This window comes from Colias eurytheme, chromosome 27 (genome assembly GCF_061535395.1).
Source record: "Colias eurytheme isolate Ceu_HAF_F1 chromosome 27, ilColEury1 Martin Lab GWU primary, whole genome shotgun sequence".
Taxonomy (NCBI): Eukaryota; Metazoa; Arthropoda; class Insecta; order Lepidoptera; family Pieridae; genus Colias; species Colias eurytheme.
Window position 1 is genome coordinate 2,187,250 of NC_143006.1, and position 72,089 is coordinate 2,259,338.

The following is a 72,089-nucleotide window of genomic DNA, read 5'->3' on the forward strand; positions in this document are numbered from 1 at the left end:
TTACCTCTCTTCGAAGATAAAATTGATAGACGTCAAATGTTGCCTATTAAATTGGCTCGACAATAACAATAGCTTTAACCGGTGACACACGAGCGGTTATAGTTAGTGTTAAAATTGAATCTTCTTTAGGTGCGTCGAGTTTAATTTCAAGGTTGCGTCATGGCAATACCGTCACTTCACGAGTAAGGCAACGATTTCGGTATCTTTGAATCTTGAAAAAGTTTCACTTCTGACACGTGTGCTAGGCACACACGCTCTTTTAACTATTTTATATCACCGTATGATATTCAGGAATAATAATAAAACAACACAATACATTTTAATGTTTATTGAAGTAACAATATTTTGTAACATAATGCAATGAAAAATAATACGATTAAAGCATGCGGTACGCGTCCCTAACTTTAATTGTGCTATATTAAGACACTTCGTGGTTAAAGTCCAGCTTTACAAATATAAATCTTCACTGCTTATAAATGCTTTGAATACTAAATACATACGATACAATACAATAATTTAATACGATTTAAATGCTTTTGAATTTACCAACATTGTTTTTATGAACTAAATATTTCTCCGGTCGGCGTACTGCGTTATATTAGATTTACTTAAGTTTAAGAATGGTGTTTTTGAGTTTGTCCGCGTTGGCGCCAGAGAACTCTTCGAGTTTTTTGGAGTTCTTCACAAAGACGAAGGTAGGCATTGAGTTGATGTTGTACTCTGTTGCGATGTCCTCGCATTCGTCGACGTCAACCTGAAAAGATAATATTAATTATTAATAAAGATAATTTAAATAATAATGTGATGGTTGTTTTATTTTTGGTTATCTGGGAGTGATCGCTTATAGCGATATGACAGTCTTTTAATTAAATATTTTTTGTTTTTTTGTCTGCCCTATATATCTTGTTTCTTTGTATATTGTTAGTATATATCTATATTAAGCATCTGTAAACTGCAAGCTTTTCTAGGAAGCTAGGTTCTAGTTCATTAATAGATTGTTTACAAACAATCAATTTAACAGTGCGGGAATAGGTCAAGTGACGGTCATAAATTTTATGAGAATGCTTCATCAATCAATAATTTTCAAAACCTATAACTTTAATGATATATTAAACTAGCTGTGCCGCACGGTTTCAGCTGCGTTCAAAATCAAGTATTTCCATAGCTCATGCGCTATTCCTGTAAAAGTTTAAAAAAATCCGTCCCGTAGTTTTTACGTGAAAGAGTAACAAACATCCATACATCCCATCCAGCCATATTTACTGACTCTTGCGTTTATAATAATTTGTAAGCAGTAAGATATGATCATCATCATCATAATAGAAATTTCAACAAATATTTAAAGGTAACTCAAAATTGAATTTATATAACAGGTTATCTTTGAGACACAAAACATTACAATTAAATAATACTATCTAGAACATAAGTTAAGGTCAATGCTATATATATTATTGTTATCTTGATACTATTTTTGGCAATGATATATGAGCAAATATAATAAACCGTCGTCACTCACAGTCATGAGTGTATATTTATAACTCAAACAGGTAAAAAAATATTTTTTTCAAGATAGAAATACTATAATTTTTATTGAAATGTTGTGAGTACTTTCTATCCTAGTTATAAAAATACTATAATACTAATATTATAAAGCTGAAGAGTTTATTTGTTTGAACGCGCTAATCTCAGAAACTACTGGTCCGATTTGAAAAATTCTTTCGGGGTATAGCCCATTTATCGAGGAAGGCATAGGATATATTAATATATTATCATCACCCTAATACCAACAGGAGCGGAGCAATGCGGGTAAAACCGCGGGGCACAGCTAGTCCTATATAATATTCTTTTAAAACCTAGTAAAGGCTATTAATATACATACAAATCAATATAAGAAACACCATAAATACCAACATTCTAATATCATTAACAGATATTAAGCTAAAACCAATCTTATTCTTATGCAATAAGGTGCAAAGTCCACTATTATTTACTTTGGATCAATAAATGAAATGGGTCATACAGCTATTAGTGTAATTATTTCACCCACAGTATAAAGCGTTCCTATTAATCACTGCAGCGATCAAATCAAAGGAATAATTTATGATAATTGTCGAATAAGTTAAAAAAGGTTAATTTGCACGCGAACGCTCTATTTAGAAGTTATTTTTTGTACTTTCTTTCAACCGACTTCAAATATCTCAATTTTGACTGTATTTTTTGTGTTAGAACTCAGAACTTTGATTGGGTGAACTGATTTTGATAATTCTTTCTTTATTTGGAACCTGGTGATTGTCGCCCAAATTAAAATTTGTGGTCGCTAGTTCTGACAATATGAAAGCGGTATCTTTTTAAAATGGTTTATTTTATTAAATCATACAATCGTACAAGCTTTATAATGTAGCGAAATGTCTATTTTAGCGATAAGACCGCCTGTTGTGCTCTTTTATTAACTAATGTATTGTGTCCTTATTTGTACTTTTCTCTGTGGTGCACAATAAAGTATTTTTGTTTGTTTGTTTGTATTTTAATTCATGAAAGTAAATAAATTTTCAAGTTATATTGTTATCTGTTATCTACATACCAAGACAGACTATCTTAGATTTTTCTTTATCTGTCTCTGAATCTATTATAATCAGACTGATCTTAGATTAGATGGCGGATTTTAAATAACGTACATATTTATTATTTAATATAGCCTAGGTAACGTAAAAGTTTGAACATGGATGTATGTTTGTTATTCTATCACGCATAAACGGATTAAAAATAAACACAAAATTTGCAAAGACCCTATCGGTCGTAAAAGTTCACAGAATATTCGTGTGTGCGTTTGTGTGCCGCTTTTGAAGATCTAATGTTGTGTTGATAACCTATCTACACCTTTTAACCCGACTGCCAAAGATAGGTTATGATTTTCGAGTGAACTGTTTATGAATGAACGTATAGTTCTTTGGCCGTACGTATAGTTACTACAGCCTAAACCACTGGACGGATTTCAATTTATGAAGTGTCGTTGCAATCATTAGAATTGTGGAAATGACATGTCTACATAAAACAGTCAGGTTTTTTGTTTCCACACAAAAAATCTTGTCACATATACTGGTGAGTAAAATACGAACCTTCAACACGACGATAGAATCTGCCATTTCATTGGCAAGCTCGTCTAGTTTGGGCCCGATGACCTTGCAGGGCCCGCACCACGTGGCCATGAAGTCGATCACGACCAGCTTGTCACCAGCCTCGCCCAGCCTGGTCTTCAGGTCGTCGGAGTCTTTGATGTGGATCGACATTTCGACTGGAGAAGAACAGAATGGTCTTTTAATATGTGGTTGAAGATAGGAGCAAGTGTTGGGTTATGGCTAGTGATGCAACGAATACTACTTTTACGAATACGAATATCTCGCCTTGGTAATAAAAGACTTATTTATTTAATGAATGCTTACTCTTCTAATAATTAAAATTTACAATAGGCAAATTTTTATTTAAAAAACATAAAATTCGTAGATTTTCTGGTTTTAGACGTTTTTTTTTCAGTCTGGATATTTCCAGCCGTTGAAAAAAGTCTTTCTGAAGCGACTGTACATGGCTTCAGTGAAAAATATTTTTGGGTGAGTTTTTTCTAACTTGGAAAATTTATTTATTTATTTAAAAAGGACATCTTCTCGCCAAAAGACCAGTGGATCAGCAGTCTCTACACACGTCATATTTTTACACGCGATTTTTAAATCTGTACCTAGTACCTAAATAGAGTTGCGTACAAAAATATTCGTTTTTAAATATTCGTATATTCGCCGAATACGAATATTCGGTAAATGTCTACTATTCGGCGAATAAGAATATTCGTATTCGTATTCGTTGCATCACTAGTTATGGCCTATGGGTATTTAACATTGTTTCTTGTTCTTAAATTCACGTAAGCATTCTTTCAGTCTTTCACTACATCATGGCATAAACAGGAATAAAAAATTTCACCCATCCATACGATAAGTGAGAGATGCTTAAAATATATTAACTGAAATAGAAATAGGTAGGTAATTCGCAGAATAATAGAATTACCTAAATAAATTACTAGTTTTTTGATAGCAAATTACTTGAAATGACCTTGTTTTTGCATACATTTTGATTCTTCTGGTCGTATTATCGCGTCTATTTACTACCTTCACCTGTTTTTTTAATATGCAATAACAATGCAACAACCTTCAGATATCAAGTGACATACAAAACAAATTGCCTTGTATTTGTTTGTTAAATATAAAAATACAATTTATAACATAAATGACGCACCAGAATAAACAATTGTTAAAAAATAAAAATCATCTCTTGATATGAATTGTGGTATTTCGCGTGGGCATGATGTATTTATATTTTATTTTATGTTTTATCATAAACTTGTCTAAGTTTTCAAACTGGAAAACGATTGTTTATTCTCTGACAAAATAACTTCGTTGGTCCTAAATGAGCTTGGTACCTTCCAATACCTTTCATACGTCATGAAAGAAGATATCTACATGCTCATTTACTTGTCTAATCTATACGATGCTAGTATGCTTATACCGTAAAGAAGACTACTTTAAACTACTTCACGAACACACTACGCAGGTACCATCAAGTATTTACCCTATATCTTAGATCCCAACCTAACCTTCGTTTAGGACAGAACCTTGGACACACTATAGCACCAATGCTCTAACAAGTAGACCATAAAGGCCTTAGATTCAAGGTGAGAACAAGCATGTAGTATTATTCTATCACTTGTATCTAGTTACGAATTATATTATTACGATAGACCTTTGAGTGACCTTGCAAAACCGGAATTTTGGGTACAAATTCATGAATTAAATTGACCGTAAAAAATCACACTGTTCAGTGTCCATGACTTGAATGTACTGGGGGAACCTTGACATTGAGTGTCTGAAGAAGCATGTATTTAACGCCGTTACCGATAAAATAACGAAAATGTCTCAAGTTGTATGTGACATGTTTATATGACGAAATAAAGATTTTTCGGTCCAAACAATTAGGTATGTATAAAACTGCTAACAAAGTTACTTATACCATTTTAAACATAATAAACCTCGTGCAAAATTCCTAACCGCATTTGATGGAAATTTATTATGCAAATACATAGTAGCCTGCTATTACATATTAGATTATTTTCTGCGGTTACGACGCCTAATAATTGTGATAATTACTGATTGCAAAAAAATTTTGCCATACAGGAAGTAATTTTTCAACTTGAAGTGTGAAGTTTAACAGTTACCTAAATTGGTAACCAAGCAATATTTTATCTATAGCTATGGAATAATAATTTCAAAATGTTCAGGAAAACATACCTAGGTAAATTAAAATTATATTTTTACGAATAGCGTTATTTTAAACAATCTTCGGTTAGGTATTTACTCATAGTACTCCATATCAAAATTATGGTGTAATTCAGTTATTGATATGATGACTCATTCAACTACGAATACCTAATTATGAGAAAAAAAAGATGTTTTATATTTCACAAAATTTATGAAATTTTTCAAAACAACACCAATTTGTCACTGGAAGGATATTAAAATAAGGGCCGATTTTTCAATGCCTAGATAAACAGCTAGATAGACTTTATTCTTCAGTTAACAAAATATTCAATTTTTCAATAGACGAATAGGACTTATCTATCGAATAACTACGATATTTGAGGAATAAATCTATTTGCCGCTCCAACGGCCAGATAGCGCGCTATTCGACGGTTAGGCGTTTGAGTTGACAACTGACGCGTCAAATTTGGGATATTTTCGTATGTCATAACATAGAGCGTAGAATTATTAACAATTAAACCTCTTTCTATATAATTATTATCAATTAAAATCATATTGAAATTGATGTTTTTGATAGTACTGATGACCATGCCATTGAAAATTTGCCGAACGCTGCCTTTAAGTAGGTATGTCGTTTCCATCGTAAAATATATAAATTGAAACACAAATTTAGCCAAACTCTTTACTCGAATCAAAACAACAATCAACAATCATAGAAAACAAGTGCACTCCTGAGTCCTGACGTGAGTCATAATGACGGTTGTTGACAAATTGCAAGAGTTGACTCTATCCCGCTCTAACCTGACTAATTTAATATGTTTGTTTCGCCACTCCGAGAGCAGAGCTGCCAATATGGAAATATTTGGTCAGATAGTTATTCATCAAATAAATCACGATTGAAAAATAGGCGAGCCGTTATGAGTTAGATAAATAATTTAATAAATCTATTCGAGGGGTACTTATTAGACTGTTTATCTCGGGATTGAAAAATCGGCCCTAAGTAATATAATTTTTTATAATTGGTGTCAAAGTGCAATTCTGTCCATTGGGGATTTCCCTCTAATTGACTGAAATTGTATGTATTTTCCTTCCTGCACCTTACAAATTTTGTATGAAATATTACCGATAAGTTAAATTGAAGTTTAAACCTTAAAGCAAAACTATTTCTCACCTTTAATTTACACTGTTAGCAATTACCCGCCAAACTCATTATCTTATCGCGTCATTGTCATTCATTGAACACGTTCTTAGAATTTACACATTATATTTTTATCTAAATACATAGTTCGTAATATAATTTTTCGGATTCAAAAAAATCCCTTATGTAAGTACTCACCTAGATAACAATAGGATAATCTCTAAAAATAAATAATCAGTCTTAAACAATTAAACTCCACAACACAGACACGTCCGATCACTACAGCGGCAGGAGCGCGACTTCACGACGCTTCGAAAACCGGCTTATAGTACGGCAGGATAAATGTTCATGTGACGTCATCTTTTTAAATAAACATGAACGTTGAAATAATGATGAATGTATATGTAATGATTAGAGTGATTTGTATCGTAGAATCGACGTGACTCAGCTGAAAACCCATGAGAAATGTGTGAAGAAACAGGATAAGGAGATGGAAGGGCATTAAATGACTGAATCACAAGACTATATAACACTTAATTAGATATAATATGTAGTGCGTCATATACAATTTTTTTATATGATGCAATATTTGTATGGTAAATATTTCTTATTGGAAACACACAATCATTTATAGGGTATATGTATTCATATTGGTATACATTTGGGTATATACATTATACACATTATATTCTAATGAATATATAATATATTATAGTGGGTCTTCATAAATACAAAGTAGAAAAAATGTATGTTGAAGAAGAAAGTGATTTTATTTATTTATTTTATTTTATTATAAAGTTACTATGTATTTGAAATTTAAAATATCACCATTACAATTTCATAGTTAAAAAAATTAAAACGCGCAAGTAATTTTAAAATGATAATGATTGGTGTCAATTTATTATCACCAATATCACATATTTACAACATGATAAATTATTTCCCATACAAAAAAGTCGCACAATTAATTTGTTAACATTTTTTATCAATTTTTGATATCAACATATTCCGTGTTGGTTAAATCTTATATTTTATATGAGGTTGATAAATTTGATAATTTTAAATAGGCCTAACGCAAATGGGTTAGTCAAATGGAATTTTGAGTGTCCCAAAAGATTATTTTAAATGCGTTTACTGATAGAAAGGAAACGAAATCCCAGTATTATTGATATAAGTTTGTTTGCTGTTAAATTAAAGGTACATGAACATTTTTGTCCTAGAATTCTTCAAGAGAAACATACATAAGAATGTTTAGGTGACGAAGCATTATACAGGGTGTCCCACTGACTGTATACTAAGCTCAAAGGAGGTTATAGTTTTGCATACGCTGAGTTTGTAAAAAAAAAAAAAAATTCCATACACATTTTTTTACGTGATCAATGTATGCAAAACTACAAGTCCCTTCGCGCTTAGTATACCAATAGTGGGACACCCTGTATATTGGAATTTAAAGCCTATCAGTTAACAAGTATCTAGTAGAAAGATAAAAAGCTTACAAACGATTATGGTATACTTTCAACAAACTTTGTCCCAAATAAGGGCATTACATGGCATTCATAGATTTCAAATTTCGATTTCCAGATGAAGCCGGGATAAAATATCTTGAAAACTTTTTGAAAATTCATTTCTATTCCTGAGTAACAAGTGTTAATTAATTGGTTTTTATGCCATATCTTTAAATTTAAAGATAATATATTGAAGGTTATTCTACTGTTAAGTTGTGTGTTTTTAAATATACATAATGCTATGTACATAAGGCCGCTGGTGATCGGTCGTTTTGGAAATCTTTGGGGGAGGCCTATGTCCTGCAGTGGACGTCCTGAAAGGCTGGAATGATGATGATGATGATGAATGCTATGTATGCAGGTATCTTCACAACAATTATATTGATTGGGTTTAAGTGTCCGCTGCAGCTGGTACATACTAATGTGAAGACAATTATTTGTAACTTATGCCGTTCTTTTGTTGTTGCATTTGAACTGCTTTCTCGCTTTAAAATTTTTAAAATCAATTGATTTAAGACTTGTAGTTATAGTTAAAAAATTAATATCACCTTTAGAATAAGTTAATACTAGAAATATTTAGCTGAAGAAAATAAAATTAAGATATTTTAGTTTAAAGGATAGTTATTTTCAGTTTGATATTTCTTTTAAAGCCTACTATACAATAGTACCTATGAATATAAATTAGTTATGATATAATATGGACTAAAGCCACCAATTTTAAATAATACATAATATATTTCCCCTAACTAATTTCCTTCCGTATGTTTGGTTGTCTGGAAGAAATAGCTACTTTGCGATAAGACCGTCATTTGTTTTAATTTGTCAGAACAATAAATAAATAATTTGGGTGTTTTCCAGGCACAATTACTCCTAGTAATAGCAGAACTTGAAATCTCAAACAGAGCATAAAGCTTATATACTATAAGCTAGATACATAATATATTATCTCTATATTTATAACTCGTTCAACTGATAATAAACGATATCAACATGACACTGCATAAATACTTGTTTTATTCTAAACTGTTGCATAATTTTCCTCACATCTGGAAAAATAGATCAGTACTAATAATGAATCATTTTTACATTGATAAAAAATATGTTATTTTTAACTATTTGGCAATCGGTTTGGCACAAGTGTATGTAATAGTAGTTAATTTAGTTTTTATAGCATTCAAATGCTTTATGAATATAAAATTTTAAAGAATAGTAAAAATTCGATCACCAAGCTAGATGCAAGCACGCATCTTTCGTCAAACGAAGACGAAACTTGACATAAGACGCGGGTTCGAATCCCGCCTCATGATCGATTTTTTCAGTTCTTTAAAAAATTTCAATAGTATTTAGTTTTAGGCATTCATATCAACGTTGTATTCATACATTGTTTTTGCTTTGGTTACTTTTGAATATCTTCTTCTTCTTCTCTTATCTTCTTATATATAAAAATGAATCGCAAAATGTGTTGGTAAGCGCATAACTTGAGAACGGCTGAACCGATTTCGATAATTCTTTTTTTATTATATTCCTTGAAGTACGAGGATGGTTCTTACGTAGAGAAAACGTAAATATGTACCACGGGCGAAGCCGATCAGACTGCTAGTTTCAAATATATTTATTACTAGCTTGCCTGGCAAATGTTATTCTGTCAGGACTCAGGACACCTTAATCAGTTATTGGTATGAAATATCCATCACAAGAGGGTCAATTAAGTTTTGGACAAAGAGGGTGAAACTGGGGCGACAGCTAGTCATATATACATTTTTATATTGTATTTAACAGTTTATTTTCCTATTATATAATGTCTGGGTAGTTATACATATAGATAGCTAAGGTTTGAAATAAGGGCTGATTTTTCAATCCTGGGTTAAAACTTATTCGTCAAATAATGTATAAAACTACCATTTTAAAAACGTAATTCCCCGTATTTGACAGTTTACGTGACATTTTAATATTATTGTGTAATACTTTATTGGACGGATAAGTTTTATCCAAGCATTGAAAAATCTGGCCTAAGTCAATCTAGAATAAGCCCAGTAACTCAAATAGATTAGAGACTCATCAACGATGAATAGAAGTAGAATCATAATTCATAAAATACCTAATTATCCAGATTCATTAAGAGGAATTATGAATTTTAGGATAAAACATACATAGTAGTAGTTGATTTACTTATTGCTCAGAAGAATATAATTAAAGATGAACGAAACCATTTCCCAGTAAAATGAATTGTCGTTTTTTATAAGTACTTATATCCACAAAAATTATGGGTTTTAGCTAGATTTTTAAAGTTCGCATTAATTTCGTATCAAGTTAAGGATAACAATGGAAGAGAACAATTATAACAAGCTATAGGTACCTATTAGGTATCGTAGTGTATTCGTGACTCATAGACCAACTACCTACTTATAGATACTTATTAGGAATCCAAGTGTAGTTGTTTTCCTACTAAATCTATAGTATTCAATCACAGGTATGTTTTAAATATATATCTAAACTAATTTAATCTTTCACATCGTTTTTATCAAATTCATATTAATGATAAACGACGTCTTCCAATAAATTGTTAGACGCAGAAACAAGGTCATTTTTTATCAAGATTATGGGAATAACTTACAGAATATTTCACACTTTTTTGAGTTGTTTAGTGTTTGAAAAAGTTTAAATATGCTAAAAATAAACATAGAACTCAAAATTACTCACCAAAAGTAGAATTTTAAGCAGAAATTCGTGAAAACCGGTTCAACACGCGGCGACAAAACCAAACGCAAGACAGAAAATGTCAAAAGGAAAACTTGAGAAGTTGGACGTCAGTACTCAGTCGTCACTTACGTTATGGCAGATGACATTATGTAATCTGTGCTTGACAAAATTTAATATGAAATTTTATTTCTATTTCTATAGTAAATTAACTGAACTAAAAGTATATCTCAATATTAATATATTAAGTACATTAATTACTGGCTACATCTTTTCCCGGATTCAAAGCTGCCGCATGGTTAATTCTAGGTATACTAAGTCCAAATATTTTAAATCATTGAAATATTCTTATCTTATATTATTATTTATTATGGAGTATTTTTTTCTCTATTAAATCTTTCTCAGGTAGAGATTTAACACTGCATAAATTAAAATAGTTTAATTAATATAAATCTATTTTTTTCTACTGGTAATAAAAAAATGTCAATTGTCATTACACCGTAAATTTCAAAGTCAAATTAATTCTGTTTGAAAGTTGAAACAGTTTTTCTGTTTTTCTTGGTTTTTTCCACAAGTTTTTCATAAACAACCGGCGAGCGAAGTCCACTGCGTTGTTTTTTCTATAATAAATAAAGTTGTGTGGTGGAGTAATAGCAATCGGTATCACATTTAATTAAAAAGGTGTTTTTTCATTATTATTCACGATGTCTTTGGATTTATCAACAATTGCTAATATAAAAGTTAAAAGTATTCCCGGCGAGGAGGTAAGGAAAACAGTAGGTAATTTTTAAAGTTTAAATATCAGTTATAAATAAATAAAAAAAAAATAATTAAAAACAACTGAATATCTCGGAGTTAATGAGTCTGAATTAAATGAAGAGATATATGTTGCGAAAAACATTATTAGCTGACCTAAAACTACTGGAGCTTGAATCTAAGTGTAATAGTGTAATAGATAACTCTAGAAAAAAATGTACAAGGAAATAACACAATTAGTCCATTGAATAAAAAGTTCTAGAGTGCGTGAGTTAGTAACGTAAGATGTTTCTTCGGAAACATGTCAAGAGTCCCTAGGTAATAAACATACTAAAACCCCGGGCCACTAGGAGGAGCCCCGGAGTGGGGGGAGGGGGAAAATGGGTCCATTTTTTCATTTTTCGCTTAAATCTCAAAAACGGTACATGTTAGAGAAAAACTTTCAAGGAAAAGTTGAAAGGCCATAAAATTATCTACAAGTTGTACCTGAATCATTTTTTCCTATATCCTACCGTTTCTGAGTTATACGCAGTAAAACATGATTTTGGCTCAAACAATTTCCACATCAATCGATCAAAAAATATTTCTTTCTTCCAAAAAACTCAAAAGTGCAACTTGTGACCGGTACTGATAGATTGCTCTTAATTAGGTCTATAATTGGTAAAATAAACACATTCCTTCATGGAAGGCTTTAGGAGGAATCGATTGTCAAAATATTATATTATGGTAGTTTGAGTTACTGAACTTGATCTTTTTATTTTTTTCTTCCAAAAAACTCATAAGTGCAACTTGTGACCGGTACAGATAGATTGCTCATAATTGGGTCTATCATTGATAAAAATACCAGATTCCAACACGGAGGCGTTTACGGGGAATTGAATTTTATTAGGGTAGTTACGATACTTGAACTTTTTATTTTTTTTCTCCAAAAAAACTCAAAAGTGCAACTTGTGACCGATACTGATAGATTGCTCTTAATTAGGTCTATAATTAGTAAAATAAACACATTCCTCCATGGAAGCCTTTAGGAGGAATCGATTTTCAAAATACTATATTAGGGTAGTTTGAGTTACTGAACTTGATCTTTTTATTTTTTTCTTCCAAAAAACTCAAAAGTGCAACTTGTGACTGGTACTGTTAGATTGCTCTTAATTAGGTCTATAATTGGTAAAATAAACACATTCCTCCATGGAAGCCTTTAGGAGGAATCGATTGTCAAAATACTATATTAGGGTAGTTTGAGTTACTGAACTTGATCTTTTTATTTTTTTCTTCCAAAAAACTCAAAAGTGCAACTTGTGACCGGTACAGATAGATTGCTCATAATTAGGTCTATCATTGATAAAAATACTAGATTCCACCACGGAGGTGTTTACGGGGAATTGAATTTTATTTGGGTAGATACGATACTTGAACTTTTTATTTTTTTTCTTCCAAAAAAACTCAAAAGTGCAACTTGTGACCGGTACCGATAGATTGCTCATAAATAGGTCTATCATTGATAAAAAAACCAGATTCCAACATGGAGGCCTTTAGGAGGTATTGAATTTTATTAGGGTAGTTACGATACATGAACTTTTTAACTAACTACCCTAATAAAATTCAATTCCCCGTAAACGCCTCCATGGTGGAATCTGGTATTTTTATCAATGATAGACCTAATTATGAGCAATCTATCTGTACCGGTCACAAGTTGCACTTTTGAGCTTTTTGGAAGAAAAAAAATAAAAAGTTCATGTATCGTAACTACCCTGATAAAATTCAATTCCCCGTAAACGCCTCCGTGGTGGAATCTGGTATTTTTAGCAATGATAGACCTAATTATGAGCAATCTATCTGTACCGGTCACAAGTTGCACTTTTGAGTTTTTTGGAAGAAAAAAATAAAAAGATCAAGTTCAGTAACTCAAACTGCCCTAATATAATATTTTGACAATCGATTCCTCCTAAAGGCTTCCATGGAGGAATGTGTTTATTTTACCAATTATAGACCTAATTAAGAGCAATCTATCAGTACTGGTCACAAGTTGCACATTTGAGTTTTTTGGAAGAAAGAAATATTTTTTGATCGATTGATGTTGAAATTGTTTGAGCCAAAATCATGTTTTACTGCGTATAACTCAGAAACGGTAGGATATAGGAAAAAATGATTCAGGTACAACTTGTAGATAATTTTATGGCCTTTCAATTTTTTCTTGAAAGTTTTTCTCTAACATGTACCGTTTTTGAGATTTAAGCGAAAAATGAAAAAATGGACCCATTTCCCCCCTCCCCCCACTCCGGGGCTCCTCCTAGTGGCCCGGGGTTTTAGTATGTTTATTACCTAGGGACTCTTGACATGTTTCCGAAGAAACATCTTACGTTACTAACTCACGCACTCTAGACCCCCCTTGGAGGGACTCATTCAATGGACTAAATATATTTATTGCGTTATTTCCTTTCCGGTTTTTCATAGTAATTATGTAGTTTTATATAGATAGGTACCTATTATCCAATTTTTATAAGAAGAATAGTGTTATAATAAAAATTAAAATATGATTTATGAGGTAACTGCGCTTTTTATTTCCATCAACATTATAATATAGGGTTAGGATAGAAAATAGTTTAAACAATTTTGAACACTTTTTATACCTCTGTAATTTTAATTTTAAATATATTATCCTGCTTATTTAGAATAAGATCTTTAGTGTTGAAGGATTTTATTATTCTTAGGGCTGATTTTTCAATCCTCGGTTAAAACTTATTCGTCAAATAATGTATAAAACTACCATTTTAAAAACGTATTCTAATTGCCCGTTTTTGATAGTTTACGTGACATTTTTATATTATCGTGTAATACTTTATTGGACGGATAAGTTTTATCCAAGCATTGAAAAATCGGCCCTTATTAGAATTAATAGCTTTTACCAATTAGAATATTTATTTGTTTTACCGGACATTAACTGCTAAAAGTGGATTTAAATTTTATCTTAGTTCTTATAGTAGGTATCTTAGTTCATTATTTTTTTTCATGTCATTAAGAACATCTATACATATAATTTATTGTAATGTAAGATTGTAATGTAAGAAGAGTATCAAAACAGATTTTCCTAAACTAACTTTTTGCCCACTGCTTCACCTGACTTGTTTAAAACTTAAACATAAACCTTCCTTGACAACTACTCATATCTGTGTAAAAATGTATCAAAATACTTTGCTTTGTTTTATAGATCTAAGCATGATCTGAATATAGATAGGGACTGACAGTAGAATAAACTTTATTTTTTACTAGGTTTCCTGCCTGCTTTTTCTAAAACCTAATCTTATATATAAAAATGAATTGCAAAATGTGTTGGTAAGCGCATAACTCGAGAACGGCTGAACCGATTTCGATAATTCTTTTTTTATTATATTCCTTGAAGTACGAGGATGGTTTTTATGTAGAGAAAACGTAAGTACCACGGGCGAAGCCGGGGCGGACCGCTAGTAACTTATATATATATAATAAAAAATCACATTATCTACTATATAAAATAAGTCGGATTTTCCTGCCTGACGCTATAACTCCAGAACGCAAGAACCGATTTCCACAGTTTTGCATTCGTTGGAAAGGTCTTGGGCTCCGTGAGGTTTATAGCAAAGAAAAGGTGTCTCTGGTGGCGAAACGCAGTTCGCCCGGTTTGCTAGTCTACAATAAAAAACAGCAACAAAATATATGATTATATAAAAAAAACGATTATTGCCTTATAGATTATACATATCTTTTTTATCTTATCAGCCTTTATAAATATTTTGAAGAGTAGCATAAAGCATTGTTATAAATGTTTCATGTAGCAACTATTTATTTAAAATAGTATTCAGATTTAAGACTTAATTTCTTTTTAATTTGTACAATTTGTAATAGTTATTAACCTAATTGAAGTTGTTGTTTGAATTTGAAAGACGCTGTTAAATAAAGAGGCTAGGAAATAAATTGAACACCAGATAAGATAGTTAAGTCCGGTCGCGGAGCAGAAAGAATTTCGTACAATGACCTCTTTACCTACTGACAGTGGTCACAAACATTTTTGAATGGAGTGCAGTTTACATGAAATATTTGGAGGAGAAAATGTTTTTTACTAACTTAATAAATAAATGTCCTTTATTCATTTACAATACAATAAGTATTGTAAATGAATAAAGGACATTAGTTAGACAGTTAGTTACATTTTAACTTTTTCAATAACCACGATATATTATATAAAAAAAGTGTGTGTGTACACACATAAGAAGTGAAACTTCTTTATGACCTTATTTTTCAAAAAATAATTTACTATAGGTATACAATATTACAGAAATACGTTAGTCTAACACGCGATTTCGACTTAGGCGGATTTTGATTGGACATAAAGAGTTTTAGGTTTATTCTTATAAATTTTGAATTCACAAAATCATAATTGAACACCTGACACCAATCAAGCAAACACAAACCTTACGCTCTCAGGTTAAAGGTTTACATTCCCTAAGGACGGCGGTCATTGCACCTGAGCGAGCAAGACACAGGTTAATGTACGAAATTCTTCCTGCTCCGCGACCGGACTTATTTTACTTACGACTTTTAGTGATCGTTTAAAATTATTTTACAAAAGATAATCTATAATAATAAATACAGTATACAGACTAAAAAACATGTTTTAAAAAGATAAAGTTATAAATTTATTCCAGTGTCACTGATCCTTGATAAGTGTAAAGTTTGAATTAAATCGGTCCATTTAAAGTGGGTCTAAATCGAGTCTAAAGGTATTGGTTATATACAAACATACAGGTGAAGCTAGTATTAGTGTGTTATCACTGCATAGTATAAAATAAAGTCGCTTTCGTCTGTGTGTCTGTATGCTAAGATCTTTAAAAACAAATTTTGATGGGTTTTTTGAAGTGAAACGTTAAAGCGTTATGTATCGTCACGTCTGGAGTAAGGTGACGATTTTGGTATCTTTGAATTTTGCCAAAAAAGTTTCACTTCTGACACGTGTGCTCGGCACAATTTTTAATAGAGTGAATTTCGACGAAACTTTTAGTATATAACTTATTAAGTTATTAGGATTTAGATAAAGCGGGCGAAACTGTGGGCGGAAAGCTAGTTAAAAATAATCTTTCGTACTTTTTTGTTTATAGACGGTCGAGTTACAGAAGTTTTGGGAGGATCAAAATGTGGTGATTGTATTCTTTCGACGATGGGGATGCATGTTCTGCAGGTTGTGGGCTAAAGAAGTAAGTTGTTTATAATATGTTTTCTTATAGAAATATATGTAGTCTTTAATTATAGTTAAAATTGCAGTCAATTTGGTTATGTTTCAGTTTTGGCATCAACCAGGCTAAAAAAAAAAAATTGACGTGATAGATTTTTTGAAAAATTATTTTGTGAAAGTTAATCATGAAAAGCTTTTTTATATAATTTTATTGCACTTTTAACTTGCACATTAGTATCTGACGTGATTTTTTTTCATGCTTACTTTTTTATACACAAAGATTGAGGGTAGAAATATCAAGAATAATCGACATATAATTCTTACAGAGTTATTTTTATAAAAATGTGTGAGTAGCGTAATAATTCGTATATTTTTTACTCAGCTCGGCGACATCGCACCTGTCCTAAAGAAAAACAACATTCGTTTGGTCGGCGTGGGTGTTGAAGAAACCGGTTCTAAGGAATTCATAGATGGAAAATATTTTGATGGTGGTAAGTACTTATTAGTAAGACTGAATCATTTATTTTGAATTTTGAAAAAAAAAAACATGCTTTAAAAAGTATAAGTAGATCTTTTAACTGTAACTACATTGTTGCCTGAAATAAATCTATACTTATAATATTATAAAGCTGAAGAGTTTGTTAGTTTGTTTGAACGCGCTAATCTCAGGAACTACTGGTCCGATTTGTAAAATTCTTTCGGTGTTAGATAGCCCATTTATCTAGGAAGGCTATAGGCTATATATCATCACGCTAAGACAAACAGGAGCGGAGCCACGCTGGCTATTGAGTAGCTATTTATGTCTCTTGGATTTAGTTATCTATACAAATATGTCAATGGAATTTCAGTGGTTTTTATGTATTAACTAGCTGTGCCCTGCGGTTTTACCCGCAGTGCTCCACTCCTGTTGGTCTTAGCGTGATGATATATAGCCTAAAGGCCTTCCTCGATAAATGGGCTATCTAACACCGAAAGAATTTTTCAAATCGGACCAGTAGTTCCCGAGATTACCGCGTTCAAACAAACAAACAAACTCTTCAGCTTTATAATATTAGTATAGATAAGTACTACTGTTCGTATTGTATGTCGGTTACCCGTTTCTATATCCGTTCCGTATGTATCCGTTATTTCACCTGTATGACCTGTCCGTTTCACTTCATTTTCTGTCATTTTTTGTATTTTTTTTTACATTTTTTGTTATTTTCAGAACTGTACTACGTCGAGGACCGTTCGACATATCAAAAGCTCGGTTTCAAGCGGTTCAACTTGGTCACTATAATGACGTCACTATTGTGGAAGCAGTCGCGAGAGGCGATAGCTAAAGGGAATCGTATGGGTGCGTTGAAATTGTTATTTATTAAAGTTTGTTAACCGTCTTTATGAGAAGGAGGGTTGTGTTTATGGAATTATTTACTAGCTAGAATGCTAGTGATAACTGGATAGAAACCAGAGGATATGTGCTAAGCTAGTTAAAAATATTGTACCAAAATTCATACAAATCAAGAAATACATAGGTAGTTAATACGACATCGAAGCGTGTTATAGAAGTTATATAATATATTGTGTTAATGTATTTCTAAACCAATCGTATAGGATGGAACCGTTTATTTTTGTTTGTATGTTAATGTAAAGTAAGATACATTATTTCTTAGTAACAAAGGCTAAATTTTATTTTGTTTATTTAGTAACATAAACACAAAATAACATTAAATAAACAATAACATTATTGAAGTGAAACTTCTTTATCGAGGTTGGAAAAAAATTTAGTGTAACATTTTTTCGTTACGTGTGACATTTTTCCGTTACGCGCCATCTTTTTCTTATCCTTACCACGCGTGATCGACGTATTTCTGTAAAGTTGCATATAATTTGGAAAATCCAAAAGTGCACGCCTCATAATTTTTTTAATAAATATTTATTAATTATTATTTTTGTTTATTTAATAACAATTAAACCACATCGAATCAGACCCTGAAAAATGAAAGGGTTCTATTCCTGAGCATACTCAAGCGTAAGAGAAAAAAAAAGACTCGATTAGTAAAGTATTTCGGTCGCTATCGTGTTAACAAGAAAAAGGATCCGCACATACAGACACACGGACGTCCAAGACAGAACTTTTTTAAACTGTTTTTTAACTAGTTTAAATAACAAAAATGACATCAAAAATATCATGAACGTTAAAAATAGTGTTTTTTCTTAATATGTGTGTGTATGTATTATCTTACAAGTGCAATGTATGATACATAAAGACATTTTAAGTTTGAAAAATCAGATGTTTTGCGCGAAGTGACAGTAGTACCCACCTCAACGCTTCGCTTATGAGGCGTGCAATAGTAAATTATTTTTGGAAAAAAAAGGTCATAAAGAAGTTTCACTTCTTACGTGTGTACACACATTTATTTTATTTCATAAAGATAGCTACTTGAAACAATAACACTACACAAATTAAATATTCCTACACGTTCCTCACAAGAGAAATTGCTTTTTCCATTTTCATAATCTATGAGTTTCATAAGAATAGCAATCATTATGTAGAAAGAAAAAATAACAGCCCATTATAATAATGGCTGTCAATAACTATGTAAATACATGATAACCTTTCGCTTTTTTATAATTCAACGACCTGTATTATCGACTTTGATGTTGACTTAAATGGTTGGTCAATATAAGGGTAATTTATTGAATTTTCTATTAGAGTAAGGGCCAATTTTTCAATCCTTGGTTAAAGTGTATTCGTCTAATAGCCGATTTTTCAATCCTTGGTTAAAATTTATCCGTCCAACCGTATTACACGAACATATTAAAATGTCACCTATAAACTGTCAAAAACGGACAATTAGAATACATTTTTTAATGGTAGTTTAATACGTTATTCGACGAATAAGTTTTAACCAAGGATTGAAAAATCAGCCCTAAATTTGTCAGTTTTACTGTAAATTTATCCAATTTTTTTTCAATTACTTTTAGGGATTGAAGGAAAGCCAAAATGTTTATTAAAGTATATAGGTAGTTAACACTTTCAGTTATGGGATGTAATTACATACTGATAACAATATTAACAATATTTCTTTTTTGTTCACTAACCTCCCACCTCTCAAGGGCCTCACGAAAACTCTGAGCCTTAGAAAATGTATTTATGAAGTAGATATTTTAGTGTAGCATATCTTTCTAGTGTTAAAATTTTATTACTTACTTATAAGTTATATACAACATAACATTTTTTTCAACCTTCAACTAAAATACGATAGTAATATATGTATATGATAAGAAAAAACTAGTATTTAAATTTGTCGCTTACCGGCGTAACCGAATATTTGTAATCCATTAACCAAAAAAATATTATTATCATACACATACTTAATTAAATATCAATGTATTAAAAATTTAATATAAATAATAAAAACAGGTCTGGAAAACGATTTAATCGGTGACGGTTTACAAAATGGCGGCGTTCTATTATTGAAAAAGGGCGGGAAAATCGTCCTTTATTACGCGCAATACGCGCCAAGCGACCGTTTGAATAATTTGGATATATGCAAGGTCTATTGTGTTTTTTTGTATGTATATTATGTGTATGTTGTTTACATTGGTTTATTACTACAGTAGATTAACTATATACAACGCGTTCAAAACTATAGGCAAACAACATGTTTTTGTTTACGATTAATATTCATGGCAGAATCAAAATGACATAACTTTAATTGTGCACGAAATTCAACCTTATTACAAGGCAATTATAGAGTATACATTTCCACACCTTATCGCACACTGAGGAAAAAACGAACAATTTGAACACACTTTAAAAAAGTATATAACTACGCATTGCTAAAAAAATGTATAATGAGACCATGAAGATAAAAAATAAATATCTCACGACGCGTTTCAGCAGTTCTTCGTAGGTTAAAAAAAAATGTGCAATAAGACCAAAGAGAGGAAAAATGATAATCTCATGATGCGTTTGAGCAGTTTTTATGTTTTTTAACCGACCTCAAAAAAAGGAGGAGGTTCTCAATTCGACCGTATATATTTTTTGGTCTTTTTACTGTAGTAGTAAACCAATGGTTCGTAATTAGGTCTAGGTGGGGATATGAAAGGTGATTGGGTGCAAACTGGCGGCGCTCTATTGGTGGAAAAGGGCGGGAATATCGTCAGCCATTTTAAACAAACGGGCCCGGGCGATCATCTCTCGAATGAAGAGATTTTGAAGGTAGGTGTAGATACACTTTTTGTATACAATTAATATGTTTTAGTCTTAATAATTAAGAGTAGATAGGAAACTTAAGGAATATGCAGACAAGTGATTCTTGATTTTTGTTGTTTTTGATTATCCAGTGTAAATCAAAAACATCAAGTTTATAAGGTTTTTATGATAATAATTTAATCATGGATTTCATAGCATTGCTCCTAAAACTGTAAGCTCGTTTATATGAAAGCCAATAAGATATTTAATGATTTATGGAAATAATTAGAATATTTCTATATATGGTTAGTAGGATATTTTTTTCTTCTACCCTCAATTTTTGATAGAGTAAAAGTGTTTTAACCCAGTCTTTTTCCTTCCAAATACAACTTGCATGCAAAAATAAATATAATAAATAAATAATTTATTAATTTCAGAGTTTCGGCCTGGAGCACGAGTACAATGCGGAAACAATGGCGAACAAGAAACGTGACGATGTCGAATGTTCCGTACGTAATAATATTAAAAAGAATTTATTATTTTTTTCATATTGTTTAGATATTAATCCATCGATAAACTTTTTATATCATTTATTCTATCCATAAACCAGTTAAAATAATTATTGTATATCCCGCTATGTAAAATGAACCTTATTTATTGTAGAGCTATTTTAATAGGCAACATTTGACAGTTCAACAAAATTCAACAACGTAACCTAGTAACCACGACATAGAATAACATGATATTTCGTTTTGTTAGAACTGCACATTTGTTTAACTTTTTTCAATTACGATTACATATTTATAATAATAATGACCGATAGAAGTAATTTTAGGACTTGATTTTACTGATAAACCATTCTAAACATAATTAACAATTTCTGATTTAAAGAACTGACGTCGCTACAATTTTGTGTCAATAAACCTTTTTTCTTTTTAAATACCAGAGACGTTACTCTAAAAATCGAAATCTGACATATAGAATCGAATGCATTGATTACTTGGGAATAAAAATTATCATAAATTATTGACATGTGTTTCAAGTTCGATTGACAAATGCTTCAAGTCCGTATCGATTAATTCACTTTAATCGATGTTTTTAAGCAGGTTACCACCCTATGAAGATAAAATTGATAGACGTCAAATGTTGCCTATTAAATTGGCTCTACTATAATATATTCAGATCCTGTATGTACCGTAGTGTTGACGTATACTTTACATTTATTTACTCCATCAAGATTATAGATTAATTTTGTTTATTTTTAGCAAAAAATGCTCAATATTATTGGGGACAAAAAATATCTGACTCATTTTCAATGAGTAGGTATAATACGATTCTAACTTAATGGCGGCTCGGAACATCGTGCGATCCGCAGAAAACCATTTTAGATATTAGCGGTATGTCAAAGGACCTGTGCGCACTCGCACCTGCACTTAACTTCCGAACCGCCATTAAGTTTGAATCGAACAATACAAATTATCTCTTTATACATATACATTTATAAATATATTTGCTTAAGGTGATTCCTACGATCTGTTCCCAGCCAATGTCCCGCTAGATGGCGCTGAATTCTACATTTCTAGTTTATTTGAGTTTTTGCGTAATTGGAAAAGATTAAGGTCGTAGGAATAGTCATGGCGGTTACTGAATATTATATTTTATTGAAATATGTCATATCATTGCCTTAAAATCCACCCAATTTGGTAAAAAAATGCATTATAACATCTGTCATTGCATACAGGGTCGTTTACACACACAGACGTATACAAAAATGATAAAGATTTAACTCTAGATGGCGTGAATGTAAAGCGCGTCACACACGGTGAAGATACTACCTATAATATTTTATCTAATCTAGTAATATTTTATATTACAGTATCTTAAGGTATCCGGTATCAGCGTTCTGACCATCATTTTTCTTTTTTCGCTGTAGAACCGCCATCCTGTTACAAATGACCCACAAAGGAGAATGACCACGGGTGGTATCGGTAAAATTTTAGTTGTGCCACGTATTCGTTATAATATTGTTAATTCCTATTTGTATTTATAATGATCATATGTATCAATATTAAGTCTTAATTAAACCGGATAAATTGAAATAATAGTAAAAGTAAAAGTTTTTCTTTTGAAACATGTATGACTACGTATGGAATCGGTAAAATACTAGTTGTGTCGTGTTCGTGATATTGTTAATTCCTATTTGTATTTATAATGATCATATTTATCACTATTAAGTTGTAATTATACCGAATAAATAGAAATAAAAGTAAAAGTTTTGTTTTGACACATACCTATATCTATCTCTCTTGCAAACGCCATATGTCATAGTTTCTATTTGAAATGTCAAATGAATGTGTTCGACGCATTGTTCGATGTTATTTTGAAATAATGTTTAAATTACGATTTACTTTTCACATTATGGGTAGACAAAACTTCAAAACGCCACCTGCTACGGTTTATATTATTATGAACGATTAGCTTTCCGCCCGCATTTTCAAAAAAAAACCCGTATAGTTCCCGTTCCCGTGGGGTTTCCGGGATAAAACCTATTCAATGTGTCCAAGTTACGTTCTATATGTGTGCTAAATTTCATTGTAATCGGTTCAGTAGTATTTGCGTGAAACACACACATACACATCCTCACAAACTTTCGCATTAGTAGGAAGTAGGATTGTTATAAAAATAAAAGTTATATTTGTTGGCGTAAACTATTTTATTGTAATTTTGGGAAATAAATAATGTCAAAATTGATTACCTACAATAAAACGCAGTTTTATTTTATTACCTACATTACACTATTGTTTTTTTTTTATCAAAACATGTATTTGAAGTAGCAAATATGATATTATGCTGATCCAAGCATTTTCACTCAAAACTAATATCACTAATGATTTGTAAAAGTAAATTATTTCAATATACATTTCATAACCAACAAGTAAGAATAATTATTCATACAACAACAAATCAAAAACACTATTTACTATGGAAAAAAAACCAGGAAGGTGAAAAACATATTTACGATTTCGATTTTCGATGCACTCGACTTTTAGTAAAATAATAGGTAAAAATATTATTATGGTTTTGATCACAGACATATCTGTGGTTTTGATTTTAGCTAATAGTATCAGAAAGCTGCGTGTTCAATGCACGTCGGGGTCCCACAACTGTGGAGGAAGGAAGGTAGAATACCTCCATCGAATAAGTGAAGTTTTTCGACATACTCGATTTGCCGGCCGGCCTCAATGAAGATTGTCCGAAAGTTGTATATGTGCTCTGTAACGAAAAAATTTCGCTAGCGCGATTCAGAGTGAGGTGTCGTACAATATACCTAATGAAGTTTTTCATCTTTTTATTTTACTGCAAATACAAAATAAAAATTAAACAATGGTAATGTAAATTCTAAACAAACTACTACCTACCAAAATACAATTAGAACAAAAATCATTTGACTGGTTGATTTCACCCAGAGGCCAGAGGCGGCTCGTGACAAAATTGTATGGGTGTTCACTTGAAATAAAACAACGAAAATACAATAGCGTAGCAGGATAATTTATTACAAAAAAAAATGAGCACCACATTTTATAAATGTCTATAACACTAAAAATTACAAAGTACAGGCTATTTCAAAACGAATTCAATGACTAGGTATCAATAATTAGTAAATCACCGAATTTGCATTCGCGAGCGTAGGTATCCATAGTGTTTGTCACTGACGGTCACTGACCTCTATAACTTATAGAGGTCAGTGGTGTTTGTTGTGTAAACATGTATGTATTTGAGTAGTTAGTAGCATATTATATTCTGAATTTCTGATCCATGCCTATTCACTCAAAACTAATAACACTAATGATTTGTAACAGTAAATTATTTCAATAGGTAGGTATTTGAACATTTCCCAACAAGACGTAAGAATAATTATTCGTAGGTATACAAGATACAATAACAAATCTAATACACTATTTATTATTTTATTATTTACTAGCGGTCCGCCCCGGCTTCGCCCGTGGTACATGTTTACGTTTTCTCTCCATAAGAAGTAATAGAGAGCTAGCGCAAAGCTACCTGTATGTATTTGACCAGACCTGGATTTTTGTGTGTTGATTCCCCTATACCTACTACACATGAGATGAGGAGTCACTAAGCCCAGAGTGGTGGACGGGGCGCGCGCTTAGGTAAGACAGGTGGAAATTTTTGGCGAACTTTGAAACCATTTGACCACGTCTGCCATTTTGATATTTGAAAATAGATTATTATTACTATCGGAAAATAACAATGGCAGACCATTATCACGCGGATAACATTCTGGCAGACACTTATGAAAGTGCTGAAAAAAATACAATTTGGAAAGTATTTGACCAGATCTGCCATTCATATATTTTATTTATTAGGGTCTTAAAAACTTATTTTCGAAACGGCAGACATTTTCATTGCGTACAGACTTCAGCAGACAACAAAACTTTACAGACTTCAGCAGTCAACAAGACTTAGCTTCTACATGGTCAGATGTATATATGTATTACGTTCCCTGACCTTACATCAATGATTTACTTTATTAATGTTTTTATGGTCATTTACATTTAATTTTGAAAACTATGGAATAAAATTTATAAATTTGATGATACAAAACTAAATATACATTTGTAAAGAATCTCAAATATAAAGTTGTGTTGCAAATAACAAATCATCATTTAAATATTTAGTTTATTTCTTTATTTAAGAAACAATTAACAATTACAAAACAACATAAAAAAACACGCATGCATTCATTGAAATGTTCATTCATCATCACTATCGTATGGCGTTGTGTGACTCGTCTTCATAATCCATTGAATCGGATTCTGTAAAAGTAAAACGTAAATTATATAATAAAAGAACTATTAGCCGCCAGTGTAGGTACTTCTGCTGCTACATGAAAATATGCTAGGGTTGCAACAAATGGGAAATAAAACAATTGTGATTATTACTATTATGATGTAATCATTTATTCATATTATGTACATTCAAAACAATTGCTATTATTAAATCTGATGTAATTATTTTTTCATAAATATATAATTATTATTAATTACATAATATATTGCACTGTGAAATATTTACGTATCACTTTATTTTTGATGTTCTTAATTGTCTTTTATAAAATTTAAGTGACGCATTCGCATTGGGATCAACAATCCGATAAGAAAAGAATGGAGACAACATATACATAGCTTTGATTTCAATTCTACAGATACAAAATATACAATCTATCTAAAATGATACAACGGATGTTTCCTGCGTTTTCTCGTCAAAATACCGAAACAACGTAATTATTGTATAGTAGTTGGGCGTGAAAGTAAAAAAACAAATGAAAAGTGTTTTCCATATGATTATTTATTAAATTTACGCGATTAAGAATAATTTCAACGATACAATTTAGTAACCGAGAATTCAGAGGATTAAAGAAAAAACCTGCCTGATCATTTTATCAAACTCTAAAAGAATTATGGTTATTTCGCATCACTCGGTTTATTAGTTTGGTAATAATTATTAAAGGTAGTTACAACCCTAGCCATTGAGTCGAACGGTAGGCAACACAATATCGACTTTGTGCGGGTACATATGGTACATTTCTTCTTGCTGTGAAGCGTAATTATTATTATTAAGATTTTTTAGGCTATTTTGAATCAGCTGTTCTAATTTAATTCTAGAAATTTATTAAAACGTGATTTTTTTAAAAGTATATTATGAGTTTATAAATACCTCAACCAATAGTTATTGTGTCCTATCCTCATTTCTTTATATCTTGGTAGTTAACTAAAGTGTTAAATTTACATAACCTCAACAACAACATTTACACTGCCACTGCACTAAAACTAAACTAACTAGCTCTCTAGCTATAAGAACCATCCTCGTACTTCAAGGGATATAATAAAAAAAGAATTATCGAAATCGGTTCAGCCGTTCTCGAGTTATGCGCTTACCAACACATTTTGCGATTCATTTTTATATTAGACTAGCGGTCCGCCCCGGCTTCGCCCGTGGTACATATTTACGTTTTCTCTACATAAAAACCATCCTCGTACTTCAAGGAATATAATAAAAAAAGAATTATCGAAATCGGTTCAGCCGTTCTCGAGTTATGCGCTTACCAACACATTTTGCGATTCATTTTTATATATAAAGACTAGCGGTCCACCCCGGCTTCGCCCGTGGTACATGTTTACGTTTTCTCTACATAAGAACCATCCTCGTACTTCAAGGAATATAATAAAAAAAGAATTATCGAAATCGGTTCAGCCGTTCTCGAGTTATGCGCTTACCAACACATTTTGCGATTCATTTATATATATATACTAGCGGTCCGCCCCGGCTTCGCACGTGGTACATAATATTTACGTTTTCTCTACATAAAAACCATCCTCGTACTTCAAGGAATATAATAAAAAAAGAATTATCGAAATCGGTTCAGCCGTTCTCGAGTTATGCGCTTACCAACACATTTTGCGATTCATTTTTATATATAAGAATAAGATTATGTGAAAATAACCAGGAAGGTGAAAAACATATTTACGAAAACATAGTAACATAATATGGCTGTCGCTACAATAATTATATTTCAATTTTATCTTTTTATACCTAGTAGAACTGGCCGACGAATAAAAAAAATCGTATTAGAATAAATACAATAAATTACGGAACAAAAAAAGGATTGTAACTGAATTAGGTATGTTTGTTTCTGGGCGCACCGTTTTCGACGACGCGACGCGCGACGTAAGCGTATAGGTATAGGTACCTACTTTGCTAAAACAAACTAATAAAATTGTGTGTCTGTCTGAAAATTCGGAAAAGCATATTTTGCAAGTTTGTAATTACTTTGATAGTTTACCGATTTATAATAATTGTAATTGTAATTGTATAATATAAAATTTGCAATGTGGTGAAATTTCATAAAAATCACGGGCCAATTTTTTGTTTTGAATCCCACCGAAAATATAATTGCGTTATTAGAATAATTAATTACTATACCTACCCACGATCAATTATTACAATATAGTCTCAAATGCATACTAGAGAAATATTGCAATTTGATTCAATTAAAATGCATAGCATACAAAAATAAATTCACAACACAAGAAATTCCGCGCGCAAATCATAGCGCGTGTCAATGAAATCAAGAATGTTTTATATCAAGCCGACGCGGACGACGACGCGACGCCGAACAAAAGTACCTACGACGGACGACCACGCTTCGAGTTGCCAAACAACATGAGTAATAAATTGTTTACAAAAAAAAACAAGTTTTCCATTTTTCTGTATGAGTAGACAGAACTTCAAAACGCCACCTGCTACGGTTTATATTATGAACGATTGTTATAAAAATAAAAGTTATATTTGTTGGTGTAAACTATTTTATTGATCAATAATTTTGGAATTTAAAATTGTCAACATTGATTACAATAAAACGCAGTTTTATTTTATTACACTATTGTTTTTTTTATCAAAACATGTAGTACCATATAATATTATGCTGATCCAAGCATTTTCACTCAAAACTCATATCACTAATGATTTGTAAAAGTAAATTATTTCAATATACATTTCATAACCAACATGTAAGAATAATTATTATTATTCCTACCTACAACAACAAACCTAAAACACTATTTACTATGGGAAAATAACCAGGAAGGTGAAAAACATATTATTATTTACGATTTCGACGCACTCGACTTTTAGTAAAATATAGTAGGTAAACATAATATTATGGTTTTGATTTTTGCTACTAGTATAAGAAAACTGCGTGTTCAAACTACTTGTTTGTCTGTCTGAAAATTCGGAAGTACTTTGGTAGTTTACCGATTTATAATAATATTGTATATATCGTTGTTTAAAAAATATTCAAACACAATAAAATATGATATACTGATTTATCACTGGTTTCAGTGATGAACTGATGAGTCAATTATAGCCACTATACTTTCGTCATACGTGTGTATGATTGATGTGATTTGCAACGTGGTGATATTTCAGAAAAATCACGGGTCAAATTGTCCCACCGAAAATATAACTGCGTTATAAGAATAACTATACCTACGATAAATTATACATAATACAATATAGTCTCAAATGCATACTAGTGAAATATTTTATTTGAATCAATAAAATAAAAAAAAAAAAAAAAATAATAATAATACAAAAATAAATTCACAACACAAGAAAATCCGCGCGCAAATCATAGCGCGTGACAATGAAATCAAGAACTTTCGAGCCGACGCGGACGACGAAGGAGCCTAACAAAAGTACCTACAATCATAGGCGGCTCGTGACAAAATTGTATGGCCGTGTTCACTTGAAATAAAACAACGAAAATAGGTACCTACAATAGCGTTAGCAGTACAAAAAAAATGAGCACCACATTATAAATGTCTATTTATACACTAAAAATTATAGAGCATTTCAAAACGAATTCAATTATTATTTAGCAATAATTAGAAAATCCCCGAATTTGCATTCGTGATCGTATTCATAGTGTTTGTCTACACTAATATTATAAAGAGGAAAACTTTGTTTGTTTGTTTGATTGTAATGAATAGGCTCATAAACTACTGGACATTTTACCAATGTTTGCAAGTTTGTGATTACTTTGATAGTTTACCGATTTATAATAATTGTATACTTACCTATATCATTGTTTAAAAATATTCAAACACAATATGATATAGGTACTGATTTATCACTGGTTTCAGTGATGAACTGATGAGTCAATGTTAGCCACAATACTAATCACTTTCGTCATACATGTGTATGAACTATGATTGATGTGATTTGCAATGTGGTGAAATTTCATAAAAATCACGGGCCAATTTTTTGTTTTGAATCCCACCGAAAATACATATATTACTAATTGCGTTATTAGAATAATTAATTACTATACCCACGATCAATTATTACAATTTACAATATAGTCTCAAATGCATACTAGAGAAACATTGCAATTTGAATCAATTAAAATGCATAGCATACAAAAATAAATTCACAACACAAGAAATTCCGCGCGCAAATCATAGCGCGTGTCAATGAAATCAAGAATGTAATTTTATATCAAGCCGACGAGCGACGACGCCGAACTAAAGTACCTACAGTACCATTTACCTTCAGTGTACAATACAGTTTACAGACCTACGACGGACGAACAATAATGAGTAATAAATAAAAAAAAACATAGTTTCTAAGGTCATTAGTTTTATTTTATTTTATTGTTATTTTCTTTGAACGATTGGAAATGAAATTACTCAATTTTTACACAGAACTTTGATTTATTAGAATTATGCTCATTATGCATAAGATAACGAACGCGAATGCACGACATCTAGCGCGTCAATGTCTAAACATCGCCTTTCGTTTAGACATTGACGCGCTAGATCTGTAATAAGTATATAGTCTATGCGCTAGATGTCGTGCTTTATGTCGTGTTTCGCTTGGCAAAAGTCACGCACACTACTGTAGAAGTGTCAAATTTTTCCGGTATTTTACTGTTGTTTTTCTAAGTAAATATTGTAAATTATTGATTAAAAAGGTCGAACGCGCACACATTTCATTATAGAGAAGTGATAAAATGATTAGTTTTAAAGAAATAGTGTCTGTGTTAAGTGTTTAGAGGTAATCAAAAATGTATGGAGGGACGGTCGGAACATCAACCTTAAGAACAAACTTTTATTTTCTCAGGATGAGGCGAAACCCTAAACAGTAGTAACCAGCATCAACTAAATAGTTTTAGATTTAGTCGTAGTTTTATCACACTTATAAGATTTTCATTTATTATATTTGCTACGTTTAAAAAGTTTATAAGAAATTACTCAAGAGTTTATTTAAATAAAAATTTAATCTTTCGCGTGTAGGTACTGTATATATTTGTAAATTAACGATTTTAACGGATTTTAAACACGATTTATTCATTACCTATATTTTCTCGCTGCAAAGTGTGCGAAACGTCGGGAAAATGATATAATTAATAAATCGCGTTTAAAATCCGTTAAATCTTTAATGTTTAAAAATGTAATAATTATAAATCACAAAAATCCTATATTTCAATCTCTTATTAAATGTAACAAGTATAATATATGTAATATGTATATTTGAATTATAAGTTAATTTTAATCTCTGGTATTTGTAGCCTTTGTAATTTAGTTTTGCACAAAGTAATCTAAAGAAATATCAGTTAAATTGCATTCCATTAATTTTGTAGAAAAGCATACGGGACCACTTTTCGTGTAGAATTATTTTGATTGTAGAAACAATATTTAATAATATCTATAAACACATGATAAATTACACAGTACGTAATAAAAAAATATGTATAAATGAGTATTTTTGTCCTGGTAAAATTAAAAACTGATTTAAGAAATGGAATGTAGAAACGTTGTATAAAAAACAACAATAGGATTACAATAAACTTGCCTGTTTTAAAATTTATGGCATATTTAATATTCATTTTTATTTTAAAGACTGCCTAAAAATTATTCCAGTAATTTATGAACAGTCCAATTGGTGTAGGTGTATTAAGTACTTACTTGTATTAAGTTTCATTTCTTTAATTTTTAAGAGCGAGCGCGCACGAGCAACTTTGTCTCCGCAACTATTTTGTCTCTCCCACCTATGGGCTAGTATGAAAGTGCGCGCACGTAGCGACGCAACTCCCCATACAAATTGATGGGAGAGACAAAATAGTTGCGGAGACAAAGTTGCTCGTGCGCGCTCGCTGTAAGAACATAAAGGTAAAAGTTTCAGAATCGGTAAGGCATCGAATTCATATGAAAACTAATGTATGGCCAATGATATAATATTTTCTTAATAAAAAAAAATCAACTAGTTTACATAAAACAATATGACGTGAGGTAATTTTAATTTAAAAACTATACCCGGCGCGGCGAATGATGATTCCTATGACACTGACAGTTATTCTCAAGAGACAAACTTGTAATGGCGTCACCATTAAATTAGAAACGTATTGGAGGCGTCTAAAAATGGCATTTATTAATTTTTACGTAGCTTTATGCCATAACAATGATATTCCGTTGGAATTATAACAATTCATAATATTTACGAGAAATTATATCAATCTGACTTTACGTTTACGTCCTTCAAAACTTACATCGTTGGCATAAATTATCGACTAGTGCGGAAAGTATCGATAAACAAATTTCGATAATGGAAACGAGTTCACATTTTTTCCATGCTTAAGCATGGACTATTGAATCGTTCATTCACTATTGAATGGAACAGCAGATCGCAGCATAATTAATTAATTAATTATCGTTAGCGTTAATTTACTTACCCTATGATAATATAACTTTTTTAGACAAATTAAATGGGGGATTCCATTTTCATGATAAAATAATATACACTGTGTTAAACGGGTTAAAAATTACGTGAAAATGATAAGGCACATTTTTATGTTTTGGAAAACTTTCGTTTTATTTACCTACTTAATCTATGCTAAAAAACTTAAATTAATACAACAACAACATAATAGACGTTAAAAATTTTAATTAAAAATTCATTTTATAATATTTGTAAAAACATGTTTACCGACGTGGCTGAATGCAAACCACGCCTTTGCCTATAAAATAGTATAATAAGTATCGACACGACCCATCATACGAGCAATCACTAAGACGAACTGTCATAGGGATCATCATTCACCGCGCCGGGTATAAACAAAATTGTAAACCATTTATTCCTTAAACAGAAGCGAAATCCTAAACCCTGGATACAATCCTTGACGGAATGTCCTTTGGCGCCAATTCACACTATATGGACAGAACGAAGGTGCAAAAACACTAGAGTGTAATAAAATATGTCAAATGAATGCGCGGCCGATACGATTTTTAATCTGTGGACTGTGTTAAAAAGTTTGCCTAGTTTTGGCGCGTTTGTGTGAATTTTTGTTTGTAAAAGTTGACTTTTTTCGTAGTTATGTCAGCGTAATAATAATTATTGTCTTGTTTTGTGTTTTTATTATATTTAGGGCTGATTTTTCAATCCTTGGTTAAAACTTATTCGTCGAATAATGTATAAAACTACCATTATATAAACGTATTCTAATTGCCCGTATTTGACAGTTAACGTGACAATTTAATACTATCGTGTAATAGTCCGGGATACATCGCCCATTTTTGCAAGTGATTACTATCAAGCTAATTTTTCGTGAGTAGCTTTATTTTGATGAGATGCCCAATAATTTCATGTACGAAACTCTCGATTGTGGTAGCTTACAGAGGTAACAAGGATAAAAAATTTTGATTTGACGGTTCTCAAATATTTATTACGCAATTTGTAGGACAATATGTCTGTTGAATTATATAAGTATAAAATAAGTGAAAATAAAAAAATCAGCTTGTTAGTAATCATTTATGATGACTTCGTTATCGATACACATTGGAAAGGGGGACTCTTTGATCAAACCATAGATTTTGTAGGACAAATATTTTTTCGAATAATTTAGATAATTATCTTGAGATTGAACAAAAAAAAACATTCAGTTAGTAATTAATATTTGAGAACCATCAAATCAAAATATTTTATCCTTGTTTTCTCTGGTAGCTACCACAATCGAGAGTTTCATACATGAAATTATTGGGCATCTCATCAATGATATTATATATAGAAACAAGAGGTAGATACGTCATCAACGCACCAAAACTGATTCCGTGAATTGGTCCTATTTGGGACCAATGCAATCAGTCAGATTGTCACCGGTCCTAGTGAGCGCATGTGCCTATAGGTACATTAAAGTTGTCGAAAATGCCTTCCTGTGTGTTCAGAAAGTGAAAAAAAATAAAGAAAGATAAAGGAATATCATATCACAGCAAAATATATTAAATTATTACAGTTTAAGAGTAAAAATAACAATTTACAATTCTTAATGACACTTGCTTGACACGTGTATTGAAATAATGAAAGGGATAAAACATTGCTTCAATCACTTGTGTGACAAAGCTAGCGTACACTATGTTCAAAGATTATCATGTAGATACGATTATTGAAAATAGAACGGTTATTTTATTAATTTCGATTTGGGTAAATACTTGATTAATTTTATATTTAAATCCACACAGTGCATATAATTAACAAATATATCTATTTATTATATACAATGAAATCGTGATGGCAAAAATGTTTGTTTGCAAAAATGATGTTGAATACACGTATACATTGAAGAAAAGATTATCGCTACTGACGAAAAAGGCTATTTGCTTTTCTGTAAATAGCTATTGAACATAAATTTTATTTGTGTTTTAGATAAAAAAAGGCTTATACTTCATCCTTTCTTTTATTTCATCCTTTTTTTTCATCTAGGCACCACTATTATTATAATTATCCTACAAGTTGGAGTGATGACCTTGTACGGGTTTCGGGAACTGCCTTGAAACGAATAGCGTATTCGTAAGATCGGTCCTTATGGAGTTCTATAAGGAGGACTATATGCAGTATGCTCAGCAGTGGGTGATTATCGGGTGAAATGATGATGACTAAAACGAACACCACAGCTAGTAATAAATACTTAATACAGTTATATCTCCAAAAAAGTTTTTTTATTTTTTTTTTCATTTTAATACGACATCATAATAATCATAAAATAGTAAATGAAATTGTCACATTTATTTACTTGTGCAGGAAACCTAACATCTATAACATTGAACCTTCTGTGTCGTTTATCTATGCCAATTACCATGGCAACTATTTGTTTATTTATATTTAATTGGTGAATTCTTATGACTTTTGCTTACACCTGCGCGGAAGTGACAAACTACAGTGCGACACAAAAGAGATGAAAATAAATGAGGGCGCCACCGTCGCTCATATAGCAACACTGATACTGCGACGCAAGCGATCTTGATACTATAGAATAAAAATCCAAAAATCTATATATATTATAATCTAAAATAAATACCGCGATTTAAACCGTTATAATTGTTTCATTGTAGCAATAGTGTAAATTTAAGACAAAATTACATTAGTATTTTAATTGACCTACCTAGGTCAAATTTTACTTAAATGTATTTGGAATTAGTTATTTTATAAAAATCGGTCAAGTGCTTAGACTGCAGAGGCGCACATAGAATCAAACATACAAACAAACAAGCATACATGCAGCTCAAACACATTACCATCTTTCTGGGTCCGTTGGGTAGAAAGAAACAAGGCGATTTGAAAACCACATATTTTTATTTTTTTTGTAGATAAATTTTGTACATTAATATAATTCATCAAAATCTAAATATTCTACTCCTTCAAAGGACTGATCATCACTCTGTTTCGAAGTACTGGCAAGAGGGTACGGGGCATCTTCAGTATCTGTAAATATGATACAGTAAATATGATTTTTTTTCTTATGGTTTTATTGATTAATAGATAGATAGCTGTATGAAAACAGTTATCACTATACTATGTAGTAAAATCTAAACTAGGTACTTTATTTGAGGCTGGTTGGATTGGATATAACTTCTTGACTCAAATTGTGCTGGTCGCACTATAAAAACTAGTTTTTGTTTATATACAAATAACCTCAAATTAAATTGCGAAAACGTAATAATCGCCATACATACATACATTAAACACTCGTCACTAATGGAATATTCTATTTTACGTAGTACTGAGCAAAAATAAATGGAATCTCACCGGTATATTCTGCTGTACGTTTGTAAACGTTTTCCAAATCAGTCAATAAATTTCCAGCTTGAAATTCGTACAAACACCGAATAAAAACTTTATACACCACATCACGGACACCGCTACGATTAACCTTTTTCATGATGTCTCCTTTTTTATTTAAATTTCTTGTTCTAAATAACAATTTTATCTCAATAATTCTCCACTTCACGAAAAAAACAACAAATTTTTATTCAACTTGACAGCTACATTGCCAATTCAGGGTTGCCAGGTAATGAAAAACGAATTAGTTCCAAAATAATTAATTTCATCTCTTTTATGTCGTACTATATCTTTGTCTTTTTTATTTATATCATTTTATTAGAGCCATCTCTCTTATACAGTCTGTCAATGTAATAAATTAAGTAAAATGAAAATTGTATTTGTGTGTGCCTGACACTGCATATGAAGCATTTTTTTTGGATATATTGTGAGTATATAACGTATCTATACATAAAATATCATTGCATCTCATCAAAATAAAGCTACTCACGAAAAATTAGCTTGATAGTAATCACTTGCAAAAATGGGCGATGTATCCCGGACTATAATACTTTATTGGACGGATAAGTTTTATCCAAGCATTGAAAAATCGGCCCTTATGTAAATTGTTATAATTTATATACTTTGTACTTACTCAAAATTAGCAGAAAAAACTGGATTTCTATTTTGTTTGCAATGTTGTTAAATACTATTTCTACGAATAGGTATATGATAAACTGCTGCATAAATAAGGTCGTTTTTGAACTATTAAATTTCAAAATTTTATTGAAAAATTGGGTGTATAAATAAAATATCACTGCGATTTTTATACTAAATTCTTTATTATTGTTTAGGTTTTAAAGGTGCTGGATTATTATTTTATTTAATTATTATTTTTACATACAAACCATCTGGAGTGTAATTCGTCCATTATTTGTCATTTGACATGTTAACTGATAGATATGCTAACCAGAACATATACAGAAGTTGTAAAACTGGCCATTGAAAGTTTTAAATGAATAATATTTTGTATGGAATTTTGATGAGACTGATTTATAAAGTGATAAAGGTTGTTCGTTTAGTTAAAAGTTAAATTCCAACATGGTTTATATTTATAATAAAATTTATTTTTACTATTGACTGTTGGTTCCTTCAAAGTATAAACTATTGCTTATTAAAAGTATGTTAATCAATAATATGCTCAAATATTGTATATTGTTGTGCAAAAAAAGGAAAATGTAAAAAATTATAAAAATCGTAAAAGTATAATCACGGACAATGTATTAATATTTAAATAAATATATTTATTTTAATACTTTGTTTTATTTTATAGAAGTATATTTTAAAATGGTGTTATCAAAGAGTTATTAAAGCCACAAAATATCACACATCAAGTCATCGTTTTTGCATCAATATACTGTGGAATTAATGTAATCATTCTTTACATTAACTTAATAACTTATAAGGGCTTGTATATTTTTACTGACTTACTTTTCCATATTCATAGTAATATACTTTTTAAGATTTCTTCCATAACCTTTCGTAGTTACAACACATTTATTGGCAGTTGGTGATAAATAATATAATTTCTTATCTGTGCCATCATAATAAATAATATCATTATCACCATCAAAAACTACAATAAAAGCAGAACCTCTGCTGAACGCACCTACTTCTTTCAATATTCTTCTATTATGTATATAATGCATTTTATAAACAGCTCTAGTAAATGGTTGCACAAAATACGCATCACCATTTTTATCTGTGGTCAAATAATATATTTCGTCTTCAAACAACTCCGCAGTTTTCCCGCCTTTTGGCAACAGATAAATAGAAAAATTGTGCATAAAGTAAATGTCACCGCGCTTGTCAACAATAAAGTCATCGACCTGATATTCGGTGCCTGGTATCAATTTAGATTTCTTATCTTCAAACGTGTAAATTCCTTTCTTACGAAATTCTGAATAGTACAACTTGTCTTCGTAGTGAAGATGCCATATTGTTTTGTCTTTTAGACCATAGAGTTCAGTGAAGTTTTTTACTGGATTATGCCTGTAGAGACCAAGGACTCCTGTCATGTATAAATCCTTTGTGGATTGGTCGACAGCAAGACCGAAGCTAAAACCACTGTGATTAACATTTTCGAGCCGAACATTATCTAAATCAAAAGCACCGGTAAAGTCTTGAGATCGGTTCTGATAATGAAAGTATAGAATGTTCGATGATCTGTCTATGGCTAATTGGCCGGAGAATTTGATTCCTTCTACGATTCTTTCTCGTCTGTAGCACACGGAGTGAAGGCAGGCTTGGCAGGAGGCGCGTTTGGCTGTTGTATATCCAAGCAGCGTGAAGAATAAGTATAAGATTTTCATATTATGTCTGAAAAAAAAATAATTGAACGTTATAAGCACGATAAAGATGTAAAGTGTTGATGAATGAAAACCTGGAATCTCTATTATCTGTATTTTGACGATTGAAAAGCGCTTGTATTGACGGCTTGAAGCGAAGTCTATTTGAATAGATAACATGTTTGAGATAACTTTAGTGATTTTACAGTAGTTTTAGGATGTGGAAGGGCTTGATCGCTGCAGTTCCAATAAGGTCCTTCGCTCATGGAGCTACTCAAAAAGAACTAGTCACAAACTCAAATTACTAACGAGTTGCCTGAGCGTCACAGCCCATACATGTTCTATGGAGATTCGCACACGACGCGACTAGTTACTAACTGGTAAGTAACGCGTTAGCAACCAATCACGCGCGACGCGTCGCTCGTGTCGGTCTCCACGCTACTGGTTTCCCGAGTTTCTTTGTTTTTTAGGCCCTTCGCTCATGGAGCTACTCAAAAATGACTGAACTAATCAGTAATTACGATTACAAACCAGTTACAAATTGTATCTCGCATACAACGCTACTCAAGTTATAAGGTTTCAGTCACTTGTCAATATTTGCTCGTTCATTTTTATCATAAAAAACAAAGAAACTCGGGAAACCAGTAGCGTGGAGACCGACACGACGCGTCGCGCGTGATTTGTTGCTAACGCGTTACTCACCAGTTAGTAACTAGACGCGTCATGTGCGAATCTCCATAGAACATGTATGGGCTGTGACGCTCAGGCAACTCGTTAGTAATTTGAGTTTGTGACTAGTTCTTTTTGAGTAGCTCCATAAGCGAAGGGCCTAACTGTTACAGAATAAATCGCTTCGGCTCTATGGTTTGTTTTAGTTCCGAGTTCATTCAAAAGATGGCGTTGAAATATAATCACGCTAAGCGGCGACTCAAACTTTTTCGTGTAATTAATAAAGAAAGTGCTGATGAAAAGTTTAAATTTATTACGAGTCAGCCGTTGGGAATATTGTTCCCGGAAAAATTGATAATGTAATTGTATTTTCTTCCGGCTTTTATAATTTCCCTGGGCATTGAATATTGAGAGTTTTGTATTAATATTATCTTCGTCGCTGTGTTTATGTTTTATATCCAAATAGAACAAAAAAAGAGATTATCAATTACTTCAAAATTAAATCTTAAATCTAGTTTTAACCATAAGTCATAGATAATATACATAGGTACTTTACTAGTAGTTATATTAATTACTCAATCTTTAATTATAATGCTATAATAATGAAGTTTTGCAACCGACACCTTCACACAAGGCTTAATGATGAAAGAAGATAGTCCACATTCGTAAGCAAATCATATTTTCATTAGATAATCTTATAGTAAAACATACCGGTTATTAATATATCCAATCCTTTAATAAGTAGGTTTATTTACTATATTTATTTACCTAAATGAATAGGTATAACTTCATACACTTTTTTATATTACAATTTATTTTAATACACGTTTTATTAAGAGGTATAGGAATCAACTAAGTTTATACAAAATGTTTTTAAGATGTGATTATCTCTCGACCTCTATTGACCATGTTTTTATCGACATAAATAAACAATTATATGAAATTGTCATTTTCCAGACTTCTAAAATGATATTAAGATATAGTGTTATTTCCTTGAATTAATAATAACATTGTAAACAATAATATTTGTTTTGAACTAGCTGTGTAGTGCGGTTTCGACCGCGGACGCAAAAGCAAGTGTTTCTATAGCTTATGTGTTATTCTGATACCTACATAAGCTACATCGCTGGCTGCTTGTTCAAAATATAATTAAAATTTTAAGAAAATAAAGTTTACAATATTAAACATGTTTATTATTTTATTTATAAATCCTAGGATATATTAATAAACCATAATTATAGTTGAGCCAATTTAATAGGCAACATTTGACGTCTATCAATTTTATCTTCATAGGGTGGTAACCTGCTTAAAAACATCGATTAAAGCGATTTAATCGATACGGACTTTAAACATTTGTCAATCGAACTTGAAACACATATCAATAATTTAAGATGATTTTTATTCCCAAGTAATCAATGCATTCGATTCTAGATGTCAGATTTCGATTTTTAGAGTAACGTCTCTGGTATTTAAAAAGAAAAAAGGTTTATTGACACAAAATTGTAGCGACGTCAGTTCTTTAAATAAGAAAATGTTTATTATGTTTAGAATGGTTTATCAGTAAAATCAAATCCTAAAATTAGTTGCATCGGTCATTATTAAGTATTATAAATATGTAATCGTAATTGAAAAAAGTTAAGCAAATGTGCAGTTCTAACAAAACGAAATATCATGTTATTCTATGTCGTCGTTACTAGGTTACGTTGTTGAATTTTGTTGAACTGTCAAATGTTGCCTATTAAAATGGCTCTACTTTAATTATAAATACATAATCATAAATCCAAGTTCCAAAAATAATTTCAAAAATATTTTACACAAATACAAAACATATTCAAAATACATTTTCTCAATTTACATTGGTCATATATCTCATGATGGATGCAATACATTTTGGTTTTGACCTAGACGAGATAGGAATTATAATCGCGTGCGCTGACCTCGGAAAGTCGGCGTGATGTCATAGCTTGGGGTCAATTTAACCGACTTTGAAAATGTTTAATATGTAAGTAAGTATTGAAAGTATAAATTTATTTTGACGCAACATTAGCACATTTCTATACTTTGCATTAAATAAATAATGAAGATAGTAAACTTTATGAATTGTGATTTGGAATATAGGTATATTAAACAGTTAAATACCTACAGTCACGTGGGACACGGTGGGCACAAGATTTTAAATAAAATAAATCGTCAAAATTTGTTCATTTTATCGAATGTTGTGAAGTAACAAACACAAAAAAATACAGTCAAGTTACCTCCTCTTTCTTGAAGTCGGTTGAAAATATTCCTACACCAAAAAGAAAAGAAATCTAAATAAGTACTTAAGGCGTTACCCGGCAATTTCGACTATGTTCAACCTCTATAAAGTCTGGTACAACATAAAGCACAATACCGAAAAAAAAAAATAAAATAGGATGGTCTTTGATCTTTAATTGCTCGCGAGATTTTTTTCCAAAGTTAATAGATTTCTAGAAAAAAAATGTGCCGTGGTCATCGATTTTTCCGCAAATACTCTATAAACTTCGTAACCTGCTGACTTAATATCAGTTACACAACAGTCCCTGACGAGGATTTTTTGTTTCACTGATTAGTACCTATTTTTTTAAATACAAAATGCGAGGAAAAAAGAAGGTGCAGGGGGAGAGGTTTGAGATCCGTCAAGTATCCTCAAGGTTATTAGCGCATGTAAAAGCCTTAAGTACCTATATTAGGTGAAGCTAACTAATAAATTACCACATCAATTCATTTATCCAAAGACAAGATATCCATTATTCTTATTAAACTCGTGGTCACTGGATGGATATGTTTGGTCGATATCCAAACTCTTGATTTGGGTTTTGGCAAGCGTAACAATGCGTAGATACTTTTATCTAGATATGGCTGATTAAAGATAGTTTAAGAAGTAAGACATTGTAGGGGCTTGTTATGTGCGGGTGAAATAAAAGATGAATAACTACGCAAAGGTTATATTTCGTTAACTACATGTATATATTCGGTATGTAATTAATATTCGACCTAATGCGACCAACCCGCGTCCCGACAAGCCCTTAACTAACTGTGCATAACGCACAAACTGTTTATATACGAGTTACCGTGTGAACCTATGGTGGGAACTTTCTTAGTAGGTACTACACTTGAAATATTTCGGTAACTCGTAAATTGGCTTGTCGTCGCTACAACATTATATACCTACACATATTAGGTATATTACAAAAATATATATAACTAGCGGTCCGCCCCGGCTTCGCCCGTGGTACATATGAAAAATAGATGTTGGCCAATTCTCAGACTTACCCGATATGCACAGAAAATTTCATGAGAATCGGTCCACCCGTTTCGGAGGAGTATGCAGACTAACATTGTGACACAAGAATTTTATATATAAGAAGATATACAATTAGGTATATCTTCGTTGTACCTAGGTATGTCTTTTTTTATTTAAAAAAATAAATAAATAAAATAAAAAAGTATGTCTTTTTTATTAGATTACTAGCTGCTCCGCGCGGTTTCACCCCCGTGGCTCCACTCCTGTTGGTCCACTCCTATAGCCTTCCTCGATAAATGAGCTATCTAACACCGAAAGAATTTTTCAAATCGGACCAGTAGTTCCCGAGATTAGCGCGTTCAAACAAACAAAAAACAAACAAACAAACTCTTCAGCTTTTATTAGTATAGATTACTATTTACTTCTGCAACTATTCGAAGCTAAATAGAGTTTTAAATGAAAATTACGTTCAGAAATAAAATATGTACTTGTAAGAGATCTTAAACGTTTGTTCATTATGTAATTTGTTCCGATGTTTTGAACACTTTACAGGTACAGTTTAGTGAGCATTGTCACGACTCACGAGCAAGTAAGCTGTAATATGTCTTGATGTTGAGAGCAATTGTTTTTGTGTGATCTACCTCGCCCTATTAATTATTTGTTCTTATCACTATCAGATGCTATCAGTTAATAATGCCAACATTCAGAAAAATATTCAACTTACCTACCAACTTAATGCGAGTAGATAATAAATTGTTTGATTATTATTTTTATTTCATCTTATTGTTCTCGTCTCTTCAATATATCTTGCTTTACCTTATATTATACTAGCGTACCGCCCGCGGCTTCGCCCGCTTTGTCTAAATATACTAAAACCTTCACCTTGAATCACTCTATCTATTAAAAAAACCGCATCAAAATCCGTTGCGTAGTTTTAAAGATTTAAGCATACAAAGGGACATAGGGACAGAGAAAGCGACTTTGTTTTATACTATGTAAGATAAGAAAGATAAGACCACGATAAGACAGACTAATATTATACTGCAATATTTACAAAGGTATTAAATACTAGCTTTCCGCCTGCGGCTTCGCCCGCGTTTTCAAAAAAAAACCCGCATAGTTCCTGTTCCCGTGGGATTTCCGGGATAAAACCTAGCATATGTCACTCAGAAATGATGTAGCTTTCCAACAGTGAAAGAATTTTTCAAATCTGCCAAGTAGTTTCGGAGCCTATTCAATTCATACAAACAAACAAACAAAAAATCAAACCTTTCCTCTTTATAATATTTGTATAGATTGTAAACAATTGTTGTTTTCTTTCTAATGATGCTAATACACCATCCAGTTATTATATTATCTCGATTTTAATATTAAATTTCTGCCTTGACGTTTTTTATCACTAGCAACTGAGCGTAGATCTCGTCGTGTTATAAATGGAGGGAGATTTTTCACAAGCTTACATTATATTAAGGAGATGAATTACTGACTTGAAAAATAACTCAAGGGCTAAGATATTACTTAATAACTTAAACAGTAACTGGAGCAGATGCAGTGTGTTCTTTGATGTTTTCTTGTTTTTGGTTTTACGAGAATTAAATACGTGCGGAAATTGCGAGTTTCTAGCGTGATTTTCTGCCTAATAGTCGTGATGTATCAAAAACTAGAGCTTGGTAAGGGCCTAAATGGTGATTAAGATCCTGTAAAGTCATTTTGTATAATATAATTCTTAACTATTTATTAGCACTGACTTTGTATGCATACTTATTCAAACTGATGATTATATTATAAAGCGGCAATAAATTTTTTGGTTTGGATTAATTAGATATTAATTTGTACAATAATGCTTTTTTGTATAGGTTATGTTTCATCGAAGTTCCAGGCAAAGTCGAGGCATGCAACTAGTACTTAACACAATGAAAGGTTGTTGTGAAAAGCTAACATATTAGTAGATAGGTAAGTTACAAAAGACTGCGTCTCAGCGGATGCTGTTAAAATCTTGAAAGCATCAGACAATGCTTTTTATTTTACAATACGACGTGTGGATATACTCGTCGAGCTAGAGAAGGATATTTCACATTGTCATACCTCCGTAAGTATTTTATGAAGCGGAAAATTATCTCATTACCAAAAAATCAGGAAGGAAGCCACGGGTAAATTATAGTGAAAAGGAAAAACAACATGAATGTACACAATGCATATTATTAGTATGAATATTATGTTAACGGCATCTAAATTGAATGTAGAATTAGTCCATAATATTATACCTACTTAAAAGTACCTATCTTTGTATAGATAGCTAGAGATCCTTCAAATTGGATAATCCACAGTCAAAAGACATGTACACAGAAATCTTGAGAAAATAAGTGAATTTACACAGAGTAGCTGGCCCGCATAAGCTTTATAAGCATAATATTATTTATTTGTGTTTTCTTTTAGTTTATATGTACATGTAACATGCTACGAAAAAGTCATCTCACGATACATATTTCATTTCTTTATTCTATATTCCATTTCGCCAACTAAACGCTCATATTAAAAAAGGCACGCAATATTCATGTACAGCGTGAAGTTATTCGCACGTACGTCACACGATAAGATCGTGACGTCATCAAATGACGTCGTAAGAATATTCAGGCAGTAGGCAGTAAAGACTTGAGTAAAGATAATACGCTCTTTCTCTAACACTCGTCACGGAATTCCGTTGTTCCGAGTTAGTCGCCTGAAAAGGAAAGCCTATTACGATATTCTATGAAAGAAGACATATTTTGTGAGCGGCTTGGCGATGTTGGATATGTTTGTGAACGAGCTTTTATGGATTTGGTTATATTGAGATAAATGTTTTGTTTATAGAATGTGGGCTTTGTACTTACCTGTTTATTCTAAATTCCATAAAATGGTTATGAAAGTATAGACTATAGATGTAGGTAGGTACTCCATGAATCACATATGACCTCAGAGCAATGACACAAACAAAAATTCTACCATTTATTAATAGTCTGTCTGTATCCTATGAATATAGGTAAGGTGTTTAGTATTATCCCTCAGATATTAAATAAGGAAGTCAACTAGGTACTCGTGCAAGCTCCAACCTATAATAGGTACCTATAGCTTTCTGTTGGTGAATGTTTGAAATTTATTCACTACCATGAATAAAGAAAAAAGTTAAAAATATTAGTATGAATAAATATATCCTTTAATACTTCACAAACGCATTTAAAGCACAGAAAGATAAACATTTTGTTAAATGCTTTGCGAAATCGGATTTCTTCCTCGTCGGAAATACGATAGAGTTTTAAAAACATTTCAAGTTGTTTGCGCAACACTTATGTTTAACTTGCAAGTAAGTGCGAGTCACAAAGTTTTCCCTTAAATCACTTATAAACTATTGTGGTTACGGCGACTAATGTGGAAGAAAAATAAGTTATTATGTTATTATCCCATTTACTTGACAGATATAGTTTAGTGCTTGAATGGGTAGTTTTTCAAGAGATGCTGGTTAGAGAAGAACTTGTTTGATAGCTGTACAACACAATAAATATTTTTAAGCATTAAGATTTATTCGTAACTAGCTTTCCGCCCGCGGCTTCGCCCGTGTTTTCAAAGAAAAACCCGTTCCCGTAGGATTTCCGGGATAAAACCTATCCTACGTCCTTTCTCGGGTATCAAAATATCTCTATACCAAATTTCATGCAAATTGGTTCAGTAGTTAAGGCGTGATTGAGTAACAGACAGACAGACAGAGTTACTTTCGCATTTATAATATTAGTAAGGATTGTAGATTTCCTTAAAGAATCAGGGACAGTTTTTGAAACTTATAAGAGGAAGGTTCTCACTTCTCCCTTAGTTAAAATAACTAAATGTTGCTAAATCTATCAAAACACTGACTAATCTAGCATAGGTTATTTTGCCGGCACACTCATCCCTAAGCAAAAAAGTATAAAAAATATCCTGATAAATAATACTTAGGTGGTACGATATACCTTCAGAATATGCCTGAAATATCTAGTCACAAATCGTTCAAGCCGTAAAGAGTTTGTTTACGCATACGCACATTGTCGACGAAAATTTTATAAAAATATTCATGTAAGTAAGCCTTTTATTTTGTAAGTAAATAAGTAAGTAAGCAGTAAACCTACAATAACAATCACGTACACTTTCCAATAAACATCAACGTGTTTCAATTGCCTTTTTCAGTAGTGTAAAAGTAGTTTTCCTAACAAATTCCAACACAAAGTAATCAATAGTTCAATGTAAGAAGAGAGGTTTTATTCACAATCAACTGTTCAAATATAGTTCAAGTTTGGAAATCGTTCTATTGAAAACACGCCCAGAATTGGGGTTCACCCCTCATTGAATATTTGACTCGTAGACTTGAAGTCTAGTTAAAGTATGCCAATTTTCATATTTTTGAATGCTTTATGTGGTTGGAAATTATGTTTGAAAACGACTTTGAGCTTTACACTAGTGGATTGCTTCTGGTTGAACTGTAAAAAGTAGCTCAAGCTTTCTTCTGGTGAAAGAGTTTTTCAAATCGGTTCAGTACCGTTATTTTGTACGTATTCTTGTAGTCTATGTTATGTATGCAATGTCATAAAATATCATGTATGTGTAGGTAGGCAGAAATCTTTATTAAAAAACAGTTTGCATTGATCTAGCGTGTTTCATTGACGTCCCTTTCATATTTAACATTGGCGACGAGGAATTTTTAGCATCACGCGTTTAAACTATTCAGTAACAAAAATGCCTATCGGTCATATAGAACCCTATAATATTAACAGTAACAATTGGGACGCTTATGTTCGTCGTGTGAACCAATTTATAAGTTTAAATAGTATCGACGATTCTTTGAGAGTAGCCATGTTGGTTACCGTGGTCGGCGCCGAGTGTTACGAACTGATGTGTGATTTGTGTTCACCCGATACTCCCGAGTCGAAAGGTTACGACGATTTAATCAAGTTGGTGAAAGATCATCTCGAACCTGATCGCTCAGAAATAGCAGAAAGACACGTGTTCCGACAAAGAATTCAGCGTCAAGGGGAGAGCGTGCGAGAATATTTGCAAGCACTAAAACATCTCGCTAAAACTTGCAACTTCGGTTTATGTTTGGAGAATAATTTACGCGATCAGTTCGTTTCGGGTCTGTGCAATGAAGACATGAGATCAAGAATATTTGCGGAAAAGAGTATTAACTACAAGAGAGCGGTGGAGTTGGCTTTGGCTTTGGAGGCGGCGGAACGGCATGCGGCGACGGCGTGCGCTCCGGGCGCGCTGGCGGGCCGCTCCGCGCCGCTCGCGGACGACGGCTTGCATCGCATCGCAGGCGCGGGGCCGCGCGGCGCCGGCGCTGGGCCGAGCGGGGCCGCGCGCGCGCTCACCGGGCAGCGGATATGTGCGCGCTGTGGTAAATCGGGTCATGCAGAGGGCAAGTGTCGGTTTAAAAATTATAATTGTGATGTGTGCGGTCAAAGAGGTCATTTAAAAGCAGTGTGTAAAAAAAGTGAATCGATTTTAAACGGTAAGAGTAAATCTCAGTACTTTCTAAATGATTCTTCTTCGGACGAATGTAGTAATTTCTACAATATAGTAGTAAACTCTGACGGCGACGGGCCGTATTATGTTAATTTAAGGGTTAATAATGTTTCATGTAAGTTTGAAATCGATACTGGAAGTAAAATTTCTGTAATTTCAAAAATGTATTATGATGATAATTTTAGTCATATTCCGATTCAAAATAACTCGCTAATTTTAAAGTCGTATACTGGTGGTATTATTAAGACGATCGGTTATATTGTAGTAAATGTTTTTTGTGGAAAAATGATGGCCGAAAATGTTAAATTATATATAATCGAAAATGGTGGCCCCCCATTGATGGGCAGAATGTGGATAAAACATTTAAAATTAGGAATTAGCGAGTTATATAACATGTGTGGTAGCGAATCCGTTGCAGTTTCTTTACGTAATGAATTTCCTGAAGTATTTGCAGACGGGTTAGGAACGTTTAAATCAAAATTTAAATTGTATTTAAATGACAATACGCCTATATTTGTTAAATCGCGTCCATTACCTCTTGCGCTTCGTAAACCTGTCGAGCAAGAACTAGAAAAACTGCAACGGATGGGTGTCATTTATAAAGTTGAGAGATCAGACTATGGCACACCGATTGTACCTGTTGTTAAGCCGAACGGTACGATAAGATTGTGTGGCGATTATAAGGTAACTATAAATCCGTTGTTAAAGGATTTTCATTACCCACTCCCTCGTATCGAAGATTTGTTTGCTGTATTGGGTGGAGGTGAACAATATACTAAATTAGATTTATCAAATGCATTTCAACAATGTATTTTACATGAGGATTCACAACCGATGACGGCAATCACGACTCACATTGGGACTTTTGTTTATAAGCGTGTTCCATTCGGTATAAAATGTATACCTGAAAATTTTCAAAAAATTATGGAAGAAACATTAAGTGGGTTGCCTTCTACGGCTGTGTTTGCAGATGACATTTGTGTCACTGGTAAGGACAAATTAACGCATTTAAAAAATTTAAGGGCGGTCCTACAAAGATTGCAAGAAAACGGGTTAAGAATAAATTTTTCTAAATGTCGATTTTTTCAAGACAGTGTAACTTATTTAGGATATAAAATAAATAAATTCGGTCTACATACGGATAAGACGAAAATAGATGCAATTGTGGGAGCGCCCCGTCCTACTAATATAACGCAACTTAAAAGTTTTATGGGTCTAGTGAACTTTTATTCTAAATTTTGTATAAACATGAGCGATATACTTAAACCACTGTATGATTTATTAAAAAAGAATGTTACATGGGAATGGACGGATATGTGTGATAGGGCATTTGCAAAAATAAAAAAGGTGCTGAGTAGTTCTCCTGTGCTCGCGCATTACGATCCTAAGCGTGCGTTGATCCTTTCAGTGGATAGCAGCGCGTACGGGGTGGGCGCGGTGTTGACGCAGCGCGACGCGGCCGGCGCGGAGCGGCTGCTGTGCGCGGCGAGTCGTACGTTAAATTCGGCAGAGACTAATTATTCACAATTAGATAAAGAAGCTTTGGCGATCGTTTTTGGGGTCACGAAGCATCACCAATATTTGTACGGGAGGAAATTCACTCTGCGAAGCGATCACCGTCCCTTAAGCTATATTTTTGGAAAGAATAAAGGAATTCCGATGACCGCGGCTAGTCGTTTGCAACGTTACGCCGTTAAGCTGGCAGCCTATGATTTCGATATAGAATTTGTGTCATCAAAAAATAATTGTTTTGCTGATACTCTTTCGCGTCTTCCTCTTAAATTTATAGATTGCAATTTAAAAAGTGAAGAATGTAGTTATCTTAATTTTGCACAAGATAATTTTCCGATTAATTTTAAAGATATTAAAATTGAGACGGCTAAAGATTCTTTGCTAAGCAAGATTTATGGGTTTATACTATACGGTTGGCCACCTAAAAGCGAATTAAATAAAATAGAATTATGTTATTCTAATCGTAAAGAAAGTCTGCATATAGACCAAGGCTGCATCGTTTGGGGTTATAGAATTATCGTTCCTAGGTCTTTAAGAGAAATCGTTTTAAAAGAAATTCATGATGGACATCCGGGTATAATAAAAATGAAACAGATTGCTCGTAATTATGTGTGGTGGGATAACATAGATAGTGATATAGAATGCATGGCCCGTGAGTGTGCCGCTTGCCGCGAGACGCGGGCGGCGCCGCGTGCTGCGCCCGTGCACTCGTGGCCCTGGCCGAGCGAACCATGGTCGCGAGTACATATTGATTTTTTGGGTCCCTTTAATCATGATTACTACTTAATTTTGATTGACGCTCATTCAAAGTGGATAGAGGTAGAAAAGGTAAGCTCGACGTCCGCGCGTTTAGTGATAAATTGTTTAAGACAATGGTTTGCACGTTTCGGGTTACCTAAAAGAATAATAAGTGATAACGGGCCTCCATTTTCGTCATCGGAATTTGCAAACTATTTACAACGAAATGGAATTAAACATACGTTAATCGCACCTTATCATCCCTCTAGTAACGGAGCCGCTGAAAATGCGGTGCGTTCTATAAAATCAGTACTTAAAAAAGCACAGGTAGATAGAACTGATGCTAGCGTTGCGCTTACTCGGTTTTTATTTTCGTACAGAAATACGGAACAATGCACGACAGGAGTCGAACCTGCAGTGTCTTTGTTAGGGAGACGTTTACGTGGGCGTCTTGATTTGATGCGACCCGATACGGCTGAACGAGTGCGCGCCGCTCAGATAGTGGAAGAGCAACGTCGACCAACGCCTTTGCGAATCGCTAAAGAAGGTGATCGAATATTCATGCGAGATTATTCAAAGAATAATAGTAAGTGGGTCGACGGGATTATCACTGATAGCCTTAGTCCCGTATCATATAAAGTTCAAACGAGCGACGGGCGGAAGCACAAGCGGCATATCGATCAATTACTTACTAGAAAATCGCGTTTTTCGTTAAGTCAGGCCGTGTCGTCACCATCGGATAGTGAGAGTTATGAGAGGAAAGAGGGAGGAGGTAATAGTGTTGAGGATGAAGCGTGTAGTTTGGGCTCGCAAGGGCAGGAAAGTGTGGATGATGTGGAGGGTGACGGGGAGCGGCGGGACCTGGCCGCTTCACCGAAATCACCAGTGCATGAGCGTATACGTAGGAAAGCTGCATTGCGCTGTATACGAAAACTTAAACGGATGTAAACTATATATTGTAATATTATATTGTCAGTTACGTGTAATTGTGCTATTTTTAGTGTGGGGTGAATGTTTTTATACGTCATTACTATAAACAATATGACTAATAGAACACTTTTTATGTTATAACAGTATAAAATGTTGTTTTGCTAACTTTAAGTGTGAATCAGACTTATTGATTATATAGTTGTTTAATTAAGAAGGGAAAAGTGTTATGTATGCAATGTCATAAAATATCATGTATGTGTAGGTAGGCAGAAATCTTTATTAAAAAACAGTTTGCATTGATCTAGCGTGTTTCATTGACGTCCCTTTCATATTTAACAGTCTATTATATATATTATAATTTTAAATTAACTTTTTGATGACTTATAAGAATTTGAAAATAACCCTAAATGAATAAAATCATTAGGTATAGGTACATATCCTAAGTTTAGAATAACAAGCTGAATATTTTTACGTAGATGATAGATGTATTTTAAATGTTAGCAACCAGAAGTAATACCTATATATATTAAAGATGGCTATAAAAATACTATTAAACTTATGTTTCAGCATTACAATTAGCCAAACAGTGGAAGCCCTTAGAAGAGCCTATATTTTAAGGGCTTCGTCTATATATTATAACTAGTGGTCCCCCCGGCTTCGCCCGTGGTACCTACATGTTTAAACTATCCTATCTCTCAAGTTGGATCGAACTGCACATGGTGTGCGAATTTTATTATAATCGGTTAAGTGGTTTAGGAGTCCATTGAGGACAAACATTGTGATACGAGATTTATATATATTAAGAAGATTGGCAAATTAATGTTGTGCTTGAAACTAGCATGGACGTACTTAACTACGATTCAATCCAAAACTGTGCCAAAACAAAGTTAATTTTTTTTTCTATATTTTGATATCCTGTCATTACCCATAGGTACAGGCGAGGCCAGTTCGGTTACAAGGTGCTGATAATATGTTTTAAATATTTTTCCGTTAATTAAACCTTCAGCACCCTTTTCCTAACTATCCTTGTACTAAAAATACAAACTTTGTAACCCCGTGCACCTCGTACATTCGCATACAAAAGCCAAATTGTGAATCACAAATTTTGGACCAAACATTTCGCACTGTCAAATAGCATTTGCACTCGTAATGTGTGAGAATAAAGGCGAAATTAGAATGCAAATGATTTTTGGATCACGTTTCGTACAAATGTTTGTAGAGGTCGATTATGCGCGCGTGCCGCATGATAATTTTTTAACGTATGTCTATAAAAGCGGCGCGCGCGCAGGACTAGAGGCGAAAGTCATCGAAAATGAAGGTGATTACACGTTTTTATTGTTTTGTGGTGTTATCGTGATGTGTGTGATTGAATTTATGTGAATTAATTGACGTTATCCAAATCGAATCTGATTTAGTATTGAAAGCTTTATTTTTTATAAACATTTCTTTAATACTTAACTTCTATTATTAAAAATGTATAGTATTGTGTATTATTTAATAATTTATAGATAAAAAAATACCAACAATCGCGTACATAAAAAATACCATTATAATTGTGTATTTAAAAAATTTACAAAACAAAATGTATTTTCTACAGCATTGTACTTTATCAAATTAACAACTTTTGAAAATATGGCATTTTTCTTTTTTCTTTTTCACCAATCAATATCTATTCATTAAGCAAATATATTTTCTTAGAAGCAGTTAAACGGGTTCAATTAAGATTCTATAAAAAGTAATCTTTGAAACAATATACATATTTAATGAATTAATGACCGCATTTTAGATTATTGTGTGAAAAGTGAGTTTTTTAATAATTGTATAAGCAATATACCTAAATAAATACCAAAACCATATTTCAAGAATTTCAATTCAAGTTTAATTCATAAAATGATTGATTTAAAAACAATTGAACTTAAAAACAAATTTATGAAGAAAAATTATTCCGAATTGAATTGCTCTCTGAAGCCAGAAGCCTAAGGACAACAAAACATTATGCGGTAGTTCAGTGATATTTTATAGGTAAAATGTCCCGTAAAGATAAATTGAGAATAACGTCGGTTTCAAAAGTGTCTGGCAGTTATTGTAAAAGTTTGTTTTGTTTTATTACCTACAGCAGTAATTTATAACTGGGGAAGTACTAAAAATTACATTATTGTGGGTAGAAATTATGTAATTTATTAAGGTATTAATTACCTTTTTGTGATAAATTTTAAGGTAGTTTTTAATTTGTTCGTTAGACCATTATTGTTAGGTTCGTTTCAGTATAGGATATTACTTTCTTCAATTCTGTCAGAGTAATTACCTATATTTTTAACTTTGTAATATAAAATACCTTTAGATTATAGATTACAATAAAAATACTAAGATTCAATTTAACATCAGCTGCTCTAAATTAGATTTTTAATAAGAGACAGGCAAAAACCATTTAAATAGAATAATTAATCGTTGTTTGTAATATAAACATACTTAGGTATACATAATTACATCGAAAAAGAGAGCTTTTTCAGATTTTGGTTTTTTATATTTTTTTCAGATATTATTGGTCGTAGTATCCTTGGTGTTAAGTGGGGTGGTCTGTGAGGCCCCCGCCCCCTACCCTCCTAGTGGGTGGAGGCCCAGTGGACCCTCTTTTGAATTACCACAGGTATGTAAATTATCCTCTTTTAGTATACACTAGCTGTGTCCCGCGGTTTCACCCACATTGCTACGCTTCTGTAGGTCTTAGTCTGATGATATATGATGATATATAGCCTATAGCCTTCCCCGATAAATATGCTATCTAACACCGGAATAATTTTTCAAATCCTACCAGTAGTTCCTGAGATTAGCGCGTTCAAACAAACAAACTCTTCAGTTTTATAACATTAGTATAGATTATATTTTTTAAAATTATTGATTGATTATACTTTCGAAAATCTAAGTTTTATCCTTAGTAATAAGTACTAATAAGTAAACTATAGGTACATAATGTAATGTAAGTAATTGAAGTTATAACAAGTTATAATTTTTGTGACCAAATTCTTCCAAGCTTGATAATATATTTGATACATCGATCCTTATTATACAGGAGCGGTTAGTGTTGGTTGGTTTGTCGATTCTATACTCCGCAATGGAGCAACAGAACAGTGATAGAGACAATTTTTAAACCTGCAGAATATGTGTCGATTTGTGAAATAAACAAATTCAATTCACGAAATAAGCAAATTTGAATTCGAATGAATTCAAATTCAAAATATAATACGTTTAATAAATAGGTACTACCTACTCTATATTTTCTTTGATGATTGAAAATTTCACTGCTCTCAATTTCAGTAAGACTTTGTGACTTTGACCTTTAAAAAGTATTAAATGTTATTCCCTGAGGAATTTGTGATTTGGAACATAATTCAGGCAAATACGTTCGTTAATTAATTTTTACCGCATGCTCTTAAAAAAGTTTTTAACCGCACTTCTCAAGCCTCGTATTCGCGAAGACTAACAAATTTTGTTCAGGAAATTGTGAAAATGGTTTCTTTGCTTTATGTGTATGCATAAATGTATAAAACTTTAAATTATGTGGATATGTTAAAAATTAGCGTGAAATAAAGATTAAACTCAAATTAAAACTCAACACACATAATATTGACAGCATCATACACATTGTATTTGTATGTGTATGAAAAAAAAATATTTTTATTATATTTAGTATAAAAATTTGAGCTCAATCGACGCATGATTTTCAGTTTTTCACGCGCATAACAGCTAACCGTTTCAACATAGCTTTTTTATAAACTAGCGGCTCGCTTCGGCTTCGCCCGTTGTATGGCCCATAGAGGGATCACGTATATCCAACGATGAAAAAAAACTTGAAATTGGTTAAATAGTTCCTGAGATAAGCGCCTTCAAACAAACTAAATTATTAGTATAGTAGTATAGATTTCCGTGTTAAGAAGCTTTTAACAATAAGACGCGAATATTATGTATAATTTAACAACTAATAAATATTCAAATACAGTTAGGGAGATAGAAGCAGTATTACCGCGTTGAATATGTAGGTATGCTAACGTTCTGTGCAAGTCTAGTCTCTACAAGCACTATCAGTGGATTTAACTACATATAATATAATAAGTGTATTTAAATATAATGTTATTATAGGCTGTGGTACCTTGTTCTAGATTGGTTGGTTCAATTCGTGGTAGTAGTTTTTAACTTTCAGTATCGATTTAAAATAATAGTATTTCGTAAAGTTTTCAGCTTATAGACGTTACGTACTTCCGATTCTCTTAAAATTTTACACCATTAAATATTTATTACCCAGAAAAAAACCTGTATTTAAATAAGAAAATCGATTGTTATACCTACTACCTAGTTAGTTTTGCCACAAATAAAAATATTAAAAAGTCGAACATAGTGAAATCAAAATTAATTAAAATAATGAAATCATCATTACCTATAGTGTCGATGTTATCATCCAATAAGTTTGTCTCATATTACAATTTTTATAGCGACCAATCAAACAAGAATACCTGCCAGTTGACCCGCGCAGACCAGCAAAGAATCCCAACTTCGATGACGGAGTAGATGTCTCAGTCCAAGGCTTGCCTACACAGGAGCAACAACAATTATTCCAGTTGTCACCCATCAATGGACAGCAATACACCGGCCCTAGCATAAACTCCGACATTAAAAACCTAGAACCCAGCTTTCAACAGATTCAAGTAAGAATAATACACTTATACGCTTTACTCTGTTACACAAATATTCCCGAGCTAGTGAATTTCTAGTGCAATTAAAACTTTATGTGTTTAATTTTACACATTAGGCACTGTTTTCATTTAGTTGAACTGCAAACTTGCTATTCGAATTTGTTTTGCTCGCACTAAAATTATTTAACTGGTAACAATAGTCTGCAGCAAAGTTTAGCTATAATATTGTTGAAACAAAAAGTTTAGCAAATGAATTTTACAGTGTAATATGAATGTCAGAAACATAAAATTATATTCACTTTCAGTATCAGCAACAATTGCAGAAAGCGCAACAGTTTGCGAGACAAAGGGAATTCGATGCCAGAGTAAAGACACCATCAAACGGTCTTCCAAACCAACAATCTCCAAGACAATTCGCTGCAGAACCTACTACAACATCAGAAAGGCCAAATTTCAAAAGCAACGCAGAGCCTACAACCGAATCATTTGAATTGAACGAAGGAGAACAAGTAGACAATCCAAAAGATAAGAAAGAAAAAGTATCTGTAGAAGTAACAAAACAGAACGTACAGGAATATCCCCCAGAACTATTCTTAAGTCCGTTAACACAATTAAACGTGCAACCCCAATATGTTTCTTTGCAACAATTTGGTCAATTGAGAGCTCCTCTTTACTACCAACCAATTCAGGCTGCGCCAGAAAGCCAAGGATTTGACGGTCGAGCGCATTTAGCTGCTCTTCCTTCAGTACTAGCACAAAGACAATTGCTCGAACAGCAAGCTGTACAAAATCCTTCCTTTTCACAAAGTCCAATCATCGTTCAGCAAGATCCCGCTTTAGTGCAAGAGCCAGTGAACCAATATCAGCCTATTGTTAGTCAATACCAACCCCAAGTGCAATCTTACCCACAGTTTCCTGCACAGCCTGTTGTGTTACAACCACAGGGAGTGAATCAGATTCAACCGAACCAATTTGTTCAACCAGGTCAATATCAACCACAATTCCAAGCAAACCCACAGGTGCCTCAACAAGAAGCAGATGCGGAAACAATTCAAACTGACCAGCCACAAACACAAGTGCAGGCGTATCCTCAATATCAGCCCGCTCTGCAACCGGTGAATCAAGTACAACCCAACTTCATCCAACCCAACCAATTTGTACAAGGTCAATACGCTTCACCTAATGTGTATGCTCAGCCAGATCCTTTCGCACAAAATGCTTACGTTCAACCTCAGCAAAATGCATTTGTTCAACCGCAACAAAATGCATTTGTTCAACCGCAACAAAACGCTTTTGTTCAACAACAAAACGCCTTTCCTCAAGCGCAATTCGGGGCTCAACAATTTGTGCCCGCACAGGCGAACCAACCAGAACAAGACGCTGAGAACATTCCAGCTCAACAACCGCAAATAGTGTACCAAAACTATCAGCCACAGGCTTATCAGCCGCAGGTTTATCAGAACCAAGATCCGCAAGCAAATGGTGTGCAATACTTCTTCCAGTCTCCAAACCAAGGACAGGTTGCGTTACAATCTGGACTCAATGATCAACAGGACAATGGTTTAGAAAACGAAGAAGATGATGAAGGAACGAAAGCAACAGCTGTAGCCACGGCTTTTGGAGCAAGGTCAGTATAATATATTCGTATTGGTTTGCGGCTTGAATATTTAATGGTTATTGTGTCATATTAGCATTGTCAATACGTGATAGTTTTATGATTGTTGGCTAATTTGTTTCATGGCTTTTTCAACTATGCGTTTTAGGTATTATTTGTAGCTTGTGCACGCGGTTTTGTTCGCGTAGAATGTACATAATGCAAATTATTGTATAGGTTTTTTAATTCATATACCAATAAGGGTAACGTAGATCAAAATATTTCGATGTAAAAGTACCTACACTGTTTGAAATTTAAATAGTAAATAAATGAATTAAAATCTATTTGCAATAAACAAAACTTTCATTCTTTTGTATAATATAAATATAAATATTTTTATAATAAGTTATTATTTATTTCGAAGTCACTGCTATGTAACTGATCATATTGTTTTCCACTTAACTATGAGTTATATTCATTTTCTTTGCTTTAACTTTGTATATATTTCAGAACTCAACCACGAGTATTTGCCGGCTACGGTGCTCCCGTTCCCAACTACCAAACTACCACCGAGGCTGCTCAAGAAGAGGTTAGTACAAATAACGAATCTATTTCTTTTTAAAAAAAGATAAATAACGACTCTACATCATGATTATTTTTTAAATTATACCTATATATAAAATCTTATCTATTGAAAATATACCTATGTCTTGTTGCACTTATATTAATTAATTTAGTTTAAATGCATGGAAGTTAGATAAATACATGTAAATAAGTTATTTTAAACATTTGGATTTTATTATTTTTGAGAATCGTTATGTGATTGTTAAAGAAGGCAGTTGCAATTTTGAAATTTATCTAATAAAGCTTCTTTAAAACTGCTTTTATAAGTTTAAATTTCCAAATAGAATATACAGTTATTTCTAAACATGTTCAACAACAGCATAGCTTTTAAAATCTATACTCTTTAATGTTTTTAGTAAAATGTACTTGAAGTATTTGCGATAAACATCTGCTTACGTCACTGTATTTGCAGAATGCAACTGAAGACGGGCCAGCAATCGCGCAGGCGACCGCAGTAGCGACTGGCAAAAGGAAGAGCGCTAAGTTGAGGTAAAGTTAACTCTATAATTAGGGAATTAAGGTTCAATTTTGTTTGACGTTGTATGTCGGTTAGGTCGTTTTTATAGTTGGTAATAGGGGTGTGTTATGTAGCTTAGATTTTGAGACAAAGTGTTATTTTGGACATATTTTTAATCTTAAACATGGCAAATTTGGATTAGAATTAAAATACTTGATGAGATTTACAATATAATATGATATAATTGATGAAATTTTGATTATTATTAATTATTTGGGACCCCAAATAAGTAGTCAGTGTGACTGCATAATATTTCTTCCATTTTCATGGTTTTACTAAATAAATGGACAATTTGTCCGTTTGTATGTTTGTACACGCATCAGGCAAAAACTACTGCATTGAGTACAGCAGTTGTAAGAGCAATGTGTATAGTGAATACCTACTATCTAAAAATACAAGCCATTTTGCACATAATAGTACCTACGACGTCGAATTTTCGTAAAGTAAATATTTATGCTGTAGAAACATAAATCCTTGTATATCCAATATATAAAGATTAATGTTACCATTGCCATAATATACAACCCTTTTTATAACGGAGACTATAAAACTAATAAATTCAGAAAGTGATAACTCTATTACGTAGTTGGTTTAGCTTTTTCCAAAATATCGGAAATACGGAAACAGTACTTTAAAATTCTGAAAATAGTTTAGTAAAGACAAGCATTAAATAATAGACTACAGGCCCATGTTGAAAAAATGATGGGTCATTTGAATCACCAGGTGACCTATCTAGAACGATAATATCTTATATATAAAAATGAATCGCAAAATGTGTTGGTAAGCGCATAACTCGAGAACGGCTGAACCGATTTCGATAATTCTTTTTTTATTATATTCCTTGAAGTACGAGGATGGTTTTTATGTAGAGAAAACGTAAATATGTACCACGGGCGAAGCCGGGGCGGACCGCTAGTAAGAGCATAAAATTATAAGATTCAGCACTATGCCGTCACTTGTAAGCTGTCCAACTGAGTGCAGATGAGAATTCGAAAGTACAGGTAGAGATTTTTTCCCCTTGTCTCCATGATTTTTGTACGGCGTTGCGGAATAATGGATTAAAAGCAGTATTGAAATAGTATGACACAGATGCCGTACTGCCGTGTTAATTGATAGTTGACTAATTTTTTTTAAGTTTTGTCATATCTACCGTACAATACACCCTGTACATGCTTTTTACTGTACCAATCTTTCCTTTTAGTTTGCCGTACTTGTAAACATCCTGTATAAGCCCTAACATAAAACAAATTCTAATTTAATTCTAGAAACATTCCTAATTACATTAAACGAACAACTTTTCATAACCGGAGTTTATTCTGTATCGTAAACTGCGTTTAGCTTTTATAAAATTCATTTTCCCTTACCAGGGTACAATTTATACTTCCTAACTATGTAAAATGTCTGGTTTTAGTTGGCAACCCGCATCCTTGGCACACTCTAAATCTGAAAATAAGCTGTTTCTTTATTTTTTTACATTTTATTCGACTCTTTCATTTGTAAACGTTTTGCGGGAACGTTTTTGAAGCTTAGAAATGGTTAAATGAGTGGTTTAGGTAGTTAAATGCTTAATACTTTTTAACTATTTAGTTAGTTATAATTACGTAAATGTTTTCTGTAGATCTCTAGCTTTTCTGTAGAATTTTCGCGTTGCAATTTATCTCGCGGAAATGTTCACGTATCATATCATATCATGTAATTATCATGTATGTAAATAAAGCCTTTGTTAATCTGATTACGCAGCTTTTTTTAAAGTGAAACTTTTATTACATCGTCTCAAACTTTTTGGTCTGTGTAGCGCTTGTCGCGTGTATCGCGGCTGCCGAGTAGGTATACCTACGACCGTCACGCGACATGCGCTACACAAAGCAGTGTTCGGAACCGTTCGAACAGTTTCACTTTTACCGTGGTTTCATAAAACCACACAACATTTTTTTGTTTTTTTAATGGTTTCAGAATTTTACGAGTAAATTCGTTAAAAATTGATACTTTACCTTGTTCTTTTCATTACCGTTTATACCCCAAATGATAGAGACAAATATTACATTTAAGATTAGATAAATATTTTATGAACATTTACATAACTAGCCATCTGTCATATCTATACTGAATTTATGCCTTTGGGGAAATCAAACCCAACATGTTTCTTATATTGCCAAGTCCTTCTACCATTATACCATAGAGCCACATATTATTAGACATGCAAATATAACAGACCAATAATTAATTAAATATTGAAATAATTAATCTATTTTTGTTTTCAGGAGCCGTCGCGTTCGCCCCGTCTTCACTTTAGACAAAACCGGACATCTTGTATTAGCTGAAAACCAGTAAAAACCTAGATTTTGCCAACATAAATACATTTTCCAAAAATTTAAACAAATTAATTTATGAATAATGGATTCAATAATGTATTGAATATTATGTCATTCTATTATTTATTTATCGATAACTACTATTTAATATTCCATTATTTTTTTAAATCTCATCTCTCTCAATCAAGACAAGCTAAATCTGCCCTGTTCAATTATTTTGAAAAATTTCAATAGTAGGCCAGTATTTTATATATTTTAAGTATTTCTAACAGGAAATTCAAACGTAATTTAAATAACCGATAGTTATTTATGTATTTTTATACTTTAATTCTTTATCTAATACTCATTCAGACTATTAATTCTACACACCTCAAAGGTAAGGGCTACAATCTACGCAATTTTTCTATTTAATTATATTTTATTGAAAGGCTTCATAAGCAATAATTAACACATTTAACTGACATTTTTTTTATACTAAAATATGTGTAAAAATATGTATATTTATTATTAAGCATGTATTATTATTTATTTATTATATTATGTATTTATTTATATATCCACTTTGAGACATTTACATAAATTTGTATGTACTTTTATGTATCTATTAATAGGTATCTATATTTTTCAATATTTATTCGACATGTACACTAATATCAATATACATAGTCATATACCTTTGCATTTAAGTATTGTTTTCCTATATTTTACAAACATTTTCTTCTTTATTATATTTATAAATCAATATGGTTGTATTGTACAGAATTCGGACTTTATTACCATACAAATGAAAACAAAATAAAATAAATATTGTTGGCTTAAAAATAAAGTGTTGGGATCGGCTTCAAAAAACATAAATTGTTGAACGCTAATAGCGGTTCAGAATAAACTTTAGAAAAAATGCAATTGTTTTATTTACGCCCTTTTGGTTTTAAACTGTTACATGTTGTACTGTGATACAAATCTATATGTATATGTATATAAAATTCAAAGGTGACTGATATAGTGATCTATCAACGCAAAGCCCAAACCACTGGACGTATCGGGCTAAAATTTGGCATGCAGGTAGATGTTAGGACGTAGGCATCCGCTAAGAAAGGATTTCCCGAAATTCTTGCGGGAACGAGGAAAAACGGGGATGCACGTACAAAGTTGTGGGCGAAAGCTAGTTAAATAATATGACGCTGAAAAAGTGGACTCATTTTCGTGTGATCAAAGTTTTTTCCTTGTGTTTCCACTACCATAGTGCCATTTTCAGCAGTAATGATTGGGTAATAAAATAAGTTAATAATTACATATATTTTGGGATGAAGATACCAGAAAAATAAAGATGGTGATTATGCCATACTTATGCTAAAAAAAAAAAGAATGAAACAGACACATAATTTTAATTTTCTTTGACTTTACAAAAATAACAACAGCAAAATTAACTATTAAAATCTATTACAAATTATAATTTAATAATAGGGAAAGAATCTTAAATAATTCTTACATTTTAATATGCTAACCTGCTCAACTCGTACGATAAACCAAAATCGTCATAACTTCCCGCCGAAACTAACCTAAAAATTTCAGCGCTATTCTGAATTTTAACCAAAATTCTGAAACGTATTGAAAAGGCCGGAGTAACGACATCCAATTTCAACATGAGCTTACGTACAATTTTATGCAAACATATTCCAACCGCTTTTGCCCGCCAAATTTTATTTTATTTATGTTTTGAGAATTCGTGCACAGAAGTAATTAGGTATTTGAAAAGCTTAAATCGTGGATATTACGGCTTTCAAAATTACGCCGAGCACGGGTTGAATTATTTTACGATTTCTTTCTTTCTGACAAAGCTGGATTCCCGCGCGAATTATTTGCATATTGTAGGATATTGTGATGAAAATCTTCTGTTAAAGTTTTCATTGTACCGAAGATAGTACGACGTTTTTAATAATCATTTTTTTAACATTCATTGAAAATGACAGCTCGAATTTATTTTACATTTCAGCTTGGATAAAATTCTGTTTGACTACCTACTACAACTTTAATATCTCCGGATTTAATTTTATTTTAAGCTATCATTTTTATATTATTACTGGGTTAAGTCTGAAATGATTCTCTTGTGACATTTATATAGGACTAGATTTCCGCCCGCGGCTTCGCCCGCGTTTTCAAAGGAAAACCCGCATAGTTCCCGTTCTCGTGGGATTTCCGGGATAAAACCTATCCTATGTGTTAATCCACGTTAGCCTCTGTATGTGTGCTAAATTTCATTGTTATCGGTTCAGTAGTATTTGCGTGAAAGAGTAACAAACACACACACACATCCTCACAGATAAGCTTGATTTTGATCTCTGGGCAATCATAGCCCGTAAAAATTAGCAGATATAATATGTGTTTTACAATTAACCAGTTTACAATAAATTTGTGACAAAAAATTGGTACACGAATTTGTGATTTTTTCTCAATGTTATCCATTACTTTTCGTTAACTAATTATATTACGTTTAACCAATAATATCTATCTATACCTATATTTTGGACGGATTTCATGTCGACTCCAGTAATTTGAACGATAACTACCGAGCGAGGCTAGCTAGACTGGAAAATCCTATTACGATACATACCTACGTGTGTTTATGTGACAGCGTATGTATTTAATTTAGCCTGTTTTTTAATCATGGCCGCTACGTCACGTAGCAATATAAAATAATAATAGTTTAAAAAAACTAAAAAACACGCTTTTTATAGAAAACCGAACTAAAAAAAAGAAAATTTTATCAAATTAGTGTATTGTCATCGGTCCTCAATAAATCTACAAAGTTTGAACGAAATCTGGCCGTTTAAAGTGGGTCAAAATCGCGCCCAAAGAAGTCGGTTACAAACAAACAAACATACAGGTGAAGCTAATATAAAGCGTGTAATTAGCTTTGTAATGCTACGTAGGTAGGTACATAACTACGTATTTTTATCTACATAAATTCTAGTTAAAGTATCATAAAACTTGATACACTTGTTTTAATTTAATCAGTCAGTACAAACAGACAAAAATAGAAAAATTTTGTGAGGTTTTTGTTATATTATGCTTGTTTAAAGTTTTTAATTGCTTGTATGAACAAGGGGAGATGCTCAGCTGAAAAAGAGATCCTACATCATCACTACATAGTATAAAACAAAGTCGCTTTCCCTGTCCCTATGTCCCTATGTCCCTATGTCCCTTTGTACGCTTAAATCTTTGAAACTACGCAACGGATTTTGATGCGGTTTTTTTTAATAGATAGAGTGATTCAAGAGGAAGGTTTATATGTATAATAACATCCATTAAATAGTGGAGAAATACTGTTATTTTTGAGGTTTCTAATGTGATGTCGTAAAAAATTACATTTTTTCCGCTTAAATTGCAAACGCAGGCTGAACCCAACGAGTTTTATCAAAATAATGTACTAAGTATTATACACATTGAAAAGGTCTACAGAAAAGTCCGCGATGGTATATGTCTATCTCTTATGGATAACCCACAATAACTTTTTTTTGTCATTTACTTTTTACGACAAATAATGGCTAATTTTCGATGCGATTTTAACCAATACAGCATTAATCCTTAACCAATTAAATACCTTGAATACATTGTTCATTTAATATAGATCTATATGGCCCTTTACACCGTATGATTTAAGTGAATATTTTCGAAGATATTACAGATTTAAAAATTGCGGGACGTAGCGTTTGCAGCGCTACAGGCCGGCCGCCCGGCTATCTATTTTATACCCGTGCGAAGCCGGAGCGGGCGACGCTATGTTTTTATATACAACGTTCACAGTTTTTCTGTAGTGTATTTAGTATCAGCATTGCACCCGTGCGAAGCCGGGGCGGGTCGCTAGTATAATAATAAATTAAGCTCGTAGCACCTTACGTAATCATAATATTATGTATATAGAATCACTTACACCTCTACACGCTGTTAATTTTTGCATTGTGTAATTCTATATCTATTTCATTTATTAATTATATTGTATAGATAAGCAATGTAAATTATTAATTATCGTAATTACCTATTGTATAATATAAGATAAGAAATGCAAGGCATTTTCCCTATAATTAATTATCTAAAAAATCCTGTCCATAGAGTTTGACAGTTAGCAGAAAACCAATAGATTTTTCAGCACAGATAACAAATTCCCGCGCAAATTTGTAAAAAACGTAACGAGATAAAGTCATTTGACTGAAATCAATTGCAGCATGCAGACGTGTGCAATATCCCTCGAATCTGGGTTAATCCAATCTGTTTCGGTTAAAATGTAAACAAAATACAATAGTTTTATTCCTGAGGGCGAGCGTTCAATGTATTTCGACGTTTTAAAACGAAATAATCATGTAACGTTCGTGACAAAATTGCTACGTGAACGAGCCATTAGGGTTATTTTTTAAATGGTATTTAAAAGAATAAATCTATTAAATTTTCTTTCTTAATAATATGGACATAACAGCAGTAAGCAAGTATCCTGGTATGTATTTAGGTACATAGATCTTGCATCGTTTGTGTGCGTGCGTGCATGCGTGTGCGTGTGTAAGCTTATTTTAAATTATTATTATCAGACGAAATATGCATAAACTGACATTACAGGAAGAACGAAAGGAGAAGAAGAAGGTAGTTTGTTCTAAGTTCTCTAATTTTGATAATATTATAGCACATAATAATTTGTTCTCATTTCTGAATGAGCGAATAAAGTCACGGGTAACGACTAGTATGTATATTGTATACCTACTTAAAATTCAATATAGTTTCTGAATTTATCGTGATATTCAAACATACGAAAAACTTGTGTTTAAAATAGTATTATCCAGTGATAATAAAAAATAAAAAAAATGTGTGCGTCTACTAGAGTACACACGTAAGAAGTGAAACTTCTTTATGACCTTATTTTTCAAAAAAATAATTTACTATACATGCAACTTTACAGAAATACGTCGAATTACGCGTGGTAGGGATAAGAAAAAGATGGCGCGTAACGAAAAAATGTTACACTAAATTTTTTTCCAATCCCGATAAAGAAGTTTCACTTCAAAAAAAAATAGAATTTATATCGTTACGTCATCTATTATTAGAAAACAATCTGAAATACAATACAGTTCGTAACCATGTGAATTATAATACCGCATAACAAATTAGGTGCCTTTGTTACCAAAAACCAACTTAAAAACTTTTAATTGGTTCCAAAACAAATACGAGGTCTAAAATAACGTGGGTTTATAAATAAAAACTTTGGTTAATGTGGTTTGCTGTATATTTGTTTTCGATCTAATTAATTTAAATAATTAGTTGTCCACATATTAAAAATGTTTTACACTAGCAATTTGCGCTGGTTTTACCTAGGTCTATATTATGTTGCCCCTTTATTATGTACTAGCTTTCCGTCCGCTGCTTTGCCCGCGTTTTTAAAGAAAAACCCGCATACCTAGTTCTCGTTCCCGTGGGATTTCCGGGATAAAACCAATCCTTTGTGTTAATCCAAGTTACCCTCTATATGTGTGCTTAATTTCATTGTAATAGGTTCAGTAGTATTTGCGTGAAAGGTGGTGAAAGAGTAACAACACAAACACATCCTCACAAACTTTCGCATTAATAATATTAGTAGGATGGTATAGTATTATATTTAATGTATTATGTATAGAAACAGGTATAATTAAAATATTAACAAATTATAGAAAAATACTATAATAAGGCACTCAAATATTCTTGTTGTTTAAATTGAGACTCAGGTATGCTCGTACGAGTTGAAATGATAATATTTATTAAAAGTCGATTCAAAATTCACATAATACAAATTTGTGATATTTAGTTAAACCGATGAATACTATTATATTACATGAGTAATATAATAGTATTTAAAAACACATTTGAACGACTCAAGAATGTTAATACTTATAAAGTTACTCGTGTGCAGTGATGTTATGGAAGAGAACTGGGGCATTTTAATATTTAAACTTTCATACTATAAGCAATGTTACTAATGACGTTGCCTCACTTCGGTTTAAGTCTAAAAAAAAATTCAAAAGTAACTAGGCACAAAAACTTGAAAAATAAACCATAAATCCTCACGGTTAAAAGTAATCATTATCAGTTTGCAACTATATTTTGAATTTATTCAGTGCAAATTAAAATAAACGTTTCTTACCGCTCCATAATTGCAAAGATAAATTTAAAAGCACTAAAGATAATTTCACCAAAGCTTTATTAACAGCACAATGAAACCGTAAATTAGAAAAACACAAAAGAAAAACGCTGGGACACTACTTAAAACAAAGTAATTTTCTTTGAGAAATCTAAGAGGGCCACGGAATAATATTCTAGCTTGAGTTGTTGTTAGTGATACGCCTTCAGTTGATATTTTAACGGAATCTCCGTCACCTAATTGCTTAGAAACAACAGGTTCAATGTAGGCTTTCAAAATTTCGAAGTTATCCTTAAATGTTTTCGGATGTTTTATTTTATTCAAAACTTTAGTTTTGCTACTTCTCTCTGACTTCTGGTCATCTGTACTAAGTTTGTTTTGTATCAAATTGTCTATAACGTGACTTTGGATTATGTCACACTGCATACCTTCTTCATTATTTACTTCCAAATTGCCTATTTCTATTTTATGGAGATCAGGTGGATTTGACGGTTTCTGAAGTTGGGTCTCTTGTTTCGAAATTAAGTGCGCATAATGTTCAAATTTCTGTAAGGTCATCTGTAATTCTCCTAAAATCTTTTTACTCAGGGATTCCTCCAGCTTTTTTATAGCTAAATCAAGGGTTACCGTTAGTTTATCCCAAAGGTCTGGGAATGGTTGAAAATGTCTCGATTCTTCGGAACATGATATTTTCTGTGAATTGTCTCTTTCTGTTATTATCTCTTTAATTATTTCTTCATTTGGGAGTTTAATGTTTTTATAAATTGCAGCATTCTCTGTGTCTAATGACTTCTTTAATACATTTTTGGTAAATTTATCCAGCGATATATTGTCACCTTTGTTTTTTAATGGATATAATTTTTGCAAGCCTTCAGCAATAATGACATTTGTATTGATTTTATTTTGTTCTACTTTGCTAACCGATGGTTCGACGTTATCTAGATTATTGTTGTGGTCTTTTGAAACATATACTGAAGTTTTTTCTGTTATTTCTGTGTTAGAACTGGAACAATATTCAGAACAAGAAGTGATCGTGTAATTAGATTCATCTGTTTTGTTCAAACAGGATCCTGTACAAGCCAAGAAAAACTTTTCATTTTTACTTGACATTTCAGAAATAATCGAGCCAACTAGTGTTGCATCACTGTTTTCGCGAAAATTATCTTCATTAAATATTTGAGTAACTAAATCTTTTGTTTCCATAGTATCTGCTGCCTTTAGGTCAATATTTTCATTCACTAATGTTTCAGTACTAATCATATTTTCTTTTAATAATGTCTCTGGACTTGCAAGCCTGTCTTTCACTATACTTTGGCTGCCAAGCTGAGCCAATGCTACATTTATAATATCTGTTTTATAAGGTTTTAGTTCTTCTCCGACTGATATAAAATGCTTTGTTTTTATATTGTTTTTGAGATCCTCACACTGTATACTTTCGCTTTCTAATTTATCAGGACATATATTAGGTTGATTGTCGATGGGACCTAGTGATTTTTTATCATTTTCCATGTTGACTTTCGAAGAATTTCTAGTTGATTGTAAAGTCACTGAACTTGAAGCGTTATTATTAAGATCATCGGTATTAGACTCGACAATACCACTATTTTTCAACGTTATATTGGAAGCTTTCTCTTCCAATGAGTTATTTTTATTGATACCACATTTGATTGTATCGGTACTTTCATTAGATGGCATAATATATTCGTTTGCTTGCTCTGCTTTGTTTATTATAATTCTGATCTCTTGTAAATCTGACGGTTCATTATTAAGTTTACTATCATTATCGATTTCACAAACTTTCTCAAATATATCGTTTATAATTTCTTTAACTTCAGTACATATATTAGTATGATTTTCTATAGTATTAGTAAATTCCTTATTATAATTTGTTTCATTGAGAGAAAAAGCAACAACATAGGATGGAAATCTACTTTTCGGAGGATGTAATGATGCAGATTTAGGCCTATAAGGATGTTTAACGGTCGAATTCATATCCTGCATGTTTCTAAATTGATTTTATCTGTAACAAAATATGAATTACTTATAATTTATTTGTATTTAGATACATCAATACGTTTATTAGCAACAGTTATAATTAACTAGCGGTCCGCCCCGGCTTCGCCCGTGGTACATATTTACGTTTTCTCTACGTAAAAACCATCCTGGTACTTCAAGGAATATAAAAAAAAAGAATTATCGAAATCGGTTCAGCCGTTCTCGAGTTATGCGCTTACCAACACATTTTGCGATTCATTTTTATATATAAGATTATTATTCAGTTGCAATATGATCAAATAGTTAAAATTCTTTAAATTAAACACATTAATTTTAAATCATGTCAATTTATTAAAAAATACTCTCCAAATATACATTTAAAAACCTAAATCAACAAGTGATATTGGAAAAGGAGTCGATGATGTCGTTACCGAAGAGAAACGAGCCGTCTTTTGTTTGGACGCAATAAAATCTTTTAAAGTGTATACATAGAAAAACCACGATATTATTAAAACCGGAATCCAAAGTACAGTGCAGTACACGCAGCCTTCCGTAAAACTAACACTTCTTTTGCGGACGATAAACTTTTTATCACAAGGATTATCCTCTATTTCTATACATACTGTTGAACATGAGTTTATATCATCACAATCATTATCACAATCCGATTCAGTGCGTTGCATATTCTTACAGTTTTTATTACTACACTGAATTAATAGAGGACTATTTAATTCATCATCCAAACATTCTCTGCTGCAATATTTAACTGTAGAAATATGAGCCGGGTGCGGGCAAAATGAACACATTTGTGACGTAAATGGAATATTGTGTGTACCTGCTTCATACATACATTTAGTAGGCTTAAAACAGTCATCGCAATAAAACGCAACTAAATTTTGATTGTTCGCCCCCGTTGACATTTCGAACAATGATTTAGATTTCGGTAATGAACATGTCAATGCTTTATCTGTAAATTGGTCCGTTATTTTTTCATCAACTTGAGCGGCAGACGTCATGTCGTGAACCTTTAGGATCGATTCGCTTTCTATAATGCGATATGAAGTACTCTTTCTTGTCAAACGTGCATTTAATTCTTCGTTGGCTGATTCTTTATTCTTGGGTCCTTTTTTAAGTTTCAAACCTGAAGAATCATCTTTTGTTTCATAAGTTGAACATTGTATTCCTTTTGATTCTTTGGAATTTTCTTCTTTTTCTATGGGTTTGATGTTTTGTGGTTCTTTTAATTTACTCGCTTTAGTATTGAGTTTAATAATACCACTTTCTACTTGGTATTTCTCACTTAGATGCTCTTTAACTATACTTTTTGCTAGACTCGATAAATTTTTGATTATATTCTTGATTTCTCCTATGTCTTGTACAATCTCAAAGCCAGAAGTATCAATATTTTTATTTTCTTTAGTGTCATTCGATTCCAAAGGTTCATTTGTTGGAGTTGGATTACTCGTTATATATTTTGTATGGCTGACTGCTCCATCGAGCAGAGAAATAATTTTAACATGTTCATTTGAATAGTGCACATTAGTTTTGTTACACTCAACATTTATTTGAGACGTTCCGGCATTGGATCTTCTAGATTTGACGTTGAATAAAATTTTTGTCTCTTCATCATATTTACTAACGTCCTCTTGTGAAAGAACTGATGAAAAATCATTTTCTGTTGACGGTTTGGGGAAAACATTCACTTGAATATTGATTTTTAAATTACTTACATGTTCACATTTTTCAAAATAATTGTATATTTTTTTTACATGTTTTATGAATGCCTTTTGTTGGGTTAAACGATTTGTAGACTTTCTGTAATAAAATGCAAACCTTTTTGTTTTAATTTTCTTGACAGTGGGTTTGTTCAATAATTTTCTTCTGGCTTTTGTATTTTTTCTCCGTTTACTGTCTTTTCTGGGTATTCGAAAAGTGTTTATTTCTGAAGATTTATATTTTGTTAAATGAGTAGCTATTATAGGGTTATTTTTTTCTTTTAAGAAATAATTAGAAGATATCAGACTTTCTCTATGATATATGGACTTGTCTAGTTTATCTTTAAATTTGTTATCTCTATTTTCATAGTCACCATATCTCAAAGAACGTTTGAGATATTCTTCATTAATATCTATATCCTTCTTTTTAAGACATCGTTCTGAGCTTAATGTTGTCTGGGATGATTGTGGCTTAAAATTTAAGGTTTTGTATTCAAATATCTGATTTATGTTTTCATTATTTTGATAAGTAGCAAATCTTTTAGTGAAAGATTCTGTTGTTATTTCTAAAACATTACAGTGAGATGATTTTAAATGTAATTTGCTAGATTTCTTATCATTATCTTGAAGGAACCGTGTTCTTTTCTTCTTTCTCTTCGGGGAGTTACATATTTTCTTGGGTACACTTAGAGTTGATATTAGTTTTAATTGCTTTCCAGTTAGAGGTACTGTTAGCGATGATATTTTGTTACGATCTGATATTGTAGTAGCAGTGGCATTATCGTTAAATGCATCTCTTTTAACTTTAATATCAAGATTATAAGTACAAGAGGACGATGAATGTTCAAGTTCCACTTTGTGCAAAATAGAATCTAATACAGTTTCTATTTTTTGTTTTGTCTCATCATTCTCAAGAAGGTAATGTCTTATCCACTCATTCAGTAACGTTTTCAGATTATCAACAACAAGTGTGGTGAGATCTACATTTAATTGTGTATTTTCTGTTTTAGGTTCGCTGTCTCCGCAGGCACTAGTATCAGCCTTTAAATCGGTAGCGGTATTGACTTCAGTGTTGTTTATTGAATATTTAGACCTTGCTGATGATGTTGGTTTATTTTGTATTTTATTCTTGTTCTCTTTATAATAACGTCTTAAAATACACACATCTGTTTCTATACTCAAGTCACGTTTTAGGATACCATTGTCTTCATAATACGTGTTTTGTGGTAGTTTTTTCTTCAATTGCATTATCAAGCTTTTAGTACATGATTGAGATATACCAGAATATGTTTTCGTAAGTGTGTTTATCGTTGTGTTTGAGTTTCTTGTGTTGTAAAATAGCACTTTTGATTTGTTTTTAACTGATTGTTTTCCCATATTGATATTGAGTGTCTTTCTTATCTCCAAATTGTCATCAGCTTCGAGTCTTCTGTAATCAAAAATATTTGTATTCTATCCAACTCCTTCTGCATGTATATTTAACAATTTTTGTTGTCATAGTTTAATTTGAATATTTAGGATAAGACAGATTGAATATTTTATTGTTTAATCTCTTATTCTTTCCACGAGAGGTTTAAAATAAATGTAGCACTTCTATCAAAATATGATTACTCACGGAATAAGGTTTTACCTTTATAATTATTCATGCCTAAGTTTTAGAGAAGATTTTATATTTTTACATGAATGTATTATTCTTTTCGTACTATATCATAAAGGTATTAATAATTTGTTCGAGCATGGAAGAATACCAAATCCATATTGAATGAAAGTTGTCGATATATCCCTACATTTTTTATTTAGGTCACCGAATCTTCTAAAGTAAATTTACACTTGGAATTGAAAAGAGATAGATACTTACATGCGACGATATAATTTTATTCATTTCATTCACAGGTATTATAACTAAAAATAAACGTAAAATAAATCTACAATAAAAGTTACATCATAAAAAATTTGGTTGATATAAAAACTGATAGAAATGTCACTTTGTACATTGACGGATCTTAATGGCCAGGATCTTAATGTTTCTTCTTTTTAAATG

General features: G+C 32.1%; 6 protein-coding genes across 9 annotated transcripts; 3 read left to right on the forward strand and 3 right to left on the reverse strand.

Annotated features, from left to right (window-relative positions):
* Positions 1-313: 313 nt before the first annotated feature.
* On the reverse strand, positions 314-10,753 carry Trx2 (Thioredoxin 2). Of its 2 annotated transcripts, none has more exons than XM_090117280.1 (3): positions 10,644-10,753; positions 3,117-3,292; positions 314-754 (listed from the first exon to the last, which is right to left on the reverse strand). In XM_090117280.1, the coding sequence occupies exons 2-3, from the start codon at positions 3,285-3,287 to the stop codon at positions 605-607; spliced, it is 321 nt and encodes a 106-aa protein (XP_089973406.1). In that variant the 5' UTR covers positions 3,288-3,292; positions 10,644-10,753; the 3' UTR covers positions 314-604. The 2 variants fall into 2 exon arrangements, with proteins under 2 accessions (XP_089973406.1, XP_089973407.1); XM_090117281.1 differs by lacking the exon at positions 10,644-10,753 and adding an exon at positions 6,637-6,737.
* A 410-nt stretch (positions 10,754-11,163) lies between these two features.
* LOC149896792 (prostamide/prostaglandin F synthase-like) lies at positions 11,164-32,910 on the forward strand. 3 transcript variants are annotated; one of them, XM_090117277.1, is made up of 7 exons: positions 11,164-11,416; positions 16,529-16,624; positions 16,985-17,093; positions 17,810-17,938; positions 20,676-20,809; positions 21,220-21,291; positions 30,488-30,877. In XM_090117277.1, the coding sequence occupies exons 1-7, from the start codon at positions 11,345-11,347 to the stop codon at positions 30,503-30,505; spliced, it is 630 nt and encodes a 209-aa protein (XP_089973403.1). In that variant the 5' UTR covers positions 11,164-11,344; the 3' UTR covers positions 30,506-30,877. The 3 variants fall into 3 exon arrangements, with proteins under 3 accessions (XP_089973403.1, XP_089973404.1, XP_089973405.1); XM_090117278.1 differs by having other exon boundaries at positions 11,165-11,404; XM_090117279.1 differs by lacking the exon at positions 30,488-30,877 and adding an exon at positions 32,511-32,910 and having other exon boundaries at positions 11,322-11,404.
* Positions 32,911-36,942: 4,032 nt separating this feature from the next.
* LOC149896793 (ommochrome-binding protein-like) lies at positions 36,943-37,830 on the reverse strand. Its single transcript, XM_090117059.1, has one exon. The coding sequence runs from the start codon at positions 37,825-37,827 to the stop codon at positions 36,943-36,945; it is 885 nt and encodes a 294-aa protein (XP_089973185.1). The 5' UTR covers positions 37,828-37,830.
* An 8,627-nt stretch (positions 37,831-46,457) lies between these two features.
* LOC149896794 (uncharacterized) lies at positions 46,458-50,464 on the forward strand. Its single transcript, XM_090117060.1, has 3 exons — positions 46,458-47,381; positions 48,675-48,849; positions 49,897-50,464. The coding sequence occupies exons 1-3, from the start codon at positions 46,478-46,480 to the stop codon at positions 50,462-50,464; spliced, it is 1,647 nt and encodes a 548-aa protein (XP_089973186.1). The 5' UTR covers positions 46,458-46,477.
* A 1,284-nt stretch (positions 50,465-51,748) lies between these two features.
* LOC149896795 (uncharacterized) lies at positions 51,749-60,219 on the forward strand. Its single transcript, XM_090117239.1, has 7 exons — positions 51,749-51,764; positions 52,983-53,093; positions 54,934-55,146; positions 55,440-56,761; positions 57,239-57,317; positions 57,765-57,841; positions 60,131-60,219. Exons 1-7 carry the CDS (start codon positions 51,759-51,761, stop codon positions 60,198-60,200), a joined length of 1,878 nt encoding a protein of 625 aa, XP_089973365.1. The 5' UTR covers positions 51,749-51,758; the 3' UTR covers positions 60,201-60,219.
* Positions 60,220-68,710: 8,491 nt separating this feature from the next.
* Positions 68,711-71,425, reverse strand: LOC149896796 (uncharacterized). The gene has a single exon (XM_090117061.1). The coding sequence runs from the start codon at positions 71,423-71,425 to the stop codon at positions 68,711-68,713; it is 2,715 nt and encodes a 904-aa protein (XP_089973187.1).
* Positions 71,426-72,089: the final 664 nt, after the last annotated feature.

What these genes read in the sequence shown, in the direction of transcription:
- LOC149896793 (XM_090117059.1), bottom strand. Translation starts at nt 37,827, where the DNA reads ATGAAAATCTTATACTTATTCTTCACGCTGCTTGGATATACAACAGCC.
- Trx2 (XM_090117280.1), bottom strand. Translation starts at nt 3,287, where the DNA reads ATGTCGATCCACATCAAAGACTCCGACGACCTGAAGACCAGGCTGGGC. An exon ending in ATTCTATCGTCGTGTTGAAG is followed by an intron (nt 755 to 3,116) that starts GTTCGTATTTTA and finishes TTATCTTTTCAG; the next exon opens with GTTGACGTCGACGAATGCGA.
- LOC149896795 (XM_090117239.1), top strand. An exon ending in CCTCTTTTGAATTACCACAG is followed by an intron (nt 53,094 to 54,933) that starts GTATGTAAATTA and finishes CAATTTTTATAG; the next exon opens with CGACCAATCAAACAAGAATA. An exon ending in AGGAAGAGCGCTAAGTTGAG is followed by an intron (nt 57,842 to 60,130) that starts GTAAAGTTAACT and finishes TTTTGTTTTCAG; the next exon opens with GAGCCGTCGCGTTCGCCCCG.
- LOC149896794 (XM_090117060.1), top strand. Translation starts at nt 46,478, where the DNA reads ATGCCTATCGGTCATATAGAACCCTATAATATTAACAGTAACAATTGG. An exon ending in AAGGGTTAATAATGTTTCAT is followed by an intron (nt 47,382 to 48,674) that starts GTAAGTTTGAAA and finishes TGATCCTTTCAG; the next exon opens with TGGATAGCAGCGCGTACGGG. An exon ending in ACGAAGCATCACCAATATTT is followed by an intron (nt 48,850 to 49,896) that starts GTACGGGAGGAA and finishes ATTTTCGTACAG; the next exon opens with AAATACGGAACAATGCACGA.
- LOC149896792 (XM_090117279.1), top strand. Translation starts at nt 11,345, where the DNA reads ATGTCTTTGGATTTATCAACAATTGCTAATATAAAAGTTAAAAGTATT. An exon ending in AAAGTATTCCCGGCGAGGAG is followed by an intron (nt 11,405 to 16,528) that starts GTAAGGAAAACA and finishes TTTTGTTTATAG; the next exon opens with ACGGTCGAGTTACAGAAGTT. An exon ending in TGGAAAATATTTTGATGGTG is followed by an intron (nt 17,094 to 17,809) that starts GTAAGTACTTAT and finishes TGTTATTTTCAG; the next exon opens with AACTGTACTACGTCGAGGAC.
- LOC149896796 (XM_090117061.1), bottom strand. Translation starts at nt 71,425, where the DNA reads ATGGGAAAACAATCAGTTAAAAACAAATCAAAAGTGCTATTTTACAAC.